The sequence below is a fragment of the Quercus robur genome, chromosome 8 (genome assembly GCF_932294415.1).
Source record: "Quercus robur chromosome 8, dhQueRobu3.1, whole genome shotgun sequence".
NCBI classification, from domain to species: Eukaryota; Viridiplantae; Streptophyta; class Magnoliopsida; order Fagales; family Fagaceae; genus Quercus; species Quercus robur.
In genome coordinates this window covers 22,942,834-23,003,781 of record NC_065541.1, presented here as the reverse complement: position 1 = coordinate 23,003,781, position 60,948 = coordinate 22,942,834, and the positions used below count along the sequence as shown (strand labels likewise).

Genomic DNA, 60,948 nt, shown 5'->3' with positions numbered 1-60,948 from the left:
TTTCTTTGAGTTTTGGGGAGAAGATTTGAGACCGAACCAACTTAGATCAGATTCTGGAGAAAAAAACTTGTCACCAACCGCCGAAGTAGTTGGGTCGGCCATCGGTCAACTTTGGTTTGGTCGGATTTACCAGGTGGGTCGGGCCACCAGTTGAGTTGGACACCCCTAGTGGCTCCTACACATAATATAAAGCTAGATATATATAAGGACATACACACACATAGAACTAATACTTGTGTGTTTGGTTTCAGTTCACAAAGATAGAGATCTCACTGCTTTTCTTTTCTCTACTATTCCAAGAAAAATGAGTTTGGGTATATATATTTCTGGGTTTGTTTGTTTGCAATGGTGGTTTGTTTGTCTGCGATGGTGGTTTGTGTTGTTTGCTATGTTGGTTTGATGGCTATCTCAGATTAAGAGAGAGGTGGACTAATTTAATTTGGGGGTTCACAAAAAGAGAAGGTAGACTGATTTGGGGGTTCACACGCGCTGTAGGTGGTTGTAGTGAGGGTCACATGTGACATAAAAGGGCGGGAAACCCATGTGGCATGGGTGACGAGAGCCACAGTGGATTTTTATTAATATTTTAATCTCTCCGTTAGCCACCTCAACTATTTCCGTCTGTTGACTGACGGAAAGGAAAATAACACACGTTAATTGGTTTAGGCACTAAAAATAGTGAAATGAAAATGTAGAAACTAAAATAAAAATAGGGCCAAAATGTAAGAACTAAAAGTACATTTAGGCCTATATTTATTTTTTTTTTTTAATGGGTCGTTTTTCTTACTTGTTATTAACTTCTTTACCCATTTCTAATCTGAACTTTGATTGTAGACTAGCACCATGAGCATAACACCCACATTTGTATGTAATCTTGTGTCCACCTTTACCGCAGCTAATTGGACCCTCATAATTTCTCCCCCGTGGGCTGGGCTACTCTTTGTTGAAATTTTAGGCCTATGACCTTCGAAATTCCCCACACCCCTACCTGTAAACTACTTTGTAACAACTTGGGCCCTTCCCCTATTTACAACAACGTTGGTTGGGCCTACTCTTCCTTTAAAAAAACAAAGAAAAAAAAGAAGCACAAAAAATGAGAATCCAAGAACCATATAAAAGCCCCTTACCCTTCTCTTCACCACTTCCCTCTCTACTAGCCACAGAAAAACCAAACAATCAAACCACAAAACAAAGACCCCATAAACAAAAAGCCAAAAAAAAAAAACACACACCATCACCATGTTGAGCTCACTCTCACCTTCTTTCCAACCCCATCTTCTCCCAACAAACCGCACTCTCCTCTTCTTCCCACTCTCACTCTCACTCCCCCAATCCCAAACCCACAAATTCTCAAACCCACTTCTCATCCCCAACAACAAGAGCCACCCACATCTGGTTCTTCTAGCCAAATCTTATGTCTTTGAGTAAAATTGAATGTTCTGAGGATAATGAAAGGATGCGAGTCCTGGTGGAGTTTGCTAACGGGAGCCATATTGATTATTACCGGCATTTCAGTCCCAACATGGCTCTGGTTGGGGAAGGATCATGGGATGAGAGCAAGAATCAGCTCTGTATTGTTGCTTGCCGATTTATGGACATGGCTCAATCTTTTTCTGATGCTCATCTTGGTGATTGTTCAACCATGTTGAGCTTGAGGTTCCCTGCAGTCTGGTCAATCAGAGGTGTTAATAGCATTGTGGGACAACTTTGGAGCGAAAGGTCTGTGAATGAATCCGGTTATTTCGATAATATCATGTTTCAAAGTGGTAGCAATCATATGCAAGGCGGTGCCGCTGTGTCTAGTGTGAAGTATGAGTATTCCAAGATTGAGATAGCGAGGAAGTCATGCTCAAATCCTTCTAAAACCAAAGGGAAAGTATACCCAGATGCGTTTTCTAATGAAATGAGAATCGACATGTCAGTGAAAAATTCAAAAGGAGAAGTTGGTTGGGGTAACTCTGTTCCAATCTCTGTTGGTAATCAGCTCCATCAGTACTCAAGCTATATGGAGCCTGAAGAGCCAGCGAATTTCAACAGCAGTGGTCCAGTCAATACCAGCTACCACATAGGCCTCACAACGTACTCGAGTAACTCGACGAACTCTCCATTCAACACATCTTTAAAATTGCAAGAGAGCTTTGAGATCTTAGCTGAAGGGTTGTATGATGCTGAAACAGGAATCTTGTGTATGGTAGGGTGCAGAACTCACTCAAATGATTATTTGGATTGTGAGATTCTTGTCAATTTTGAGTTCCCTTCAACAAATAAAAGAAATTCAGGTCCTATCAAGGGAACCATTCAAAGCACACGGGAAAAATTTGATAATCTTTACTTTGAAGTTTTAAACTTGACTGCAAATGCTTATTACAGGGATCAAACCTCCATTCCGAGGATGGATGCAGAAATCATTATGGTACTTATCTCCACAACACTTTCATGTGTTTTTGTGGGACTCCAACTCTTTCATGTCAAAAGGCACTCTCATGTGCTTCCCTTCACCTCACTTGTCATGCTGTCCATTCTCACTTTGGGTTACATGATACCTCTTGTTCTCAACTTTGAAGCCTTGTTCCTGGGAAATTATAGTAAGCAAAGAATATTGCTTAACAGTGGTGGATGGATTGAAGCAAAGGAGGTAATTGTAAGGATGGTTGGAATGGTAGTTTTCTTGTTTCAATTCCGTCTTCTGCATAGAACATGGTCCGCAAGAAGGGGTGTAGGAAATCAGAAGGCTTTGTGGGTTGCTGAGAAGAGGGTTCTCTTTGTGGTTTTACCATTATGTGCAGCTGGGGCTTTAGTAGCTGTGATAGCCAACTGGGTGAATAATGAAAATACCTTAAGAACCAATGCACGTTCTTATTGGCGTGATTTAAAATCTTTTGCTAGTTTGGTCTTGGATGGGTTTCTTTTGCCTCAAATACTGCTCAACCTGTTTTTGAACACCAGAGAGAGAGCTCTCTCTTGTGCATTCTACATGGGGAACACTATAGTCAGATTACTACCTCATACATATGATCTTTACAGGGCTCACAATTATTTCCACCAGTATGATGGGTCATACATATATGCAAATCCTGGTGCAGATTTTTATTCCACTGCTTGGGATGTGGTTATCCCTCTTGGGGGTTTGGTTTTTGCATTGATCATTTTCTTGCAGCAGCGGTTTGGTGGTCGGTTCATCCTTCCTCGGAGGTTTAGAGAGTTGGAAGGGTATGAAAAGGTGCCTGTGGTTAGTGACGCATAATTTCCAGAGGAATCTTACATTCCCCCATCTATGGCTTTTTACATATATTGAGCATGTTGTATGTTTTGTAAGTTATCTGTATGATCTCTTTAGGTTATCTTCCTTGTAATTGAGTTTATGGCTCTGTCAATACCTGTCCTAGCTGATGTTATCTCTATTTGGTGGTGCTTTGTTTCATATATCTATAAGGATCAGATTCAGTATGACAATTAAAGAACCAAATATTTTGCAGTTTACTCTGCCTCTTTATCCTACTCCTTCACACGCATTTGTGATTCAATTAATTAGGACACTTCTGTATCAAAAAAAAAAAAAAAATTAATCAGGACACTTGACTTCGGTATGAAAAAACAACTTGCGTCCACCATCTAACAGGCTCTGTAAATAAATAAAGCCTTGAAACGTCAGTGTCACTAGTGAATAAATAAGTTGTATTCAATCTGTAATCCCATGTACTTCAATGTCTGGCGTGTAGCAGAAGATATAAATAGCTTATACATGTATTTTCCATTCGGGTCCTAGTTCAAGTCCATCAAACGAAGCCCAAATGTAAGCTTTAGCAAATGGGTTGGTGTAGTTGGGAAAATTTTCTTGGACTAGAAAAAGTAATAGTAATGAGAATCAAAGGGAACTTTGATTTGCTTATTTTACAGCTACTAGTACTGGCACACTGCTTTGCCTTGTTTACTTCCTGAAATAAATCCAAGTCAATCCAAAAATAAAAAAATAAACTCTGGTAGAAATTTCCTTAGCTTTTTGATATTATTAATACTTAATTCTCAAAAAAAAAAAAAAAATTCCTCAAAAAATAAAAATTAATACTTAATTCTTTTCCCCTTTTGGATACTTGTTTCAATAACCAATAACAGTTTATAAGCAACCTTAAAGAGCTTACCTAGACTCATCTAACCCCAAGAGGCCCAAAACCGGATTTAGCCGGACCGACTCCAGATTCATCTTTTGAAACTCGGCACCTTTTCCTCATCTACTCTTACCCTTAATTAAACATGGTAAACGGTTGGTCGATTGGGTTCGGGTCCAAAACTGATTGACTAAAACAGGTTGTTATTTGACTTATTTCAATGACCCTTATCCGGTCTTTGATGGGTCATATTAATATGGGATGATTCTTATTTTTTCACATACAGAGGAAAAACTTTAACATACTTTCTAACATTTTTTTTTTCATATTTCATTCAATACAAATAATTTAAAAAAAAAACTTAAAGAATAAAGCTAAATAATATATAAGGACAAAGTTTGGCTATAACTTCTACTAAAAAATTAAAATGACTATATATTTTGAAAATTTAACCATTAAATTGCATTTCCTTTATATTATTAACACATATGGAAAATTTTGTACTACTTGGATGTCATTTATTGAAAACTTTTTTATATATAATTTAAGACTACAAAAACTTGAAATTTTAATATTTAATTGATAACATAGCTATTGATTTTTGAACTTTTGGAGAATTTTCAAGCATGCTAGATATAAGAAAACAATGAAATCTAATGGTAAATTTGTCAAAATTTACATCTAATAAAGAGATATTGAGTGGAGTTATAGTCAAACTTTGTCCATAGATAAATCCTTTAGTTTCAAGTCTGAAAATTAATTTTAATAGTTTCCAAAAAATAAAATAAAATAAAATGTGTATACGTATTGTAAATGATACATGAAATAAAGTTAAATCATCTATAAAATAGGTGTGCTTTCAAAGTTGTTTTTTTGCTAAAATTTGTCAAAATTATAGTTGTACTTAAACAAAAAATTTGATGCATTTATACAGTTGCATAAAAGCAAATTAGTTAAAAAGTCAAACGAAAAATATTGATCCAAAACGCATAAATTATATACATAGTTAAAAATAAAATATAATACATTAGATAAAAAAAAAATAAAAGAAAAAAATCTATAATAAACTCAATATAAGTAGTAGATCTGACACTAAAAACATTTGTATTTAGAACTGCTCCTCAAGTTGACGAGTAACGTCAAAAGTATTTTTATCTATGACATAGAAAATTTAATACAAATTTAGTACATGACGAGTAGTGTAAAATGGTCGTCCATAAAGTGACCATCATTACTAAGAACGATCGTCATTACTAAGGACGACAGTCATTACTAAGGACGACCTTTATTACTAAGGACAATCGTAAGCACACATTAATGCTCAGATATAAATTCTTCACTTAAATGGCACAAGTGTAACGGACGTACGACTTTTCTAGCCACCAGCTCGTAGCTGTTATAACTATCTCAAACTGACTATTACACAGCCGTTACAAGACATTGAATGGGGATAGCTATTAAATGAGCATTTTAGCCTCCAGCTCAACCATAACTGATGGATAGCGATAAAACGCTTGTCCATTTTGCAAACCGTTCATGTTAATGAAAATTAAAAGTATGGACGAGCGTAAATGCATTAGTTCCAGATAGCATTTAATGTCCAAATGATAAATGAGCACAGAGCCGTTACTGCCGTCCAATTATGCGCATTTAATGGCTGTTATAGGCATTAAAGGGCTGAGGATAAATGGTCATTATTAGACCATAAATCCTCCAGTTGTGATACAACGTTAGAGAGGCTAGTAGATTGAGCATTTACTCACACAAAGGCTACATAAATCCAGGAGAGACAAGCAAGTGAGGCATGTTGAATACACACACAAATTACTTTACAGATTACAGATTTCTAAAGAGTTTAAGCTAATTTAAGTATCAGAGGATCTTTGGCAGGCCCTAAACCAGTGTCATTATCTGCTTAATGCTTTTTTTGGTACAGGATCTCCAGGTCGTCCATAGTACTGACGAGCTCCAGGTCATCCATCGTACTGACGAACCGAAATTCTGTTTCATCAGTTTGGTGCCATTTGTGAGAACGACAGGCTATCAATCAATAAGCCATTGAATTCTCTATTGACTAAGTTCCGTAGAATCGATGGACTCTACCACAACTACGCTGCTGAACCCCATAGTGATGACTCAAAAAATCCAAGTACTAACAGCCAATGTGCAAGAATTGAAGAAACAAAATGAAGACTTGAAGCGGAGAGTGTGTTCAAAGGGCACAAATACATCACAGTCACTGCATAATTGCAATGTGCAATGACAATGACGACAAAACCTATAGTCTAGGAAATAGTAGAAGAGAAACTTCTAAGCACACCACACAGTTGACTCATGGCAACATTCAGATGATGAAAAACATGAGGAAGGAGTTAGACGAAGTCAAGAATGCCATGAAGGGAAAGACAGCGATAAATCTTGATGGCATGATCAAGAAGACAGACTCACCATTCACTGCCAGCGTTTTAGAGTGCCCTATTGCCTCCCAAATTTCGTCTCCCACAGCTGGAGGTTTACGATGGCACTAAGGATCCCCTAGATCACATAGGAGCATTGTTGACAATATTAAATCTCCAGTAGACCCTAGACGAGGTAATTTGCAGATCATTCCCAGCAACCCTCAAAGGAGCAACAAGGGTGTGGTTTAGCAAGTTGCCTACGACATCTATAGCGAACTTTAAGCAACTAAGTGACTCTTTTGTATGCCATTTCATTGGGGGCCAATGCCATAAGAGGCCCACCTTATACTTGTTAGCTGTGAAGCAACAGGAAGGGGAAACCTTGAGAGAGTATGTAAAACGCTTCAACAAAGCAGTGTTAGAAATTGATCAGGTATTAATGACGACCTTTCAAGCGGGGTTGAACAATCCTGACCATGTCTTCTCTCTAGGGAAGACTCTGCCAACTAAGATGACAGACCTCCTATTCAAAGCCTAGAAGTACATGAATGGAGAGGATGCATTGACGGCGAATGGAGTAGATGGCAAGCGAAGGATGGAAGAAATCGATGAGCTCCAACACAAAAAGAAGAAGAAGAAGGATCGATCCCCTAGTCAAAAGAATGACAACGAAAATACATAGGCTCATACAAGATTGATAAGTATTCTAGAAGTGGAATTTGTTACCTCGAATCACTTAACGACAAACAGTTACCTCGTCCATGGAATGTAGAGCACTTCAAGAGGTATTATCACTAGTTAGATGAAGTTTTCAATTTTCTTTCATCAAACTATTTTCTAAGTAGGAATGAATAAAGGGACATTTTTCCCCACATGAATAAATGTTGTTCTCTTGAAGGATCTAAAAGTATTATTTACCATACAAAAGAAAAAAAAAATTCAAGAAAAAAGCCTATCACTGAAAGTCCAATGAGTAAAACAAAGTAGATGATAAAAGTCTCGATAGGAGTAAAATCATCACATAAGGTTCAATTTGGACAAGCATGATCATAATGAAAATCATATTCTCAAAGTGAGAGTAAGTCATATGATTAAATTCGCATGGTTGAAAACCAACGAGTACAATCATAATGACGATCAAATTCTCAAAGCGAGAGTAAGTCATATGATTAAATTCGCATGGTTAAAAACTGACGAGCATGACCATAATGACAATCAAATTCTCAAAATGAGAGTAAGTCATATGATTAAATTTGCTTGGTTGAAAAACGACGAGCATGATCATAATGACAATCAAATTCTCAAAGCGAGAGCAAGTCATATGATTAAATACGCATGGTTAAAAGTTGACGAGTACAATCATAATGACGATCAAATTCTCAAAGCAAAAGTAGGTCATGCGATTAAATTCTCATGGTTAAAAACCGACAAGCATGATTATAATGACGATCAAATTCTCAAAGTGAGAGTAAGTCATATGATTAAATTCGCATGGTTAAAAGCCGATGAGTACAATCATAATGACGATCAAATTCTCAAAGCAAGAGTAGGTCATACGATTAAATTCGCATGGTTAAAAACCGACAAACACAATCACAATGAAGATTAAATTCTCAAAGCGAAAGTAAGTCTTATGATTAAATTTGCATGGTTAAAAACCGACAAGAAGTTTTTCTAAAAAGGAAAACAAAAATCAAGGCGTGCTGGAAGTTCAAGAAAACTTTGCATGCACAACCAATGAAGAGAAGGCACATATCAATCACTTGACAAGAAAGTTGCCTTGCATTAAATGTGATGGGACGAGAATCTCCGGACACGAAGGGGAGATTGAACCACCAAAAACCTTTCATATTCCTATGCTTGTCCAAACAAAGGATGACAAAGGAGTAAAGGAGGCAACTGACGAGTAGTGTAAAATGGTCGTCCATAGAGGGTTGGCAGTGTGCTCAATTTTGGTAGGATTAGCTATTAGCAATGACACACCTACTACTTATTTTGTACTCTTTCTGTTGAGAAATAAATAATACCTTTCTCCTTCAATGTGTGGATGTGTGGATTGGAAATAGCAGGATTGGTATTAGTTGTGTAACATAGTCCCTGTTGAACCATGCTGTAGAGAAATGTCCCTACACATATAAACAGATAACATATTTCAAGAAAGCACTATACTACACATATAAAACAAGATAGAAGGAAATAACAAACTCAATCTTGAAATCCAAACATCTTAATTAACATATTGCCAAACTTAGCCCAAACATCTTCATAGTTATCATTAAAAAAAGCAAAAGTATTTTTAAATTACAAAAGGGCATTGTTCAACTGCCAATATTAACCCAAACAGTAGGGCATTGTTTAACTAATACCAATTATACAAAATAAGGGCATGACTATAATTATACAAAACACAAGCCATTCATAAAAAGATATAAAACAACAAGCTATTCATTTTTTCTTTGGAGCATGCCTTAATGACTGACTTTCAGCAAATTTGATAGGCCCCATGTATCTAAATGCATTCTTGGAAGTGTTTAGTGTCTTTGATGTGACCATCATTTTCCTCCTCGGTCTTGGAGTTGGACTGTTGCCTAAGTTGGGTGGCGCAATTGGATTGGAGTTGGACTGATCTTCATAAGCCTAAAAGAATGAGCTTCTATTGGCATGAATTGGATTTGATGATCCTGTGGGGGCTTCAGGTGGTGCACTTGGGCTGGATTGGCTCATCTTGGTCTGGTGTGCACTTGGACTGGAGCTATGCATGCTAGACTGGGGTGGTGGAAGAGGTATGGCAGAGCTATGCATGGTGTATTGGTATGGTGCACTTGGACTGGAAAAGCAGTGCATGTTGGTCCGGTATGGTGCAAATGGCCTAGAAGAGCTTGTCCAAGGTTGAGGAAATGCACTAGGAGTGAAGCTGTACATGTTGGACTGGAATGATAGAAATTGACTAGGAGAGCTTGTCCATGGTTGAGTTGGTGAATCAGGAGTGAAGCTATGCATGCTGGACTGAGATGATACAAATGGCTGAGGTGGTGCAAATGGGGTTGCTGAGCTTGGTTGAGCTTGAACTTGTTCTGTTGGGTGATTGATGTTGGAAGAGTTTTTGTATCTGCTGGTCTACAAACAAGAAATCCACATTTGTTGACATGTAATATGAAAAAACTCTCATACATTTATTAACATGTATTATGTAAAAGCATCTACTTGACAGATATGGTAGAATGTTACTTTATTGGCTGCACGAGTTTTGTTTGTGGTGCTTGGTAGTGAAGAGTTTCCTCCAATCTCACCCTTGTAACTTCATTTATTATGTCATATTTTACCATAGGCCCTACACTGTTTGGAGATACTAGCTCTCCTACCTACTGGTTCATTAGGCTCCCTTGCTTTATTCTTCTTAGGCCTGCTAGGTTATCTTTTTTTGATAGGAGGCTGAATAGGTTGGACACCACTAGGCCTCCACATATTCTGTCCATTGATAGGTGCAATTATTGGCTCATAACAGACCTTATATGTGGAGACATGAAAACACCTGTGCACATATTGCTTAGCATCTTGCCTGTTGAAGAATATGCAGGGAAATTGCATAGGCACATGGTATGTTAGTTGTTTCCCATTTCCTGCAACTACAATGTCATTTGGCCAAGTCCACAGTGAAACTTTGCAGTCGATTTTTAATCTCAAATTGTGTATGACTTGCCCAACAACAAGCAAGCCACCTACTACTTGCAGTCTTTTCCCTATGCAACCTCTTAAGCACTTTAGGACATATCTCTGATTCCACTCTCGTGATCTTTTGTCTGTTCTCTTAAAACCTAGTCATAAGATATAACTTGATGGACTCGAGCTACAATCACACACAAACTGTTAATCAAACAATATATCTGACTAACTGTTACTCAAAGGCTTAGATTCATACTATAGTAATTATAGGCTTAGATCTAAACTTCAGAATCTTGTTGTTAAAATTCTCATGCATGTTGTTCAGTACTGTATCACTCAACCCATCCTCACTGAGCATGTGTCTGGCCCATATGGTGGTTGAATGATCTTGTAACCAGCTATATGCATCATCATCGATTCCCTTCAGTTCATCCATCAGTCTATCAAACTTAGCTTTATAAGTAGCTTTGGTTGGTTTCCAAAACAACTCTTTGATTAGAACACCAGGATGGTTGTTCTTGAGATTATTGTAGAGGTGTTTGCAACAGATCCTATGCTCATATTGTGGCTAATTATCAATGAAGGTCTGCACCAACCTCTGTCAATACAACAACAACAATTGTGGTGTTAATAACTTTATACATCCAATGTAGTAATGCATATAAATATGGTAATAAAGATACATATCTTTTGTTGGTCCAATACAAATGTCCATCTTGTGTTCTGACCTATGTCTATAAGTAGAAAATTTATGAACCAAGACCAGGAGTCTTTAGTTTCAGCCTCCACTATAGCATACGTAAGTGGGAAGTACTCTTCACTAGGGTCTCTAGCAACTGCTGTGATTAATTGTCCACTTGACTTAGTCTTCAAGTGGCAAGTATCCAAACCAATTATTGGCATGCATCTAGCCATAAAACCCTTTCTTGCAACCCTTCAGGCATATGTACAACCTCTCAAAATAAGGAACCCCACAGACCAAGTCCATCTTAGCAGCCAAATCACCTTCATTAAAGGTATGTACCTTCATAAGTATGGTACTGCCAAGGCTAGCCCTCCTCAACTCCTCACAATACTTTCAAAACTGATTGTACTGCTGTGTGTGATCCCCATCAACATATTCTCTTGCCTTCTCCCTAGCCCTGCTGGCTTTTCCTGCACTTATGTTTAGTGTAAACTTCTCATGTACAACATCTTGGATGTCTCTTAGTTTCATATTAGATTGTCTTCTCACCTTCTTCATCAACTTCTTCCCAATGTATAAAGAAGTGCACCTTGGATTCTTATAACTCCTAAAGCATGTGTGTTTCAGATTCGGTGTTCTTAGTTGGTTGCTCTTCTCTCTTGGCAGCTTTGTTAGATTTGCCACAAACTTGTAGTTTTCTTGGCAAACTGCTCTTACCCTCTACAAATCATTTTTTGCAAATCTAATCCCCCAGCCACTATGAACTACATAATCAGTTATAGCTTCTTTGAATTGCTTAGGTGTTGTGAATAACATATCTTTCTCAAATTTGATATGTTCAGCCTTAGCAACTAGCTTAAACGCTAAGAATGTCCTCTTTTGTCCCCTTCCCTTTCCCACAGGTGTTTTCAGTTCATCCTCAGAGCTATCATCACTATCATCCCCAATATCATCATCAAATGATGATTCCTCAAGACTGTGCAACTCCTCACTCTCATAATCAGAGTTCATTACACCAGCACCCATTTGTATTGGTTCAGTAACATCCTCATCAGAACAATCCCAACTATCACTACTGTCACCATCACCTCCTCTACTTCCACTGTCACTGCTTTCATTAGGGTCCTTGTCCTCAGATGGGTGTTGAGTCACAGGTTCCTTACTTGCTCTCCTAGAATACACCTCTATAGCATTAACCTCAACAACATCATCATCAGCCTCCTTAACAATTGGTGTGTTACCTTCTCTCCTAGAGTAGGCTTGTTCAACATCTACTTCAATGGGATCCTCATTATCATTGTTATGATCTTCACTAGCAGAATTATTGACTACATTCCAAAACAGCACTCGTTAGTTAACAAAATATCACACATTATATAACATTATTTACCAAAACAACACTCATCATTCCATAATCCACCTCAGTTGTTTCAAATTATAAAAATATGGTAATGCACATTATCTTTAACAAGGGAATAGAGGGACCATATTGGAAAGTACAAACAAACACATATTAAACAACAATGTCATAAAAAATAGACACATGCATAGTAATCCACAAACAAACACATGTTAACATTATATATCATAAACTCACTTTAATAATGACTCAGCATTTTGGCCCACTAATTCAGTATACATCAAACACAGAACCAGCCATTATCTTCAACAGGAGAAAACAGGGACCACATTGGAAGCCACAAAAAACACATACCTAGACAAGGACCAACAATGAATATACAAAAAGTCACTAAACAAACATAATAAAGTCAAAATCCAAACAATGAATATACAAAGCAACATTATGGCCCTTAGAGGTGTCCACGGATCGGGTTTATGCCCAACCCGTAACTGACCCGATGACATCGGGTTTCCGACGAGAAAACCCGCCGCCGATTGCAAAAACCAATGGGTCAGGACGGATTGGAATTGTTTGATCGACGATTAGATTGGTTGAAGTTGATGATGATGCTGCCAAAGATTTCTTTTGGCAACAATTTGTATTTTTTTGCCGAATCTTAGTCGGATTTGTGCAAAACTCACTAGATCTGAGCAAAAAAAAAAAAAAAAAATCAAATCGTCGTATGATTTATGCAAAAATCATGAGATCTAAGCAAAAAAACACCAAATTGTTGCTAGATTTGAGCAAAAACCATCGGAGTTTTGTTGGATTTGAGCAAAACCCATCATATTTTCACCGGATCTAAGCCTTATTTGAGCAAAACGCACTAGATTGTCGTTGGATTTGAGCGTAAACAATGAGATCTCGCCAAATTCGGTGGAGATTTTATGGATCTAGCTGAAATCTCGTCGGATCTAAAAAATCTCACTGGAAAATGCTATGTATCTCGTTCGGTTTGGGTTTCTTTGAGTTTTGGGGAGAAGATTTGAGACCGAACCAACTTAGATCAGATTCTGGAGAAAAAAACTTGTCACCAACCGCCGAAGTAGTTGGGTCGGCCATCGGTCAACTTTGGTTTGGTCGGATTTACCAGGTGGGTCGGGCCACCAGTTGAGTTGGACACCCCTAGTGGCTCCTACACATAATATAAAGCTAGATATATATAAGGACATACACACACATAGAACTAATACTTGTGTGTTTGGTTTCAGTTCACAAAGATAGAGATCTCACTGCTTTTCTTTTCTCTACTATTCCAAGAAAAATGAGTTTGGGTATATATATTTCTGGGTTTGTTTGTTTGCAATGGTGGTTTGTTTGTCTGCGATGGTGGTTTGTGTTGTTTGCTATGTTGGTTTGATGGCTATCTCAGATTAAGAGAGAGGTGGACTAATTTAATTTGGGGGTTCACAAAAAGAGAAGGTAGACTGATTTGGGGGTTCACACGCGCTGTAGGTGGTTGTAGTGAGGGTCACATGTGACATAAAAGGGCGGGAAACCCATGTGGCATGGGTGACGAGAGCCACAGTGGATTTTTATTAATATTTTAATCTCTCCGTTAGCCACCTCAACTATTTCCGTCTGTTGACTGACGGAAAGGAAAATAACACACGTTAATTGGTTTAGGCACTAAAAATAGTGAAATGAAAATGTAGAAACTAAAATAAAAATAGGGCCAAAATGTAAGAACTAAAAGTACATTTAGGCCTATATTTATTTTTTTTTTTTAATGGGTCGTTTTTCTTACTTGTTATTAACTTCTTTACCCATTTCTAATCTGAACTTTGATTGTAGACTAGCACCATGAGCATAACACCCACATTTGTATGTAATCTTGTGTCCACCTTTACCGCAGCTAATTGGACCCTCATAATTTCTCCCCCGTGGGCTGGGCTACTCTTTGTTGAAATTTTAGGCCTATGACCTTCGAAATTCCCCACACCCCTACCTGTAAACTACTTTGTAACAACTTGGGCCCTTCCCCTATTTACAACAACGTTGGTTGGGCCTACTCTTCCTTTAAAAAAACAAAGAAAAAAAAGAAGCACAAAAAATGAGAATCCAAGAACCATATAAAAGCCCCTTACCCTTCTCTTCACCACTTCCCTCTCTACTAGCCACAGAAAAACCAAACAATCAAACCACAAAACAAAGACCCCATAAACAAAAAGCCAAAAAAAAAAAACACACACCATCACCATGTTGAGCTCACTCTCACCTTCTTTCCAACCCCATCTTCTCCCAACAAACCGCACTCTCCTCTTCTTCCCACTCTCACTCTCACTCCCCCAATCCCAAACCCACAAATTCTCAAACCCACTTCTCATCCCCAACAACAAGAGCCACCCACATCTGGTTCTTCTAGCCAAATCTTATGTCTTTGAGTAAAATTGAATGTTCTGAGGATAATGAAAGGATGCGAGTCCTGGTGGAGTTTGCTAACGGGAGCCATATTGATTATTACCGGCATTTCAGTCCCAACATGGCTCTGGTTGGGGAAGGATCATGGGATGAGAGCAAGAATCAGCTCTGTATTGTTGCTTGCCGATTTATGGACATGGCTCAATCTTTTTCTGATGCTCATCTTGGTGATTGTTCAACCATGTTGAGCTTGAGGTTCCCTGCAGTCTGGTCAATCAGAGGTGTTAATAGCATTGTGGGACAACTTTGGAGCGAAAGGTCTGTGAATGAATCCGGTTATTTCGATAATATCATGTTTCAAAGTGGTAGCAATCATATGCAAGGCGGTGCCGCTGTGTCTAGTGTGAAGTATGAGTATTCCAAGATTGAGATAGCGAGGAAGTCATGCTCAAATCCTTCTAAAACCAAAGGGAAAGTATACCCAGATGCGTTTTCTAATGAAATGAGAATCGACATGTCAGTGAAAAATTCAAAAGGAGAAGTTGGTTGGGGTAACTCTGTTCCAATCTCTGTTGGTAATCAGCTCCATCAGTACTCAAGCTATATGGAGCCTGAAGAGCCAGCGAATTTCAACAGCAGTGGTCCAGTCAATACCAGCTACCACATAGGCCTCACAACGTACTCGAGTAACTCGACGAACTCTCCATTCAACACATCTTTAAAATTGCAAGAGAGCTTTGAGATCTTAGCTGAAGGGTTGTATGATGCTGAAACAGGAATCTTGTGTATGGTAGGGTGCAGAACTCACTCAAATGATTATTTGGATTGTGAGATTCTTGTCAATTTTGAGTTCCCTTCAACAAATAAAAGAAATTCAGGTCCTATCAAGGGAACCATTCAAAGCACACGGGAAAAATTTGATAATCTTTACTTTGAAGTTTTAAACTTGACTGCAAATGCTTATTACAGGGATCAAACCTCCATTCCGAGGATGGATGCAGAAATCATTATGGTACTTATCTCCACAACACTTTCATGTGTTTTTGTGGGACTCCAACTCTTTCATGTCAAAAGGCACTCTCATGTGCTTCCCTTCACCTCACTTGTCATGCTGTCCATTCTCACTTTGGGTTACATGATACCTCTTGTTCTCAACTTTGAAGCCTTGTTCCTGGGAAATTATAGTAAGCAAAGAATATTGCTTAACAGTGGTGGATGGATTGAAGCAAAGGAGGTAATTGTAAGGATGGTTGGAATGGTAGTTTTCTTGTTTCAATTCCGTCTTCTGCATAGAACATGGTCCGCAAGAAGGGGTGTAGGAAATCAGAAGGCTTTGTGGGTTGCTGAGAAGAGGGTTCTCTTTGTGGTTTTACCATTATGTGCAGCTGGGGCTTTAGTAGCTGTGATAGCCAACTGGGTGAATAATGAAAATACCTTAAGAACCAATGCACGTTCTTATTGGCGTGATTTAAAATCTTTTGCTAGTTTGGTCTTGGATGGGTTTCTTTTGCCTCAAATACTGCTCAACCTGTTTTTGAACACCAGAGAGAGAGCTCTCTCTTGTGCATTCTACATGGGGAACACTATAGTCAGATTACTACCTCATACATATGATCTTTACAGGGCTCACAATTATTTCCACCAGTATGATGGGTCATACATATATGCAAATCCTGGTGCAGATTTTTATTCCACTGCTTGGGATGTGGTTATCCCTCTTGGGGGTTTGGTTTTTGCATTGATCATTTTCTTGCAGCAGCGGTTTGGTGGTCGGTTCATCCTTCCTCGGAGGTTTAGAGAGTTGGAAGGGTATGAAAAGGTGCCTGTGGTTAGTGACGCATAATTTCCAGAGGAATCTTACATTCCCCCATCTATGGCTTTTTACATATATTGAGCATGTTGTATGTTTTGTAAGTTATCTGTATGATCTCTTTAGGTTATCTTCCTTGTAATTGAGTTTATGGCTCTGTCAATACCTGTCCTAGCTGATGTTATCTCTATTTGGTGGTGCTTTGTTTCATATATCTATAAGGATCAGATTCAGTATGACAATTAAAGAACCAAATATTTTGCAGTTTACTCTGCCTCTTTATCCTACTCCTTCACACGCATTTGTGATTCAATTAATTAGGACACTTCTGTATCAAAAAAAAAAAAAAAATTAATCAGGACACTTGACTTCGGTATGAAAAAACAACTTGCGTCCACCATCTAACAGGCTCTGTAAATAAATAAAGCCTTGAAACGTCAGTGTCACTAGTGAATAAATAAGTTGTATTCAATCTGTAATCCCATGTACTTCAATGTCTGGCGTGTAGCAGAAGATATAAATAGCTTATACATGTATTTTCCATTCGGGTCCTAGTTCAAGTCCATCAAACGAAGCCCAAATGTAAGCTTTAGCAAATGGGTTGGTGTAGTTGGGAAAATTTTCTTGGACTAGAAAAAGTAATAGTAATGAGAATCAAAGGGAACTTTGATTTGCTTATTTTACAGCTACTAGTACTGGCACACTGCTTTGCCTTGTTTACTTCCTGAAATAAATCCAAGTCAATCCAAAAATAAAAAAATAAACTCTGGTAGAAATTTCCTTAGCTTTTTGATATTATTAATACTTAATTCTCAAAAAAAAAAAAAAAAATTCCTCAAAAAATAAAAATTAATACTTAATTCTTTTCCCCTTTTGGATACTTGTTTCAATAACCAATAACAGTTTATAAGCAACCTTAAAGAGCTTACCTAGACTCATCTAACCCCAAGAGGCCCAAAACCGGATTTAGCCGGACCGACTCCAGATTCATCTTTTGAAACTCGGCACCTTTTCCTCATCTACTCTTACCCTTAATTAAACATGGTAAACGGTTGGTCGATTGGGTTCGGGTCCAAAACTGATTGACTAAAACAGGTTGTTATTTGACTTATTTCAATGACCCTTATCCGGTCTTTGATGGGTCATATTAATATGGGATGATTCTTATTTTTTCACATACAGAGGAAAAACTTTAACATACTTTCTAACATTTTTTTTTTCATATTTCATTCAATACAAATAATTTAAAAAAAAAACTTAAAGAATAAAGCTAAATAATATATAAGGACAAAGTTTGGCTATAACTTCTACTAAAAAATTAAAATGACTATATATTTTGAAAATTTAACCATTAAATTGCATTTCCTTTATATTATTAACACATATGGAAAATTTTGTACTACTTGGATGTCATTTATTGAAAACTTTTTTATATATAATTTAAGACTACAAAAACTTGAAATTTTAATATTTAATTGATAACATAGCTATTGATTTTTGAACTTTTGGAGAATTTTCAAGCATGCTAGATATAAGAAAACAATGAAATCTAATGGTAAATTTGTCAAAATTTACATCTAATAAAGAGATATTGAGTGGAGTTATAGTCAAACTTTGTCCATAGATAAATCCTTTAGTTTCAAGTCTGAAAATTAATTTTAATAGTTTCCAAAAAATAAAATAAAATAAAATGTGTATACGTATTGTAAATGATACATGAAATAAAGTTAAATCATCTATAAAATAGGTGTGCTTTCAAAGTTGTTTTTTTGCTAAAATTTGTCAAAATTATAGTTGTACTTAAACAAAAAATTTGATGCATTTATACAGTTGCATAAAAGCAAATTAGTTAAAAAGTCAAACGAAAAATATTGATCCAAAACGCATAAATTATATACATAGTTAAAAATAAAATATAATACATTAGATAAAAAAAAAATAAAAGAAAAAAATCTATAATAAACTCAATATAAGTAGTAGATCTGACACTAAAAACATTTGTATTTAGAACTGCTCCTCAAGTTGACGAGTAACGTCAAAAGTATTTTTATCTATGACATAGAAAATTTAATACAAATTTAGTACATGACGAGTAGTGTAAAATGGTCGTCCATAAAGTGACCATCATTACTAAGAACGATCGTCATTACTAAGGACGACAGTCATTACTAAGGACGACCTTTATTACTAAGGACAATCGTAAGCACACATTAATGCTCAGATATAAATTCTTCACTTAAATGGCACAAGTGTAACGGACGTACGACTTTTCTAGCCACCAGCTCGTAGCTGTTATAACTATCTCAAACTGACTATTACACAGCCGTTACAAGACATTGAATGGGGATAGCTATTAAATGAGCATTTTAGCCTCCAGCTCAACCATAACTGATGGATAGCGATAAAACGCTTGTCCATTTTGCAAACCGTTCATGTTAATGAAAATTAAAAGTATGGACGAGCGTAAATGCATTAGTTCCAGATAGCATTTAATGTCCAAATGATAAATGAGCACAGAGCCGTTACTGCCGTCCAATTATGCGCATTTAATGGCTGTTATAGGCATTAAAGGGCTGAGGATAAATGGTCATTATTAGACCATAAATCCTCCAGTTGTGATACAACGTTAGAGAGGCTAGTAGATTGAGCATTTACTCACACAAAGGCTACATAAATCCAGGAGAGACAAGCAAGTGAGGCATGTTGAATACACACACAAATTACTTTACAGATTACAGATTTCTAAAGAGTTTAAGCTAATTTAAGTATCAGAGGATCTTTGGCAGGCCCTAAACCAGTGTCATTATCTGCTTAATGCTTTTTTTGGTACAGGATCTCCAGGTCGTCCATAGTACTGACGAGCTCCAGGTCATCCATCGTACTGACGAACCGAAATTCTGTTTCATCAGTTTGGTGCCATTTGTGAGAACGACAGGCTATCAATCAATAAGCCATTGAATTCTCTATTGACTAAGTTCCGTAGAATCGATGGACTCTACCACAACTACGCTGCTGAACCCCATAGTGATGACTCAAAAAATCCAAGTACTAACAGCCAATGTGCAAGAATTGAAGAAACAAAATGAAGACTTGAAGCGGAGAGTGTGTTCAAAGGGCACAAATACATCACAGTCACTGCATAATTGCAATGTGCAATGACAATGACGACAAAACCTATAGTCTAGGAAATAGTAGAAGAGAAACTTCTAAGCACACCACACAGTTGACTCATGGCAACATTCAGATGATGAAAAACATGAGGAAGGAGTTAGACGAAGTCAAGAATGCCATGAAGGGAAAGACAGCGATAAATCTTGATGGCATGATCAAGAAGACAGACTCACCATTCACTGCCAGCGTTTTAGAGTGCCCTATTGCCTCCCAAATTTCGTCTCCCACAGCTGGAGGTTTACGATGGCACTAAGGATCCCCTAGATCACATAGGAGCATTGTTGACAATATTAAATCTCCAGTAGACCCTAGACGAGGTAATTTGCAGATCATTCCCAGCAACCCTCAAAGGAGCAACAAGGGTGTGGTTTAGCAAGTTGCCTACGACATCTATAGCGAACTTTAAGCAACTAAGTGACTCTTTTGTATGCCATTTCATTGGGGGCCAATGCCATAAGAGGCCCACCTTATACTTGTTAGCTGTGAAGCAACAGGAAGGGGAAACCTTGAGAGAGTATGTAAAACGCTTCAACAAAGCAGTGTTAGAAATTGATCAGGTATTAATGACGACCTTTCAAGCGGGGTTGAACAATCCTGACCATGTCTTCTCTCTAGGGAAGACTCTGCCAACTAAGATGAGAGACCTCCTATTCAAAGCCTAGAAGTACATGAATGGAGAGGATGCATTGACTGCGAATGGTGTAGATGGCAAGCGAAGGATGGAAGAAATCGATGAGCTCCAACACAAAAAGAAGAAGAAGAAGGATCGATCCCCTAGTCAAAAGAATGACAACGAAAATACATAGGCTCATACAAGATTGATAAGTATTCTAGAAGTGGAATTTGTTACCTCGAATCACTTAACGACAAACAGTTACCTCGTCCATGGAATGTAGAGCACTTCAAGAGGTATTATCACTAGTTAGATGAAGTTTTCAATTTTCTTTCATCAAACTATTTTCTAAGCAGGAATGAATAAAGGGACATTTTTCCCCACATGAATAAATGTTGTTCTCTTGAAGGATCTAAAAGTATTATTTACCATACAAAAGAAAAAAAAAATTCAAGAAAAAAGCCTATCACTGAAAGTCCAATGAGTAAAACAAAGTAGATGATAAAAGTCTCGATAGGAGTAAAATCATCACATAAGGTTCAATTTGGACAAGCATGATCATAATGAAAATCATATTCTCAAAGTGAGAGTAAGTCATATGATTAAATTCGCATGGTTGAAAACCAACGAGTACAATCATAATGACGATCAAATTCTCAAAGCGAGAGTAAGTCATATGATTAAATTCGCATAGTTAAAAACTGACGAGCATGACCATAATGACAATCAAATTCTCAAAATGAGAGTAAGTCATATGATTAAATTTGCATGGTTGAAAACCGATGAGCATGATCATAATGACAATCAAATTCTCAAAGCGAGAGCAAGTCATATGATTAAATACGCATGGTTAAAAGTTGACGAGTACAATCATAATGACGATCAAATTCTCAAAGCAAAAGTAGGTCATGCGATTAAATTCTCATGGTTAAAAACCGACAAGCATGATTATAATGACGATCAAATTCTCAAAGTGAGAGTAAGTCATATGATTAAATTCGCATGGTTAAAAGCCGATGAGTACAATCATAATGACGATCAAATTCTCAAAGCAAGAGTAGGTCATACGATTAAATTCGCATGGTTAAAAACCGACAAACACAATCACAATGAAGATTAAATTCTCAAAGCGAAAGTAAGTCTTATGATTAAATTTGCATGGTTAAAAACCGACAAGAAGTTTTTCTAAAAAGGAAAACAAAAATCAAGGCGTGCTGGAAGTTCAAGAAAACTTTGCATGCACAACCAATGAAGAGAAGGCACATATCAATCACTTGACAAGAAAGTTGCCTTGCATTAAATGTGATGGGATGAGAATCTCCGGACACGAAGGGGAGATTGAACCACCAAAAACCTTTCATATTCCTATGCTTGTCCAAACAAAGGATGAGTAAAGGAGGCAACTGACGAGTAGTGTAAAATGGTCGTCCATTGAGGGTTGGCAGTGTGCTTAATTTTGGTAGGATTAGCTATTGGCAATGACACACCTACTACTTATTTTGTACTCTTTCTGTTGAGAAATAAATAATACCTTTCTCATTCAATGTGTGGATGTGTGGATGTGTGGATTGGAAATAGCAGGATTGGTATTAGTTGTGTAACATAGTCCCTGTTGAACCATGCTGTAGAGAAATGTCCCTACACATATAAACAGATAACATATTTCGAGAAAGTGCTATACTTCACATATAAAACAAGATAGAAGGAAATAACAAACTCCATCTTGAAATCCAAACATCTTAATTAACATATTGCCAAACTTAGCCCAAACATCTTCATAGTTATCATTAAAAAAAGCAAAAGTATTTTTAAATTACAAAAGGACATTGTTCAACTGCCAATATTAACTCAAACAGTAGGGAATTGTTTAACTAATACCAATTATACAAAATAAGGGCATGACTATAATTCTACAAAACACAAGCCATTCATCAAAAGATATAAAACAACAAGCTATTCATTTTTTCTATTGGCATGAATTGGATTGGATGATCCTGTGGGGGCTTAAGGTGGTGCACTTGGGCTGGATTGGCTCATCTTGGTCTGGTGTGCACTTGGACTGGAGCTATGCATGCTGGACTGGGGTGGTGGAAGAGGTATGGCAGAGCTGTGCATGGTGTATTGGTATGGTGCACTTGGGCTGGAAAAACAGTGCATGTTGGTCTGGTATGGTGCAAATGGCCTAGAAGAGCTTGTCCATGGTTGAGGAAATGCACTAGGAGTGAAGCTGTACATTTTGGACTGGAATGATAGAAATTGACTGGGAGAGCTTGTCCATGGTTGAGTTGGTGAATCAGGAGTGAAGCTATGCATGCTGGACTGGGATGATACAAATGGCTGAGGTGGTGCAAATGGGGTTGCTGAGCTTGGTTAAGCTTGAACTTGTTCTATTGGCTGATTGATGTTGGAAGAGTTTCTGTATCTGCTGGTCTACAAACAAGAAATCCACATTTGTTGACATGTAATATGAAAAAACTCTCATACATTTATTAACATGTATTATGTAAAAGCATCTACTTGACAGATAGGGTAGAATGTTACCTTATTGGCTGCACGAGTTTTGTTTGTGGTGCTTGGTAGTGAAGAGTTTCCTCCAATCTCACCCTTGTAACTTCATTTATTATGTCATATTTTACCATAGGCCCTACACTGTTTGGAGATACCAGCTCTCCTACCTACTGGTTCATTAGGCTCCCTTGCTTTATTCTTCTTAGGCCTGCTAGGTTATCTTTTTTTGATAGGAGGCTGAATAGGTTGGACACCACTAGGCCTCCACATATTCTGTCCATTGATAGGTGCAATTATTGGCTCATAACAGATCTTATATGCGGAGACATGAAAACACCTGTGCACATATTGCTTAGCATCTTGCCTGTTGAAGAATATGCAGGGAAATTGCATAGGCACATGGTATGTTAGTTGTTTCCCATTTCCTGCAACTACAATGTCCTTTGGCCAAGTCTACAGTGAAACTTTGCAGTCCATTTTTAATCTCAAACTGTGTATGACTTGCCCAACAACAAGCAAGCCACCTACTGCTTGCAGTCTTTTCCCTATGCAACCTCTTAAGCACTTTAGGAAATATCTTTGATTCCACTCTCGTGATCTTTTGTCTGTTCTCTTAAAACCTGGTCATAAGATATAACTTGATGGACTCGAGCTACAATCACACACAAACTGTTAATCAAACAATATATCTGACTAACTGTTACTCAAAGGCTTAGATTCATACTATAGTAATTATAGGCTTAGATCTAAACTTCAGAATCATGTTGTTAAAATTCTCATGCATGTTGTTCAGTACTGTATCACTCAACCCATCCTCACTAAGCATGTGTCTGGCCCATATGGTGGTTGAATGATCTTGTAACCAGCTATATGCATCATCATCGATTCCCTTCAGTTCATCCATCAGTCTATCAAACTTAGCTTTATAAGTAGCTTTGGTTGGTTTCCAAAACAACTCTCTGATTAGAACACCAGGATGGTTGTTCTTGAGATTATTGTAGAGGTGTTTGCAACAGATCCTATGCTCATATTGTGGCTAATTATCAATGAAGGTCTGCACCAACCTCTGTCAATACAACAACAACAATTGTGGTGTTAGTAACTTTATACATCCAATGTAGTAATGCATATAAATATGGTAATAAAGATACATATCTTTTGCTAGTCCAATACAAATGTCCATCTGGTGTTCTGACCTATGTCTATAAGTAGAAAATTTATGAACCAAGTCTAGGAGTCTTTAGTTTTAGCCTCCACTATAGCATACGTAAGTGGGAAGTACTCTTCACTAGGGTCTCTAGCAACTGCTGTGATTAATTGTCCACTTGACTTAGTTTTCAAGTGGCAAGTATCCAAACCAATTATTGGCATGCATCTAGCCATAAAACCCTTTCTTGCAACCCTTCAGGCATATGTACAACCTCTCAAAATAAGGAATCCCACAGACCAAGTCCATCTTAGCAGCCAAATCACCTTCATTAAAGGTATGTACCTTCATAAGTATGAAACTGCCAAGGCTAGCCCTCCTCAACTCCTCACAATACTTTCAAAACTGATTGTACTGTTGTGTGTGATCCCCATCAACATATTCTCTTGCCTTCTCCCTAGCCCTGCTGGCTTTTCCTGCACTTATGTTTAGTGTAAACTTCTCATGTACAGCATCTTGGATGTCTCTTAGTTTCATATTAGATTGTCTTCTCACCTTCTTCATCAACTTCTTCCCAATGTATAAAGAAGTGCACCTTAGATTCTTATAACTCCTAAAGCATGTGTGTTTCAGATTCGGTGTTCTTAGTTGGTTGCTCTTCTCTCTTGGCAGCTTTGTTAGATTTGCCACAAACTTGTAGTTTTCTTGGCAAACTGCTCTTACCCTCTACAAATTATTTTTTGCAAATCTGATCCCCCAGCCACTATGAACTACATAATCAATTATAGCTTCTTTGAATTGCTTAGGTGTTGTGAATAACATATCTTTCTCAAATTTGATATGTTCAGCCTTAGCAACTAGCTTAAACACTAAGAATGTCCTCTTTTGTCCCCTTCCCTTTCCCACAGGTGTTTTCAGTTCATCCTCAGAGCTATCATCACTATCATCCCCAATATCATCATCAAATGATGATTCCTCAAGACTGTGCAACTCCTCACTCTCATAATCAGAGTTCATTACACCAGCACCCATTTGTATTGGTTCAGTAACATCCTCATCAGAACCATCCCAACTATCACTACTGTCACCATCACCTCCTCTACTTCCACTGTCACTGCTTTCATTAGGGTCCTTGTCCTCAGATGGGTGTTGAGTCACAGGTTCCTTACTTGCTCTCCTAGAATACACCTCTATAGCATTAACCTCAACAACATCATCATCAGCCTCCTTAACAATTGGTGTGTTACCTTCTCTCCTAGAGTAGGCTTGTTCAACATCTACTTCAATGGGATTCTCATTATCATTGTTATGATCTTCACTACCAGAATTATTGACTACATTCCAAAACAACACTCGTTAGTTAACAAAATATCACACATTATATAACATTATTTACCAAAACAACACTCATCATTCCATAATCCACCTCAGTTGTTTCAAATTATAAAAATATGGTAATGCACATTATCTTTAACAAGGGAATAGAGGGACCATATTGGAAAGTACAAACAAACACATATTAAACAACAATGTCATAAAAAATAGACACATGCGTAGTAATCCACAAACAAACACATGTTAACATTATATATCATAAACTCACTTTAATAATGACTCAGCATTTTGGCCCACTAATTCAGTATACATCAAACACAGAATCAGCCATTATCTTCAACAGGGGAAAACAGGGACCACATTGGAAGCCACAAAAAACACATACCTAGACAAGGACCAACAATGAATATACAAAAAGTCACTAAACAAACATAATAAAGTCAAAATCCAAACAATGAATATACAAAGCAACATTATGGCCCTTAGAGGTGTCCACGGGTCGGGTTTGTGCCCAACCCGTAACTGACCCGATGACATCAGGTTTCCGACGAGAAAACCCGCCGCCGATTGCAAAAACCAATGGGTCAGGACGGATTGGAATTGTTTGATCGACGATCAGATTGGTTGAAGTTGATGATGATGCTACCAAAGATTTCTTTTGGCAACGATCTGTATTTTTTTGCCGAATCTTAGCCGGATTTGTGCAAAACTCACTAGATCTGAGCAAAAAAAAAAAAAAAAAAAATCAAATCGTCGTATGATTTATGCAAAAATCATGAGATCTAAGCAAAAAAACACCAAATTGTTGCCAGATTTGAGCAAAAACCATCGGAGTTTTGCTGGATTTGAGCAAAACCCATCATATTTTCACCAGATCTAAGCCTTATTTGAGCAAAACGCACTAGATTGTAGTTGGATTTGAGCGTAAACAATGAGATCTCGCCAAATTCGGTGGAGATTTTATGGATCTAGCTGAAATCTCGTCGGATCTAAAAAATCTCACTGGAAAATGCTATGTATCTCGTTCGGTTTGGGTTTCTTTGAGTTTTGGGGAGCAGATCTGAGACCGAACCAACTTAGATCGGATTCTGGAGAAAAAAAACCTGTCACCAACCACCGAAGTAGTTGGGTCGGCCATTGGTCAACTTTGGTTTGGTTGGATTTACTAGGTGGGTCGGGCCACCAGTTGAGTTGGACACCCCTAGTGGCTCCTACACATAATATAAAGCTAGATATATATAAGGACATACACACAGAGAGAACTAATACTTGTGTGTTTGGTTTCAGTTCACAAAGATAGAGATCTCACTGCTTTTCTTTTCTCTACTATTCCAAGAAAAATGAGTTTGGGTATATATATTTCTAGGTTTGTTTGTTTGCAATGGTGGTTTGTTTGTCTACGATGGTGTTTTGTGTTGTTTGCTATGTTGGTTTGATGGCTATCTCAGATTAAGAGAGAGGTGGACTAATTTAATTTGGGGGTTCACAAAAAGAGAAGGTAGACTGATTTGGGGGTTCACACGCGCTGTAGGTGGTTGTAGTGAGGGTCACATGTGACATAAAGGGGCGGGAAACCCATGTGGCATGGGTGACGAGAGCCACAGTGGATTTTTATTAATATTTTAATCTCTCCGTTAGCCACCTCAACTATTTCCGTCTGTCGACTGACGGAAAGGAAAATAACACACGTTAATTGGTTTAGGCACTAAAAATAGTGAAATGAAAATGTAGAAACTAAAATAAAAATAGGGCCAAAATGTAAGAACTAAAAGTACATTTAGGCCTATATTTATTTATTTATTTTTAATGGGTCTTTTTTCTTACTTGTTATTAACTTCTTTACCCATTTCTAATCTGAACTTTGATTGTAGACTAGCACCATGAGCATAACACCCACATTTGTATGTAATCTTGTGTCCACCTTTACCGCAGCTAATTGGACCCTCATAATTTCTCCCCCGTGGGCTGGGCTACTCTTTGTTGAAATTTTAGGCCTATGACCTTCGAAATTCCCCACACCCCTACCTGTAAACTACTTTGTAACAACTTGGGCCCTTCCCCTATTTACAACAACGTTGGTTGGGCTTACTCTTCCTTTAAAAAAAAAAGAAAAAAAAGAAGCACAAAAAATGAAAATCCTAGAACCATATAAAAGCCCCTTACCCTTCTCTTCACCACTTCCCTCTCTACTAGCCACAGAAAAACCAAACAATCAAACCACAAAACAAAGACCCCATAAACAAAAAGCCAAAAAAAAAAAAACACACACCATCACCATGTTGAGCTCACTCTCACCTTCTTTCCAACCCCATCTTCTCCCAACAAACCGCACTCTCTTCTTCTTCCCACTCTCACTCTCACTCCCCCAATCCCAAACCCACAAATTCTCAAACCCACTTCTCATCCCCAACAACAAGAGCCACCCACATCTGGTTCTTCTAGCCAAATCTCCCAACTCAGACCGAGCCCCAAAAAAGGCAGAGGAACAGAAATGGACCCACGAAGGCTCAATCACCGAGTCACTCCCCAACGGCATGTTCAGGGTTCGGTTGGACAACCAAGACTTAATCCTCGGTTACATTTCTGGTAGCATCCGAAAGAATTACATTCGTATACTACCTGGGGATAGAGTGAAAGTTGAAGTCAGTCGCTATGACTCCACAAAAGGCCGCATCACCTATAGAATTCGCAAGCCCAAAGAATAAGATTCTTCTTCTTCTTTTCTGGGTTTTTTCTCTCTCTCTCTCTCTCTCTCTCTTTCTTATTTTACTTTGTATTTATTTATATCCGCAGTTGGAATATCTCGCTTTTGTTATGTCAACAATTTTTTTTTTCTTTTTAATGTTATCAGTATTTTGCGTGCGGGTTGTCACTGAATCTCTGAATTTTGTACTATCAATTATGTATATTTATTATAAGAGGTTGGGCCTTGGTGCGCTGACCACCCAAAACAACAAATTGCAGGTGAGTCTGATTTAGTCTCCACAAAAGTGGGAGTTTTGTGTACTGGGTAAACGTTTTTATGTATATTTATTATACATTTTTAGTTGTTTAAAGTGTATGGATGGAATTGAGTGTGCATTGCATTGCTATTTGTGTTCTGCTTTTTGGATGTTACATGGGGCTATATTTTGAATTTTTTGAGGAACCAACAATTTAAAATGATCAATTTGACAATCTGAGTTCTTGCTGACATAAGGTTTTAATCATTGGAAAAATATTAGTTGATAAAGTTCTTGGTGATGTTAGAGTAGAGACTGAATGTTAGCCTGTATTTGTTTATAAGATGTATTGATGCAACATAACTTTTCTTCTATTGGGAATGTATTTCCGGTGCAAAATGAATGAAGTCAAAATCTAAATTTGGAAATCGTTTTAGGTGTATTGAGATTGATAAATAAAAGCTGCAGAGTGCTGAGAAATTATATTAAATAATGATTTATGCAACTAAGTTGGTGCATCAGATATTAACCATCTTGTTTTTGTCTAGTTTTCAAATTTCTTAGAATTTTGGCCCTGTTTCTGAATCAATGCAAACATATATGTTGGATTAGTTTGTTGTATGAGCTTATTTGTCTGGTTGGATAGGATACAAGCCAAGTTCCCAAGCCTCTGTTTCTTTTTTTTTTTTTGTTTCTCATTTTGTTCATAAGTCTTAAATCACAACTTCATCCACAGTTGCCTAAATTGTATTATATGTCTGTATGCCCTGATTACTATTATGAATCCATATGCTAAAGCAGCACTATGAGTTTAAAAGGTTGTAACTTATTTTTTTAATGAAATCCTAAATTAAGGTTTGCAAGTAGCTGTTGCTTTTAGAGTTCAACAACCCCCTTTAGAAATTGGACAGTTTATGTTGACATAAACTGAAGAGGAACGATGACACCTGATCTGATCAAGTAAAATGGTACATGGCACTTCAGAGCCCTTGAATGGGTCATGGAGTTTTAGATTACATGGGTTTTGTTTAAAATTAACTATGAGCTATGCACAGTTGTATCTGGTTGCAATTGCTTGTAAGAAGGTAAATTTCTTTATATTGCTGTTGTTCTTATTCTCAATATGGTGAGGATTTGGGTACTAGAAATTCTGTGACCAGTTAGATCAGTGTTACTTTTTAGAGGTCACGAGTCCTATTGATTATACTAACCTTACCAAACTAATTTAACTATTGGTTCTTTACTCAAGTTAATTACAGCTTGACTGTGGTGTTGGAAGACTTTGATATTAAGTATCCTTATGAAGTTAATATTCTGAAGAATCTCTGGCATAGTTTACAGCTGAGATATGAATGGTATATTTTTGAAACTGTTAAAACCAATTGATCGTTTTAAATTAAAGTTTGCAGATGATTGATTCTAAAGAGTCTTTCAATCATTTGGAGAAGGTATGGGTTGTTTTCTCAAGACAAGCCCTTGTACACATTTCACTGATAAATCTTTATAACTTTTAGCAGCTTACTCAAAGTTGCTATTGGGTGCTACCATCTCAAGACAAGGTGAGTTGGGGAATAGAGGGTTGGGAAGTTGATTTATATCATGAGCTGTTGCTTTTAGGCTAAGTCTTGGGTTAGATCTTGCATTAGAGTTTGTTCAATTAGGTTGAGGATGAGGTAGCTGTGGTCTGGTTAATTGGAAGTACCCTTGCCATTGTTGAGCTGAAGGCCAATAAACTTTGTTGGTGTGGGGGAAATACCAGCTGGAACTGCCCATACACTATCAGCTATGAAAACCAGCTTAGCCTTGATACTTGGTTTGGAAGCTGAAGGGTAGGATACTGGAATTTCTATCTCCATGAGTTTTGGATATGAAAAGAATCTCCACTGAAAACATTTAGGATGCTGAAACTGGAAGCGTGGAGAATAGTGGAAGTAGGTTCCAGTCAAGTTGAACATTTTGATTTCAGTAACTCCGAAATTATTGTCAATCTCTACTCTTTCCCACTTAATTTAAAAAGAATGGAGGGTAAGTGGTTGATATGCGTTCTATTTTTTCAATTTTCTGTTAGGGTGGGCTGCTTGTGTGTTCTAGTAAACTGTCAAGTATGAAATAAGAAACAATTGGTGAATTGGACATCTACAGCGTACAAAGATATAACATTTTAAATAACTCTCTCTCTCTCTCTCTCTCTCTCTCTAAAAAGACAGAATTATATAATTCTCTTGAGTTTAACAAAAATATAGAGAATTATATTTGGTGTGCGTTTGGATTGAAATGAAAAATTAATAATATTTTACTATTCAGCTTATTTTTGCTACTATTTATGGGTCTTACTGTACTTTTTGACATTATTCATGAGTTTCACTGTACTATTTCAACTAACTTTTACTTTTATCTACAGTACTTTCAACAATAATTTTTCAGTTTCAGTAAAATAAGCAGTATTTAAACACACCCTTGATATCCATGATTAAAATGAAGACGTGAAGTACATGTATGAATCAAAATAATAATATATCCAAAAGGCAAAGCCCAAAAGATACTAGAATGTTATGTAATGATATTTATGCCTAAAAAAAAAAAAGCAATAAAATGCATTCTTTTTTATAATTTATTTATACATAAGATACTAGATGCTCATTAACATATGAACATCATCTTTACAAGATTGGCAATCCGCATAATCTTTGTCATCTAATTTATTTAAATCAAAAGCCTTAGGAAGAGTATGTTGTGAACTAGAGCTTAGAAAAAATATCTGATACTAAATGATACAACATAAATAGTATCAAAATCCAATAAGTGAAAGACATGTCTAATAAGCAGAATTATGTATTGGATACATCAGTCATCCCTTGTACATGAGAGTTGTGACCTTTGTGGGATCTATTCTCTCATATAAGGGAGGACTTATGCGCACGATATATGATATATTATATACTATGTAATCTTTTTACCTACTAATATTTTAGAATATTTTACAAAACTCCTATCGCTTTAGTTTTCAACTTTTTTGGAAATATATAAGCTAATGAATTAGTAGTGAGTAGGGCTTGAAATGGGAGATGAGTAGAGGACTCCACCAAGAGGATGTAATATAATTTCTCTAGATGCAGACCAATAAGGCAATAAGTAGGTGATGTTTTATTTTATATATATTTTATTTTTCGAACTAACATCCCCTGTTAAAAGAGAATTTAATTTAAAACCTTTCCACCAAACCCTAAACCCTTCCTTGCCTCTCTGCGGTCACCACCCCACAGACAAGGAATATGTTGAACTCGTATGCGGCAGTCAAAACAACGATGATGCAAGGAGCACTAACCTTTCAACATCCGATTCTCAATTCTCTTCCTTTTCCTACTTTTGCTCCAAAGAATCACACCCCTTGTCCTTTTGCATCCAAACTCAACTGCATATCCTATACAAACAGCGCTTCTCCGTTTTACAAATCAATTCTTGCTGTTGGAGTCCGTGCAGTTCATCCCTCGCTTACTTCCAAATCTCTCGTAACTGGTTTTCTCAATAGCCCTTTGGAGGATAAGCTCAAGAACCGACGGGATTTGGACTGTCGCTACCTTGAAGAAAAACGCCTTGAACAAAAACGTGGTGGTGGTGATGGTTATGATGACTACTATGCAGTCCCTGAGCCCCGTTTCAATGAATTGGTGCGCGGTGATCCTCAACACAGAGAGGCTAGAGTTGATGATGACCTTGTCAATGGAGATTCTGAAGATGTGAGTGAAGAAGTTAATGACTTTGCCAACCAGGATTCCAGGAGTGGCGTTGATGACGATAATGACTTTGGTCATGAAAACATACCCAAGCCCAAGCCAAGTTTTGAGGAACTTCTTCCCTTGCTTAAGTGGTCACACTCACTCCCGCATACACAGTGATGAAAAATACATTCGCAAGAATGGTGATTGATGTATGGTTAACTTAATTTGAGTATTTGAATATGCGTTCATGTCTTTTTATCTCTCAATGTCTCCTTGTTTCCTTTCTAGTTTTATTCAGATTTATTTTGTTTTTGGCTGTTGGTTGCCTTGTGTGTAGATACTGGTAAAAGTGCTTTAGCCTTCTTACACTTTGGGTAGTACCAATGGAAAAGCATTACTGGTGAAGCAATTAATAGTCCCCTTGAATCATCAGAGTAAGAAAAATAAATTGAAAATTGAACAAGATTATAGCATATTAGAATGCCATTAAGAATGTTGAGTACCTTCCTACCCCAAAGCATGTACTGATTGATTGGATTGTTAGAAAATGTGTTGTATCTTTACTCCCAAGATGAATGTTTTAGGGGTCCTAGTCATTGATGATTGCGCTATATAGGTGCAATCAGATTTAGCAGTGGCAGCAAGTATAAATACAACTTATTTCTGTACTTTTGCAAGGTGGGATATTATTTCGCATTAAGGCCGGTTGCAAACCTGCAATCTATTTCAACAGGATCCATGGTTGTTATTCCCAGGTTACACATTACTTGATTACGTCCCCCCTACAATGCATATGCCTGAGTCATCCTTAGCTATGTGGATGGCGATCCTTTAGAATTCAGTTTTCTACATCCTGCTAGTTTTTTTTTTTTTTTGGTACCATAGGTGAGTCTCAGACTGTTTCTAGAGTTCCGTGTAAAAGTTGGTCGATAGTAGATTTTTTATGATGCACTCAACAGGTGAATGCTACAAATAAGTTTCAAGATTGTATTGAGAAGATGAAAACAATTTGCTTCTCCTCAAGTTGGTTGGACTGTAATGGATTTCACTTCCTAGCTAGGAAGCTATATTTATAATTTTAGAACATGATGTCGTGGCCTGAGCTATGCATTTTTTCAGTTTTTGAACCAAACCTTTGACATAGTTCAACTACCCATGATTCAATTTGTTTGGGGGATCAGTGCTTCTAAACACCAATTCATTTCACATATATTTAGCTGATGAATCACATCAGATGATCCAATCTTTTTGTGTAAGCAATCAAATAGATGTATTATTTGAAATTAGAAACTATTCATCGTCTTATTTGTCATTTGGAAGCGCAACACCATCTTAGCTGAACTGATGAGGCTGTCCTATATACCGTGTGGGTCTTCCGGATTGTTTGAATCAATGCAGCTGTATTGAAGCTTCAATTGCTACTTGCTAGTAGTTGCTCAAGCATGACAGTTTACACTGTCATGTAGAAGTGTGGGTGAGTCTTGTAATAGCCTTTGACAGTTACACAAGTTAATCCATAAATCTGTACACACGGAAAACTAAAATGGTAACTTGAAGTCATAATTGTGTGGATTAGTGTGTGTGACACTACTCTTATGAAAATAATCCAATATCCTTGAACTTATACCAAATTTGCGATTGTTACTCTCAACAGAAAAGTTTTGGATCCTAAGTCTTTGGGACAAGGGACGCAAATAGAGCAAATAGAACTCTTCCCTTCTCAAGAGATCTACTTCTATACCATAGGCCATCCAGTGACCCACTATTTTTTAATATTGATAGTTTAAATGACATGTAGTTTTTTTTCTCCCATGGATTCAAGACCACTGTAATAGGAAAAAAAAATGGTAAGAAGGCCAAAAAACATAATAAAAGAAAAGAAAATGCATTAATGTATTTTTTTTAATGAATTTTGGAAGTTTCAAATGTATTTTAGTCAATTTTTAGGCTTTCAATGTGTAGGGACACGTTTTGCGTTAAACCGCAGTAGAGTTGGGTTCGCACGTAAATGGGCCCATACAATATCATTTGTAGAGAGTGGGATCGAAAGGCTAAGTCGTGTTTACCCGGTGGTGGTTTTGTTAAGGAGCTAATATATGGTTCGAGTGTATTCACCTCTGGAACCTTTCCCCTTTTTCCAGCGGGACTGGCGCCCCCCTTTAGGTTACATATTTTTTCTTTTATACTAGCATGCGTTCAATTTCCCTCGTCCACGTGTAGGGTCGACCTTTCCAAGACTGATACTTGTCCCATCTGTCCCAGACCTAAGTCGTTGGGAGTGGCTGATAAAGCCAAAGAACACGGCTCTGTTAGGTGCAAAGGTCAGTCTGGGAAAGACAGTAAGGTCAGCCTTTCTTAGATATTTTAGATTTTCTTTTAAGATTGTCCCTATGCCGCTTTTGCCCCTTTTCCTGATGGAGCTTTGGACCAGACCGAGGGCTGCACCGTCCTCGGCTGCCTCTTTGGGCCTATGTGTGCTTTACGCTAATGAGCTTGGACTAACATCTTCTTCGGATTGGGCCTTAAAGCTTCCCATGAACAAATGGGCCTAACCCACATATTGTTGGGCCCCACACAATGTATTCTGGTTATATTTTAGGTTTTCAAAGTATTTTAGGCATTTTAGAGGCTTAGAAGGTATCTTGATCCTTTTTTAGGTTGTAGGGATAATTCAATCATTTTACGATTTGGGGTATTTTGAACATTGGAGGTTTTAGGTAGGTATGTTGGTAATTTTTAGGTTTAAGGTATTTTAATCATTTTGGAGGTTTTGATAGTATTTCAATCATTTTATGGATTTTCAGGGTATTTTAGTCATTTAGATTAAGGCATATTTTAGTCATTTTAGAGGATTTAAGGTATTTTTATTGAAGTTTTAGGAATAATTTTATAATTTTTAAGTTTTATTGGGCATTTTGGTTATTTTGATATCGAAGGGTATTTTGGCTATTTAGGAGGCTTTAAGGTATTTTTTGTTATAAATATTCATACATTATTGTGTAAGTGGATGAGTTGGTTATACCTTAAATAATTGGATTGGGTATGGGTTGTAACTAGGTTAAATGGGCAATAGATGATAAATGTATGTTTAAGCACCCAATCCAATTACGACCCACCCAATTGCCACCCCATTAACAATCTACTAGAAAAATTAATTAAATTTGATTGTTAGTTGGGGTGTCAATATTTAAAACAACCCATGAACATGAAATTTTTTGTGTGAGTTAGTGTTTAGTTTAAATGGGTTAATGTCAAAAATGGGTTGACACGCTTAACTCGATTATTAAATAGGTCAATTTTGTGTTGAGCTATTTAACCCACAATCAATCTGAGATAATTAATTAGGTTATTTTAAGAAATAAATTTATCAATATGACCATTACAATTATTTTATTAATATATCAATATGACTGTAAGTTGAAAATAACATGGATCAAATTGACTGTTACAAAAAATATAGGGATAAAATTAAGGCGAAAACACAGTCAATTTAATCCCTACATTTTGGTCCTTACATTTTGGGATAAAATTAAATGATTGTAATTTGGTCCTTACATTTTGGAAGCGGTAAATTTAGTCCTTGTTATTTTCAAGTCATAGTAAAGTTAGTCCCTACCGTTAGATTACTAACAAAATTTGCTTAGATGGCAAACGAAATGCACACGTGGCATGAATTAAATATAAATATAAATAGTCATCCTACGTTTCTTAAATGGTGCTTCCATGTCAGCTCTTCCACATGAACTTCCACTTCTATTAATCCTATGTGACTCTCATATGACCCACTTATTAACACCCTTATTGTCAAACATGATTCAATTCAAAATCCCAAAATTAAAATTCCAACCCCTAACCCACGATGAACATGAACTCCTTCTTCACAACATGTCTTTTCTCTTCTAATCCCCATGATTAAAGCTCCTCTCATCTTGCCGTTCCACTCTCATCTCGCCAACTACATTGCCAATTCCCATCAGAGCTCTTGACCCTCAAAGAGATGAAGAAATAGAGAACCCAAACATCAATGACAAAATCGGTGCTTTCACATTCTAGGTCACTCTCTTTCTGTCATATTTTTCCCAAAAATGTCCAATTTACCATTTTTTTTTTTGTGGGTAACTTTATATTTGGTTAGAAGATGTGCACCCTTTTTCTCTAACCCTGCATGTGTGTTTGACACCTTTTTTTTGTTAGGGCTTGGTGCAAACATTTGTTGAAAACTGGCCACAATATGAACAAAGGATTTGTTGCAAACATTTGTACAATAATTTGAGGAAAAATCACTCTGATGTTCTTATTAGAGAGTTTTTATGGAAAGCTACGAAAGCAACATATCTCCAAGAATATGAGAGGGTCATGAATGAGCTAAAAGACATTGATGAAGGGGCATACAATTGGTTACAACACCATTCAACAATAATCTGGTCTAGACATATGTTCTGTGGGGATGCAATGAGTGATACAATATTGAACAATATGTGTGAGAGTTTCAACAACAAGATCTTGAAATTTAGAGGGAACTCATAATTAGCATGGTGATCTATCTACGTTCTTCTATAAATTCTCACTTTAATGTAATTCAATAGTTTGATATTTTTTTTTGTCCATTTGTTTGTTTGTTTAGCTTGAGGACATCAGGTTGTATTTTATGAGACGATTTCAAGAAAACAAGGAAACAATTTTGAAAGTTGAGTTGGAGTTGTGTCCTAAGGTTAGGAAGAGGTTGTACAAGGAGAAGCTTAGAAGCAGCAAATGGCTAGCTTGTTGGGCTGGTCATGCCAAGTTTGAGGTAAAAATGGGGTTAAGAGTTTCATTGTGGACTTAGTTGAATACAAGTGTAGTTGTCAGAAATGGGAGATCACCAGCATACCTTGTTGCCAAGCCATTTCATGCATTTTTTTCAATAGAGAAGATGTTGAAAAACATGTAAATGACCGCTACAAAGTAAATGCATATAAGGCATGCTATGAACCAATGATGGAGCCAATCAACTGGGCTTCCTTTCGTGCAACCTCCCATTAAACGTAGGCCACTTAGTAGGCCTAAAAAGAGTAAAGGACTCTAATGAACCAAACTGCCATACCAAACTTAGAAGAGTAGGAGTCTTTAAGAAGTGTAAGGCATGCGGGAGGTTAGGACATAATAAAAGAAGTTGCAAAGGGGAAGTTGGAGGAGATTCTTCACTTCCAGGAGCTACTAAAAAATCAAAAAAAAAAAAAAAAAAGGTAAATACTTGATCTAAGGCCTTATCACTATCTTGTATTGTTTTTTTTCCCCCCTCAATTTTTATTATTTTTTTATGTTGTAATTTTGATTATTTGCCTTAGTTAAAATTAAATATAATTGCCTTTTTTGTATAAGCCAATTTAAGATTTTGTTAAAATTATGGTATTGTATTTACTGTTTGTAGTAGCGTGAGGTTGGTCTAAGTGGTGGATCTCCTACTAGTGAACCTAATCAGACAAGTGCACCACCCACCACCAGTCAAGAAGAATTCCCAAGTGCACCATCCAACTCTAGTGCTGCCACTTCCACTCCAAGTAGAAACAATTGTAGGGGTTCAACAGGGTAAAAAGAAAAAAGAAAAAAGAAAAAAAAAGAATAGTCATTGATGAGACTTTGAGAGCTACTACAAATGCATAATGTATATGGATGCATTGAGGTTTATTGAAAGCCAACCTCTATGCATGTAAGTAGGATGTGCTAAAGTTATTTTGTAGAAGAGGGCAGCTTAATATTTTGTCACTAGCTAGACCTTATATTAAGATGATTGTAATTAATGTTTATGGTCTCCTTGATTTTTGTAATGGCCTTTTTCACATTTGTTTTATAATTGCCTTGACTATTGGAATGTCCTTGATTGTTTACAAGTTGAACATTGAATTTTATTAGCTAAGCAATGGTTTTAATTGTCAATGAAATCATAATTTATTTATACTTTTGTTATATGTTTATGAATGAGATTCTGTTTTGTGGTTAAACACACAAGTTATTTATTGTTGATAATTATGGTATTGAAATTGATTGTTTATGGTGGTAAACCCGACAGGTTTATTTCTGTTATATGGTGGAGTTAATGGAATTATTGTCAATTTTGTTGAGCCATCATACGGCATTTGGTGCAAATAATGCAATTGTATTTGGCAGTAAGTGCAGTGTAGTTACTGTACAATTTCAATTATTTCACAATTGGCACTTATTGCACAATTTCAATGCCCAATTTCAGTTATTGCACAATTTGCACATTACTTGATTTTCAAACCCCGTAAGCCCATCTATAAACACACCAACTCAAATGCAGATTACACAACAACAAAAGGAGAGCTTATCTTCCACACCCACGAGCAACCTCAACGGCCACGATTAATGTTAGGTTTTAAATATATATATATATATATATATATTTTTTTTTTTTGGGGAGTTTCACAAGTTCTCTCAAATTAGTTTCTTCCAATACCCCAACGGTGGTCATTAAGGCCACTTATTTGTAAATCCAACAATTATATGTTTGTATGTTTTAACAACTTTAGGTGTCAATTAAATTTGTTTCTTTGTACTAAAAACACAATCATCATGCCAAAATCATGAAGCAATTGCCATGTTGTTGGCATGTATAATACTTTTCATGCAAAATATGGCCACAATGTTGTAAAATGTTACCTTTTTTTAATAGATAGTAAGTGGGGAGGGGAATGTGGGATTCGAATTATGTACATTGGACACCAAAAAAGTGTCATTACTACAATTCTATACCCCAAACATTACTTTGACTTGTATAGGTTTAAAAGAAATAGACTATACAGATTATAAGACCAAACTGGTCAAATATCACTGTTGGCCAAAATTTTAGCAAACTACCACTGTTTTCAAAATATTTAGGGAAGTACCACTCTTCTGGAACTCAAGTTATATGTAAAACTCCATTTTCAAGAACTCGAGTACCATGTAAGAAAAGAAAGTAGGTTTTCATGTGCTGTGTAATTTGGTTTAAAAATTGAAAATTTTTCACTTTTTGCGGTGTGGGTCTTTGACACTCCAGTTAGGTAGTCACATGAAAAAAGGAAGCTCCAAGACTGTTTTTTCCCAAGCTCCAAGACTCTTCTTTTCCAAGCTCTAGGATTTGCATAGTTTCACGTTTGTTTTTTGTGAGGTTGGACTTCGAATTTTTGAAGAGAAACTTTACTCCATGTCAAAGATGTGGCCTTACTTCAGGATCTGCACTGTTTCAAAGCTCCAGGATCTACACAGTTTCACATTTTACGGAGCTTGTCTCACAAGTTTTATGCGTGTGGGACAGGTTGAAGTGAAGAAGAAAAGCTAAGGAAAAGAAGAAAAGAAATAGACTTTGGTGAGGAGAAGTTTTACCATACTCAAGTTTTATAAACTTGAGTAAAAGTGGGGAACTCAAGTTTTTTAAACTCGAGTTACATGTTGTAGACACTAGATTTTGCACCCATGATTTAATTAAGGAAGGTGATTAGAGCGACCATTCATGTATCCAAAATTCATGATTGCATTACGTGCATTCATTTTTTCATTGCATATCAAAAAAATGATCTTGAGATTCTAACGGTTGCGATGGTATGCCCAATTTCCAAATCGGACCGTCGGATCGAAAGATATCGCATGATCAAGTTCGCACAGTCAGCATGCATTGTGTCTAGGTAGAATCAACCATGCATGATTAATATAATTAATTCTGATTGGTTAAATAATTAAAATTAACTAAATGATTTTGTGATTGGTTGTTAGTTAGTATCAAAAATAGGCTTGCTTGCATGGGAATAAAGGGGATAATTGGATAACAATAAAATTGTGGATAATCAAGATTTTTTGAAGTATTTATCTACAAGATAATTGTTGTTGAAAAGACTAGAATTGTCTGAAAAAGAGTTTAATTTTTAGACTATGGATAAAAATGCGTCTAAGTACAAGTCTTGGCTCAAAAAATTTCAAAAAAGGAATCCAAAATGGACCAGAACTCAAAAGCAGGCCTGGCACCCAAAAGTGGCCTAGCACTTTTGGAGTGCCAAACGGCACTATTTAAGTGCCAATTGGCACAAACGCGGGCCTCAGCCCGAGGGCACTTAGATCAAGATAAAACTCATCCTTTTTTATTTTTTCGAGATAAGGACGCATTCCAGTTCGTATTTTGATTATTTTGCTATTTTTTTTAGCCTCCCAACCTCTATAAATAGAGGCTGCATCTCAAAATTCAGCACACTTTTCCACGCTCTCTGATTTCCCCTCTTTCTGACTCTCATTTCTTTTATTTTCTCTCTTACATTAAAGACAGTCTAGAGGCTCTAGCCTTAGGAATTTCATTTTTGTAAGCAAGATATTTTAGGTTTTAAAGATAATTGAATAAATTTCTTTGAACCCTAAAATATTCCCTCAATAAGAAGAGCACATTTAGGCAAGAGGTAGTTTTTCTTTAATTTTTTTTTTCTTCTGTCTATTTTAATTTGGTAATGCATGAGTAAATGTTCTTTTAGTTTTAATTTCTAAATACTCATATCATGTGTTGTCAATATTTTGTTGAAATATGTTCTCAATGTTTTTATTGTCAAGATCTTTTTTTTAGTTTCAAAAATCTGTTTATCATTACATCTTTTTCAAAAATCATAAAACTAATTTACATCTTCCTTAGATGTAAATCTGAATTTTTCAAAAACCATAAAATTGATTTGTATCTTCCTTAGATACAAATCTGAATTGTTCAAAATAAAATTGATTTGTATCTTTCTTAGATACAGATCTGAATTTTTTAAAATAAAAACTGATTTGTATCTTCCTTAGATGCAGATCTGAATTTTTTCTAATACAAAAACAGATTTGTATCTTTCTTATATGCAGATTTGGACTTTTTTAAAAACAAAAAACAGATTTATATCTTCTTTAGATGTAGATCTGATTTTTTTTTTTTTTAAACATAGCAGATTTCGAAATAAAAAAAAGGTCATAAGTAGTAATTTGTTTTTTTTGTTTGATACAAGTAGCGTAGATTTATTTCATGAACGTGGTTCTCTTCTTAAAAAAGAAAAAGATTTTTATTTTTATTTTACATAAAAAATAGATTTGATTTTTTCTAACTCTAAAAAAATCTAGATTTTTTCATCCATAAAACATATCTGATTTTTTTTACATACAAACCAATTTTTTTTTTTTTTTAATTTTATTACAAAACAGATCTAATATTTTTAAACCAAAAGAATTTGTTTTATTTAGTAAAAATAGACCTGATTTTTTTTTTTTTTACCAAAACTAATTTTTTTTTAACCTATACCAATACAAATTTGATTTTTTTATTTTTTATTTTTATGAATCAAATCAAATTTTTTTTTTTACTCACAAAAACATATTTGAATTTTTAACAAAGAAGAAGACACATTCAGAAATAGACTTATGTAACTTAGTTTAGTTAAGTGTCTCATGTATGCAACATATCATTCATATCATGCATAAAGGGGTACATTGGTCATAAGAGTTTAGAAGACAAGACACTGTCTGGGCAGAATGGGTGCCTAACACCTTCCCATTCCGTAACCTAGCCTCCAAATTTAGTGTCTTTGAATTGGTAGACCTAGGCTTTATCTTTGTTTTTATTTTGGATAGATTGTAACTAGGACAAAAAGCCATGTAATTCTTTGGTAGTTTGTAACTAGGACCCAAAACCATGTAATACTCAATTTATCAAGTTTGTGTTTTTTTATTTTATTTTATTCAACCAATGAGAACAGAACATTTTAGTCATGTAAAGTTCTATTTAATTTTTTCTTATTTTTTTGTATAAAAAATAAGTGGCGACTCAACACCACTTACCCAAAAAGAGAGGTGTCTAGAAAAAGCACTCAAAAATCTCTTTTTTGAGAGCACCTAATTTTTTGGTCTCTCACAGTGGGTACTCCACTAGGGATGTCGAGGGCTAAGCGTCATGTTAGACTTAAGTGACCAAATAGGTACCCTTGTTTTTGCATGGTCTTGCATGATATTATTGTTTGTTTGTTTATGTATGTTTTGAGATGTTGTATGATAATTTGTTGTTTGTATTGTTTGTTAAAAGGTTTTCCTAATTGTCATAGTGTGTGCCATCAAAACAACAAATATGTATGCACCCCTTCCAACAACAATGTGATGGTAGTAACCATGGATCACCGGTCTTCATTAGATTTGGGTACCCAGTGGTGAACTCACCAACTCATAACCTAAAGTCATTAGATCATTTCTTATTGACTATAAAGGACAGACCATGCCGTTTAGACCAACGCAATGTTCATTACATTACAAGTTGGGAGGTGTAACATCCTAGCTATGGGAAACAATGAAACAACAAACTCACCCTACAACGTAATGACTTAGAACCTATCCTTAGGCTGGTCCATGTTAAAATTGCATTGCATGGTGTGTGTGTTTATTTTGCTTGGTTGGTTGATGTAGATGGCAACCTAGCTTTAATTGACCCAAGAAAGCCCGAGAGAGAGAGAGAGAGAGAGAGTGAAGGCAGAGTTTGGTCAAGATCAGATGGAAGACTCCAAAGAGAATCCAAGAACGACACTCAAGTTAGCAATTCCAGTTCCAAGCCCATCACGATACTGAAGCCCATGAGCATTGAAGACACTCTGCTGTTGCAACATCACAATCCCATGTTTGACCTAACAGTTCCAGTTCCAAGCCCATCACGGTACTGAAGCCCGTGAGCATAGAAGACACTCCATAGTTGCAACATCACAATCCCGTGTTCGACCTTCAAGACAACCCAAAGCCAAAATCCACCGAGATTTCAACCTTTTGGATCACAAGTTCATCAAAAGTCAAGCCCATCAAGCCTAAGGAAGATTCAACCTTAATGAGTCAAGAAAGGATTGAAGATGTTCTCAACTCCATCCTAGAAGGTCAAGAGAAGATAAACGAAGAGCTAGCCTAAATCTCCTAGATAGCCAACTCTACATTACAATTCAGCTTAGCCAATCAAGCTATGCTCTCTACCTTGTGCATGGATAATTCACCATACCCGAAGAGATCCCACACTTCTAATTTCTAAAAAAAAGAGCTATGGATTTCAATGATTTGTCTCTCCAACTATCCTCTCCAATCAACAAGAACATGTCAATAGACTCTATCCCAAAGGAGGTAGTGCTTTACCACATCAGTAATAGTGTAGTCAAACCATCAACTAGCAATTGTAGGTGTTGAAGGAATTTTTCAGAACTACACATGACTTTGAGTGAAGCCTTGGAGAAACTACAAGCTAAGTGAGTACTGAAGCCATTGGATCCAAAGCCAATACCATAACCCATGCCTAGAAGCTACAACCCTAATTCTCATTGAAAATATCATCAGGGAGGAGGCCACACAATTGACAAGTGTTTTCACTTAAGGCATGATATTCAAGATTTGATTGATCAACAAGTCATTACTCCGCCTTCATCAACCATTCATCTTGACTTTGTTTGAATTTCATTTTACAAGTTTTTTTTTAGATTGACTCTTTGGTCTTATTGTTTATTAAAATCCATGCTATGTTTGATGCATTTGGTTTGTCATGTTATGTATGTAAATCAAAAAAAAAAAAAAAAAAAAAGGTAAAAAAGAAGAAGAGAAAAGGGTCAAAAAAATTCGAAAATTAAAAAAAAATATATATATATATATTTTTTAACTAGGGACATTGGGCCCTTAAGTCATTTCGGTTCATTTTCCAAAAAAAAAAAAAAAAATTGCACTAGGGGCATTGGGCCTTCTTAGTAACCTTTTTCTAAAAACCTTTTTTTTGTTCCTTCAAAACTCCAAAATATTTTTTCAAAAGCCTTCTTTTCAAGAGAATACAAGTAGATCCATTTGACAAAACTTCTTTCAAATCATGGTGATTAATTGCTCTACCAATCAATTTGTTCCAAAGAGGGATTTAACTTCATTCAATCCATATAAGGACTTTTGCTAAACATTCAAAATATGATAAGAAAAGGTCCTATAAGTCAATGAAAGAAATACATCCATTCATCCAAATTTCTCAAACCATATACACTCAACCCCAGTCTCTACAAAATTTTTCACATTGTTGGAGCATTTATACTTCTGTTCCAAGAATAATTTATTAAAAGCGTTTAAGTCGCTGTGCTTCCAAGAAAGCATCACTAGGGATAGGAGGCCGCCTTCGGTAACCCACATTATTCTTTGACACCTATTACAATAATTATCCATTGCTAGCCAACTTGAGCCATTAAACAGTTAGCCTATTTATCAATGAACCCACTAAAAACTTAAACCTAGGGTGGGGAAATTAAGTATGCATGCTTAAATCTCAAGATGAGGAAGTGCTGACCTCATGGATCCAACACCACTTGGCTCAATGAAGACAATATGACAAGTTCAAAAAAGGAAGATTCATCAAGTTCAGAAAAGAGAGTTCATCAAAGCTAGATAGAAAGGAAATCCATCAAGGAGAGATAAGATTTTGAGAAAGCATCAAACTGTGTGAAAAAAAAAGAAAAAGAAAAAAAAAAGATAGAAGGCCATCATGCTAGGAAAGACTTCAACCCAAAAAGAGAGAGAGAGAGAGAGAGAGAGAGAGAGAGAGAGAGAGAGAGAGAGAGAGAGAGAGAGAGAGAGAGAGAAGTGAATGTAAGAATTTACATTAAGTTATGAGAGAATACTAATTCATCAAAAGACACGAGAGATATGAGATTCCATGAAAGATCATTCAAGTTGAGAGGGAGGAGTAAAAATGAAGATTCATCAAAAGCAAAATTCAATCAAATTGAGGAAGATGAGGAAAAAAAAAAGTAAAATACATTTCATAAAAAAAAAAGGTGTGTTCAGTCAAGAAAAAAAATGAAAATGCATTAGAAAGGATAAGAGGGTATCAAGGAGAAATACAAATTCATCCAGGAAAGATGAAATTCTGCTAAACTAAAAGAAAAATATTTAGTTGAGTGAAAGGCAACAAAATTCCAAAAAAATAAAAATAAAAACAAAAAAAGCTCGCTAGGCTGAAAACCCGAAAGGGCAGTTTAGGCAAAAATTAGAGCCAAAAAAAAAAAGAAAAAAAAAGAGCCTGCTAGGCTGAAAACCTAAAAAGGTGGTCTAGGCAAAAATTAGGGCAAAAAAAAAAAAAAAAATCACAAAAAAATGAGAGTGAGTGATTTGACCACAAGATAGGATGCTAAAAAGACCAAAAAGAGGAAGTCGTTGAGCTAAAAGAAATCAAGACCAAATGAAAGGAATCAATGAAGACCGATGAGAAGATGATGAACATGACAAGGATTTTAGCACAAGAGTCAATGATGAAAGATGTGAAAAAAAAATCTTCCAATGCTTGAATTTAAATTATTGCATACTTGGGGAAACATCATAAGGATTTTTTAAGCCTTTTATATCATTCCTTTCAATAACTTGAACCCGGCCTACATTACAACCTTTGAATAAAGTCCTCATTGAAGTCTTACTAATTGAAAGCATGCATTTAGCTCTGATAATATTTTCTCTTGGATTAAGAAGGAAAATTGCTCAAGATTATCAAGCCCCATTGGCTGATATTTTTAAAAGACAAATTTCACAAATTCTCAAGTGACTGAAATTTTTTTCTAAGCTCCAAACACTCACTTGGTTTGCTCCCAACAGAAAATAACTCTCAAGAGAACAAATTTCCAAATTCTCAAAAATTTTCAAATCTTCAAACTTAGGATTTTTCCCTTTCTTTCTTACTCCCAATATGTGTGATTCCCAAGCATTTCATTTCTTTGATTGTCTTTAAAGACTTAATCTAAAAAAATTTTAGAATGAAGAAGCAAATTTGATTACATGTTTTTAATAATTTCAGATCTTTTCTAGCCAATAAGATCGAGTTAACAATTGAGCATCATGATTGGTCAAAGAGGTTGTTGAAAGGATCACCTTTTGTTCATTTGAAAAAGATAAAATTTCAAAAAGTCTCATCCTCACTAAATTGCCATTTTTTTTTTTTTTAAAGAGAGAAAAAGTGACTGATTTCAAAATTTTATTTTTCAAAAGAAGGTTTTCAAAAAAACTTTCTTCGAACTATGTTTGGACTTGATCCTCTATGAAAGAGGTACGTAGGCAGCCTTTTCAAAGGCCCGATCACAATCACCCAAAAAGAAATTTCATTTCAAAAAAGATTTTTCAAAACTTTGATTACAAACTATGTCTAGACCTGATCCTCTATGAGAGAGGTACATAGGCAGCCTTTTCAAAGGCCCGGTCACAATCACCCAAAAAGAAACTTCATTTCAAAAAAGATTTTTCAAAGCTTCATTTTTTTTCAAAACTTTGTTTTTGAACTACCTCTGGACCTGATCCTCTATAAGAAAGGTATGTAGGCAGCTTTTCTAAAGGCCCAGTCACAATCACTCAAAAAATTTTTTTTTTTCAAAGACTCAAAATCAAGACATTTCTTTGTGTGAATTTAGGCTAAGAATCTGTTTTGCATTAAGCATATCATCAATTTTCTATGCAAGCATGTCTAAACTAGGGGCATTGGCCCAAAACATTTTTATAATAACTGATTACTAACAAGCTCATGGAAAGAATCTTTTGCAGGAGGTGGACATGGATCTTTTATCTACTCAACAATCACCATCAATCTTCAGTTTAGATGCTACCATCATTCTAGCAGTCCTTGTTTTACCCAGTTTTGTGATTTTGATCTTGTTCTACTTAAATTTTTCTTTATTAAGGTCCCTACACAATAAGATTTTTCAAAATTCACATTGATTGTTGAACTAGGGGCATTCGGCCATGCCTCATCCATTTTGAAAAAAGAAAAGAAAAAGAAATCATCTTGTCCTCAAATATCAAGGTTTTCAAAAAGTCATGCATCAATTCATAAAATAGGGGCATTCGACCATTCCTCATTCATTTTCAAAAAAGAGACCACCACCATCATCCTTGCATAAAAAACCAAGATGTCAAGATTTCAAAAAATCATCATGCATTTATTTCTAAACTAGGGTCTTAAAAACACAGATCAAGCATCATTGGGACTCCAAGTCCGCCAACGTGAAGATCTCCTTGACCCACCTCTAGAGGAGCCACCTTCAGTGTTTCCTTTCTGACTTGCATAAAATTGAGATTCCTGCTGCCGATTTTGAAGCTCAAGATTTCTAATCCTTTCCTCCATAGATCTTGTGGTGGCATCAGCCAATGCCAGTCAACTCACCTGAAAAATCAACAAAGACAAGTGTTAGACCCATCATTAGGATAACCAAAGAAAATCTCATGCCCAACAAAAATTTTCAAAGACCAAAAATTTCATGCCACCATAAATTTTTTCCAAACCCATACCCACAAAATTTTGCCATGCTCATGAAATAAGACTTACACATGCCAACAAATTTTCTGCACTCATCATGAATTTGTTCAACCAAGCCTATACAACAAATTTTTCATAAATTCAATGCCCCTAAAATTCAAGCCAAAATTCATTCAACAACATCACAAATTGCCAACATTGCCAAAATTCATGACTCACCAACATTGTTCAAGTTACATCATGCCCAAAAAATACAACAATTCAAAAAATGTCCCAAAGCCAAGATTACAATATGTTCAACCACGCAATACCCCAAATTTCAACAAGAGCACACGACAACAAAATGACAATGTCTCAACATCAAACTCTCAATTCCAAATGTCAAATTTTCAATCTCAAGTTTTAAGTTTTCGATTCCAAATTTTAAAATCCCAAATTTTCAAGCTTCAAATTTCAAGTTCACTTCCAAATTTCCAATTTCAAGTTCCAAATTTCAAACTTCAAAGATAAAATCTTTTTCAAAGTGTGAGAGATTGCGCCCCCGGCCCGTTTTTTATAGGATGTTGGGCCAAACCCATGTAAATGGGTGGAATTGTGTTATTGTCTCTCAAAATGGAGGTTCGACTAGTTATATTTTCCCTTTTAGATTAAGAGTTTTACAATGAAGTCGCTACTTATTTAATTATTGGAGTAAATAAGAAAACCAAAATTGAAAAATTCCTCATTTTATTAATTTACAATTGAATTTACATTGATCATAGGAAAATTATATGGCTTTGATCCTAGATACAATCTAAGATAAAATACATAACTTTGTTTCCTAGTTACAATCTAAAAATTGAAAATTACAAGGATAAGCACTGGTCTATCAACCTTTGATCTAAGTTCAGAGGCTATGTTACAAGGTGGGAAGGTGTTAGGCACCCACCTTGCCCGATGAAACCGGTCTTTTAGACTATAGTAGCCAACATTCATATCACATCATCCAATATGTGATCAATCAATTTGTCTGTTGAATTTAATATGTGTGCATGTGATAAACTCTAATTCAATTTATTAAGTATTGAATTTGGATTAAAAAATAAATTCTAGTGAATGTGTGTGGATGGTGATAACCTAGATTCAAGGATTTGAAAGAATTATTAAACAAACATGTTTTTCATATTTTTGATGTGGATTTAAGATTAAATCTAGCGATATGCATGGACATGTGATAAACAACTAAGAACATGTGAAGAACACATAAGAACAATTAAAAACATTCAAACATATTCAAGAGAATTTAAATAGTTACTATCATGCTTTAATCCTAAATTCTCATCATGGAAACACAAAAAAACAAGTTAGGGAAAAAGATTATACCTTTATGCAAGATCCATATGGTAAAGGAGGAGACTCTTGGTAGAGGTCTTAAGGGTAGAGGAAAAGAAGAGTTAGGAGAGGAAGAGTGAGTCTTACTTAATACCTTGAGTCTCAAAAAGACCAAGATATGACAAAACTACTTAACTTCACTAGAATTCAAGAGAGGAGAAGAGAGGGGGTTTTTAATTTGTGTCCTTTAGAATGAAGGAGAGGGGGAGTTTATATAGTAGTGGTGGAGGAAATATGAATGAAAGGTCATTTAATGAGGGTTGAAAAAAAATCATGAACCTAGACCTCATTTAAGCCTTGGGGGAAATCTGGTGCATTAAATGGAAAGATTAGTGGGAGTGAGGAGCAAGCCAAAATTTGGTTTTCCTGTAACTACTGTAGTAGCCCATAGAGCTAATTTTGAAAAATCATATCTGACTCAATTCTGATCAGAATTGTCTCATTCTTGTACTCAAATTAAAGCCCCAGATGTCTAGTTTCTGAGACAATTAACCTCACTCACAGATTCAAAATATTCTAAGAGATATCGATGAAATGGTGAGCAGAGATCATTTGTTAGAAAATGATTTCAACATAATTAACATTAATAGGTCCCAAATTAGCTCCCAATTAACATTAAATGGCTCCAATCACTCCCATTTCAGACTTAATTAGTTCCAAATTTACCCTAATTAAAAGATAATTTCACAAATTACTCATTGAATAATTAATGTTTGACTATCTAGTTAGTTAGATGTGTGCAACCCTACCATAAAATGTAGTCCTAACCAATCAAATTATGACACATCATCATTCTCAAATTGATTATATTTATAACCAATTGAAATCAATTATTCATAATCACATATAGTCAGACTCAATTTGTGATAGTGCATTTTGGTCATTAGAATTTGATTTGATGATAACTTTCAATCTGATGGTCCAATTAGGGCTTATGACCAGTCGATTTGATCGTTACAATATCAAGATCATTTTGGTGAAATGAGATTAAGTATCTAGTGACCAAAATCAAGATGTATATTTCCAATGTGAAATTACCCTTTTATCCTCCATGTGAGGTTAAATGCGGGTTAGAAAATGGGATGTCAACACAAAAAAACTACAAAAACCAATCAAAGTTTTCTTCCTAGAAATGAAAAAAATTCAAATCAAGAAGGAACAAATGGAGATCACACATCTCAAAAATAGTGGGACCACAAAGCACTCATCGTTTAAAGTCTAATCCCAAATTTTGACTTTTTGCAAGCAACAACAAGATCGAAATAGAGAAGCCCTTTGATCAACATTTCAACAATTTAGGATCAAAGTAGAGAAGAACTTTGATTGTCATTTCAATAGTTTAGGTCAAAGTAGAGATCCCCTTTGATCAACATTTGTACAAGCTCAGATCGAGGTAGAAAAGCCCCTTGGTCAGCATAACTCCGGTTTCGAGGTAGAAAAGACCCTTGGTTACCTTTCATCAAGATCGAGGTAGAAAAGCCCCTTGGTTACCTTTCATCAAGATTGAGGTAGAAAAGCCCCTTGGTCACCCCAGCTTCGGTTCCAAGGTAGAAAAGCCTATCGGTTACCTTTTATCAAGATCGAGGTAGAAAAGCCCCTTGGTTGTCATAGCTTTGGTTCTGAGGTAGAAAAGCCCCTTGGTCACCCCAGCTCCAGTTTTGAGGTAGAAAAGCCCCTTGATTACCTTTTATCAAGATCGATGTAGAAAAGCCCCTTAGTCGTCACAGCTTCGGTGTCGAGGTAGAAAAGCCACTTGGTTACCTTTTATCAAGATCGAGGTAAAAAAGCCCCTTGGTTGCCCTAGCTTCGATTTCGAGATAGAAAAGCCCCTTGGTAGTCACAGCTCTGGTTCCAAGGTAGAAAAGCCCCTTGGTTACCTTTCATTAAGATCTAAGGTAGAAAAGCCTCTTGGTTACCTTTCATTTAGATCGAGGTAGAGAAGCCCCTTATTCAACCCTCCACATTCAGACTGAGATAGAGAAGCCTCTCAGTCACCCCAATCATCAAGAATCATTTCAAAATTCATCAGCTATCAAGTAGGTCAAGTATTCACAATTTTCATTTTTGTCAAAGAGTAAGGCACTAGTTCTATATTCCAAGATTTTAGGTTCGAGGGCTAAGTAATCTTTGAAAATTCAATCTCAATTAAATCATGGCCGCTAAAATCAGTGTCTTTGTTTTACATTGACATTCACTTTCGAAGCTCTGTCAATGAGGGGCATTCTGTAAACACTCGATTTTGCACCTATGATTTAATCAAGAAAGATGACTAGAGTGACCATTCATGCACCCAAAATTCATGATTGCATTACGTGCATTAATTTGTTCATTGCATATCATAAAAATGATCTTGAGATTCTAACAGTCGCGACGGTATGCCGGTTTCCAAATTAGACTGTCGGATCGAAAGATATCGCATGATCAAGGTTGCACAGTTAGCATGCATCGTGTTTAGGTAGAATCAACCATGCATGATTAATTTAAATTTATTCTGATTGGTCAAACAATTAAAATTAATTAAATGATTTTGTGATTGACTGTTAGTTAGTGTCAAAAATAGGCTTGCTTGCATAGGAATAAAGGCGATAATTGAATAACAATAAAATTGTGGATAATCAAGACTTTTTGAAGTATTTATCTACAAGATAATTGTTGCTAAAAAGACCTGAATTGTTAGAAAAAGAGTTTAATTTTTAGAATGTGGAATAAAAACGCATCTAAGTACAAGTCCTGGCTCAAATAATCTCAAAAAAGGAGTCAAAAATAGATTAGAACTCAAAAGCGTGCTTGGCACCCAAAAGTGCCTTTTGGAGTGCCGATTGGCACAAACACGGGCCTCGGCCTGAGGGCACTTAGATCGAGATAAAACTCATCCTTTTTGATTTTTTCAAGATAAGGACGTGTCTCAGTTCATATTTTGATCATTTAGCTATTTTTTTCGAGCCTCCCAACCTCTATAAATAGAGGTTGCATTTCAAAATTCAACACACTTTTTCACGCTCTTTGATTTCCCCTCTTTATGACTCTCATTTCTTTTATTTTCTCTCTTATGTTAAAGACATTCTGGAAGCTCTGGCCTTAAGAATTTCTTTTTTGTAAGCAAGATATTTTAGGTTTCAAAGATAATTGAATAAATTTCTTTGAACCCTAAAATATTCCCTCAATAAGAAGAGTAAGTCCATGCAAGAGGTAGTTTTTCTTTACTTTTTTTTTTTTTTTTTTCCTTCTGTTTCTTTTAATTTGGTAATGCATGAGTAAATGGTCTTTAGTTTTAATTTCCAAATGCTCATATCATGTGTTGTCAATATTTTGTTGAAATATTTTCTCAATGTTTTTATTGTCATGATCTTTATTTTTAGTTTCAAAAATCTGCTTATCATTACATCGTTTTCAAAAATCATAAAACTAATTTACATCTTCCTTAGATGTAAATCTGAATTTTTCAAAAACCATAAAACTGATTTGTATCTTCCTTAGATACAGATCTGATTCTTTCAAAATAAAAATTTATTTGTATCTTCCTTAGATGCAATTCTGAATTTTTTTTAATACAAAAACAAATTTATATCTTCCTTAGATGCAAATCTGGATTTTTTTTACACAAAAAACAGATTTATATCTTCTTTAGATGTAGATTTGATTTTTTTAAAACATAACAAATTTTGAAATAAAAAGAAGGTCATTAGTAATGATTTGTTTGTTTTGTTTGATGCAAGTAGCGTAGGTTTATTTCATGAATGTGGTTCTCTTCTTAAAAAAGAAAAAAAAATTATTTTTATTTTACATAAAAATAGATTTGATTTTTTCTAACTCTCTACAAATCTAGATCATTTTTATCCATAAAACAGATCTGATTTTTTTACATACAAACCAAAAATCTTTTTTTTTTTTTTTTTTTTATAAATTTTATTACAAAACAGATCTGATATTTTTAAACCAAAAGACTTTGTTTTATTTAATAAAAACATATTTGATTTTTTTTTTTTACCAAAACTAATTTTTTTTAACCTAGACCAAAACAAATCTGATTTTTTTTATGAATCAAATCAATTTTTTTACTCACTAAAACAGATTTAAATTTTTAACAAAGAAGATGACACATTCATAAATAGACTTATGTAACTTAGTTTAGTTAAGTATCTCATGTATGCAACATATCATTCATATCATGCATAAAGGGGTACATTGGTCATGAGAGTCTAGAAGACCAGACTTTGTCTAGGCAGAATGGGAGCCTAACACCTTCTCATTCCGTAACCTATCTTCCGAATTTAGTGTCTTTGGATAGGTAGATCTAGGCTTTATCTTTGTTTTTATTTTGGGTAGATTGTAACTAGGACAAAAAGCCATGTAATTCTTTGGTAGTTTGTAACTAGGACCCAAAGCCATGTAATATTCTATTTATCAAGTTTGTATTTTTTTTTATTCAATTAATGAGAACGGAACATTTTAGTCATGTAAAGTTGTATTTCATTTTTTTCTAATTTTTTTTTTGTATTAAAAATAAGTGGCGACTCCACACCACTTACCCAAAAAGAGAGATGTCTTGAAATAGCACTCAAAAATCTCTTTTTTGAGAGCATCTAATTTTTCGGTCTCTCACACATGTCAAACTCGAGTTCCCTAAATTTGAGTTTTGATACATTGCTATATATTTTATAAACAGTGGTAGATTGCTAAATATTTCAGGCAAACATGTTATTTGACTATTTTGGCTCAAATCAGAAAAGAGAGAGAAAGTATATAATTTTGTATGCAACAAATGTATATATAGATTATCTATCATAATCAATATGGTCCGTGCAAAAAGATAAATATCTGGGGGTTGGGCTAACCAACTCAATGATAACCTCAAAATCTCATATGTTGAGGATTATAATAATATTATTAACTCCAAAGGATTGACTTAATGATTTCTCAGGTCTTACGAGATTTATAAGGTTCTCTATAATTATGTTCTTGGCATCATCTCAAAGAAATTTTCCAGTAATTATCAGATGTGTGTGAGATGAGAACTACAAATACCTAAGAGTATTGTTAACAGAGAAAAAAAATCACAGATTTTGGAATGGTTATTTGTGATTTTTTTGGGTCATATTAAACTAATTTTTTGTGATAAGACTTAAAAGTATAAATATCCCTAATTTTTTTTGGAAGAATCAACAGCAGTCGGACTCATATATACCCAAAATTGAAACAGGCCTAAAATGCAACCTTAGCAAAGCCCAATCGCAAAAACGTGGCAACCTTTACCAAACAGGAAGTCTCTAGAACCACCTTCTGCACACACCAGAAGACCACATGTCCTCCTAAAACCCTAAACCTAAAATCCTAAACCCTCCATATATGAAACTACACGCTTGGCTACTCTGTACTCAGCCTCCACTTCCAGCAAATCCAGCAAACAAACACAGAAAACTTCCATAGTTTTCACTTCCCTAAGACTTAACAATGGCAACCAGAATGGTACTTGGAAACACCAAAGTTCCCTTCCATATCCTTCGCAATCGCATCGTCCAGAAATGCAATGGCATAAACAATACCTCCAAGGTGGCTGCTTATAACATTGTATTCAACAAAAGAGAATGTGGGTTCTTTGGGTTTGATCTAAAGGGGGAGGAGGGTGTTGTAGCTGTTGACAAAGGCGAGAGGGCTAGTGGTGGCTTAGTCTTTGTTGAGAAAGCTGATAAAAAAACTGGTTTGGTAAATGGGTATTTTGCCAAGGACCAGACTCGGGTTGTAAAGGTTGCTAGTCAGCGACGTGTCGATGATGATGATGATGAGGAGTCGGATGATGAGTTGGATGGGTTTGATGAAGATAAGTGGGATGATGAGGATGAGTATGTTGATGATGACTTTGTTGAGGAAGAGGATGAAGATGACGATGATTTTCAAGCTAGGAAGAGGAAGTGAGTCTTTGATCATCATTGATGAAATTGTTTTTTGACTATATTTGTTTTCCTTCTTCTTAAAGGGTTAAGATTGTAGTAGTGGGTTGTACTCTTTCAGTTGCACATTTTCTTGGTTAATACTATTAGATTTAGTACTTGTTGAATATTGATTTTCTCTCTTTACTGTGGTTATTACTTACTATCATGATGGCGACGAGTGTGTCTATGAGAAATGATTGAATGTATTCAGGGTCTTATTTTATGCTGTTGAAATCAAGCATCCCCAATAGCCTCTCTAAATGCATTTTTCTCTTAATTTTGGAGAGAGAACCCTCTAAACAACACTCCAGCAGTTTCTCCAAATATTTTTGATAATGCGATTTCTTAGACACTTTTTTGCGCTCTCTTCTTTTTTCTTTTCTGTTCAACAAAGAATAATTGTTTGTCTGGAAATTAATTTGAACATTGTAATATGTTTTTTTTTTTTTCATAATGTTCTTTAAGACACATCAATTCCTTTTTCAAAATGATACTAGTTGTTTCTTTTCATGTTCTGAATGGTGTCATGTGTGCTTGGCATGGTGCTGAAGCAGAGATAGGATTGGTAAAATTCTATGGCATGTTGAATAATGGTGTGAATCTATCTGTTGAATGATGATTTTTTTTTTTCTTTTTTAAGATAACCAAATATTCCAAATAGAGAAGATAAATAGTAAGGACCAAGGAAGACAATGAGAGATAGCATTGGCAACATATTGAAATGGCACCATGTAAATTGGTACAAAATCAATTTATACACCGACGATAATTTTTGGGACATTCAAGGGAATTACACTTCGGACACCACATTGTAGATGATAGGGGAATGAAAAATAAGATAGTTCTTATCCGGATACGGCCATGAGATTTTCAAAGAAAAGTGAATAAATTAAGGTGATGCTTGCATTATCCAATTCTAGGATTCAAGATGAGTGGAAGAAGTAAGGTTATGGCGAAGGAATTTGTAAGCTAAAGAGACTGTACAAATCCTTGAAAAGGAGTTTTATATGAGTGTTTGAGAATTTGATTAAAATTTGGAATGAGAGTAACATTGATGAGATTCTTAAAGTAATTCAGTCATTTAATGGAGAACAAGATGGATGTTCCAAGTAAAGGAAGGGGAGAGGGGGAGATCACATATCCTAAAGTAAAAGAAAATTTCTCACACGTTTGAGATCCTAAAAAAAAAAAAAAAAAAAAAAAAACAAACAAACAAACAAACAAATCTAGGGATCATTGGAAGCCTCTCTCTTTTTTTTTTTTTTTTTTTTTTTTTTTTTTTTTTTTTTTTTTTTTTTTTTTTTAAGTGAGAGTGGAGATAGGTAGAGGTGAAATTTGAATCACCAACATGAGGCACCACAAATGATGTTATTATTGCTAGACTATCACTTAAACTCCCGAAAACCTTTCATTAGTAACACATTACTTGGTAGAATAGATTCTTATGTCATTGAGGAGTTTTTTTATTTTTTTTATTTCTTTGATTGTGGCTTGAAGAAAGTTAGTATGTGGAAAATATTCTATTTTAAAACCTGTGCCCAAAGTATTTGGATTATGTCAAAAATGCCAAGGAGCGTGATATAGAAATAGAATTCCAAGGCTAATTTTATAAGGAAGTATCACAAATTCCTACCCCAAAGCACACTGGCAACATAGTGGGTAGTCGAGTTGATCATTACAGGCAAGAAAGCATAGGAACGACTATCAAAAACTCCTATTAAGCATGGTAATGTCTTCAAGATTGGGGCATTGGACCGATGGAGAAAGGGGGGGGGGGGGGGGGGTGGGGCATTCACATCCAAAATTGTCGACTCTTTCACATCATTTATGACAAGTGGACATCAAGTGTGATAATCAAGTGTGATAGTGTGGACAATATGCGAAACATTATACATTTTAAAGAGTGAAACAATAATTTTCCAACATGAAGTGGGGGAGATAACATTCAAGAAATCTCGTTCCCATGATTAACTTACTAAAATCTGCTTCCCATATGCAGTGAATGGTAACAGAGCATTAATTATGTAAAAGTATTTTATGTAATTTTAGGATATAATATAGTCTATGCTTTAAATTCTTATAAAATATGTGGGGAAGCTGGGCCAATAGGATGGAGTCTTTGGGCTCAGACTTCCATTTTATTTGTATTCTGGTTTAGGCTTATCTCACAGTGGGAGATCTAAGAAATGATGTTACGGGTTTTTGATGGAAGCAAACGGTTGTTGGACCCTAAACTCTTACAACTCTGGCCTAGCCGAGACGTTGGCTGTATTATCAAGCCCTCTCTCTCTCTCTCTCTCTCTCTCTCTCTCTCTCTCTCTCTCTCTCTCTCTCTTTTCTTCCCAATTTTTCCAACCCCCTTCCACCTTCCCTTTTTCCCCTCTTATAATCTTCTATTAGTGGGTTTATCATGATGAAGGCTAGTCTTTCCCAAGTAGGAATTCCCTCCCAGCTCCATATTCCTAACTTGAAGGGACCCACTACATGCTTCTGAGATGACCTTCTTGGAGCTTGCACCAGACACCAAGATATGCTTGGCAGACAGACTCCCCAAGGCATTACCTTTCATCCATGGCTAGATGGGTGTTCGACTTGATATTCTCGGTAGTGTTCGGCTCACTGCTGAGATGGGCCTGGCTAGTTCGAGATAGCCGACCGAGGTGTCGAGCCGGCTTTGAATTATGGTCCATACAATATGAATTAAGAAAATCAAGTTTCAAATAGGGGTGTTAATTCGGGTTAGTGTGTCGGGTTCATGTAGTGTCGAGGTAGGGATATTCAACTAAATAGCTTAACCCTAATCCGACCCATTTAATAATCGTGTCATGATTCTTCAACCCAAACCCGACCTATTAATAAGGCGGGTTGACCTGACCCATGCCCATTTGACACGCTTAATAAATGAGTTGTGTTGGGTTGACACGAATTTAACACAACCCATTTTAACTCACATAATATTAAATATAACATCCATCTAGAAATTATTATTTTTACATCTCAAAAGCAATACATACACTTCAAGTCTTCAACCCACATTTAAAATAATATAGTTCAACAAAAATATAACATTCATCTAGAAATAAGTTCTTTACACTCTAAAAGAAGTGCATACACTTCAACCCAAATTCAAAATAACATAGTTTAACAAAAATGAAATAACATAGTTCAACAAAAATATAATATCCTTAGAACTCACCAAATGCTAAGTGCCTGTTTGTTTCCACATTTTGAGCCAAAAAAGGGCTTTTTGAAAAAAGCTAAACCTAAATTTGCGTTTGGTTAAGCCCAAAACGCAACTTTTTGATAAAAGTTGCATTTTGGGCATAGACCAAAAACGCGGACAAACGCGGAAATTTTTATGGACCTCTGAGGGTCCATAAATGAAAACGCGCAGTGCGCGTTTTGGATGGGTTACCATTGCTACGGTAGAATTACAGAAATACCCATTCAATTATTCAGTTCTCTCATGCCCCTCATCTCATTTCTGCTCTCCCTTTGCACGATGCCTCCCATCTCTTCTCTCTGCTTTGCTCTGCCCTCTCCGTGAGAAATCAACCCAAAGAACAGAGAAATCATAACCAGCCCATACCCATGAGAAATCAACTCAAAGAACACACAGAAAAATCATTACCCAAAACACAAACCACAATCCAAAACTACAGAAATCAAATAGCACAAACCCACGGCCAAACAACCATAAACACACAGAAAGACAGAAAGAAAGAAGAAGAAGAGGAAGAAGAAGAGGAAGACGAAGAAAGACCAAACTCACAGTGTTCAGTTCAGGTCATGAGGCTTCTTAATGTTCAGTTTAGGTCCGCGAGCAATTTGCTTCATATAAGTCAAGAAGCAGAAGTGGAGAGCTTCTGGAAATCAAGTGGAAAAAAAAAAAAAAAAAAGAGAGAGAGAGAGAAGAAATTGAGAGAGCCGGAGAGCTTTGGAATCATCAAGTGGAAGTAAAGGAAAAATAAAAGAGGAAAGAATGAAAGAATGAGGAGCTTCTGGAAAGGGGAGGTGTGGAAGTAAAGAAAAAGAAAAAGGAGAGGATGTGGACAAAATAATGTATACGTGTGTGGTGGACAAAATACAAGAGAAAAAAAAAAAAAAAGGAAAAGGAAACGTATGGAGGAAAAAAAAAGGCAAAGTATTAGAAATCACAATTTAAAAATATTACCACAATATTTTCACAATATTTTCATAATAAATTTTAAGTAATTAACTAATATTGATGAATAAAAATATAATTTCAATAATGGGTTCAAATTAGAACTAGTAACAACTTTTCATATAAGATTTTGTTATGATTCTTGTGAAAGTATTGCAAAAAATATTGTGGATGTAACACTTTTTGTTGAAAAATATAATTGTTGAGAATGAATAGAAAAAGAAAAAATTAATATTAAAAAAGAATAAATTTGATTACAAAATAAAAATTAAAAAAGTGGATAGGCAAAAGATAAATGTCACTGTTGATTGTCTAAACAGCACAAAAATTTGTCTAACCTGCTAGAGATACTCTTATATATACATTGTCCTTTTTGGTAATTTATCCCTCAAACTGTCACTTTTATAAGTGCTAACCAAACACTCAGCTTTTTCAAAAAGCACTTTTTAACAGCTTTTACCAAACACTCAGTTTTTTGAAAATGCACTTTTTCAATTATGCACTTTTTGAAAACTCCACTTTTTCATTATGCACTTTTACAAAAAGCTGAACCAAACTCACCCTAAGTATCAATATTGAAAGAATTAGAGCAAATAGTAGACTAATCCTGACTATGACTACGATTATCATCTATAAATTCTTTTTTGATGTCCAAATTCATAACATCTTCCACAAGCTCATCCAATTTCATTTGTGCAAGTTCCATGCCAAATATAACAGTTTTAAAAGCAAACCCATCATATCTAGTTTATAAACTATCTCAATAAATCCACTTGTAAGATATGCAGACCATGTCCAACACTAATACAAACACCAAAAAAAAAAAAAAAAAAACACGGCACAAATCAAAAGCTACAACTGTGGCCTTAATTAACAATTAATATATCTCATATATTAATAACAACATATGGGTTCAAAGTTTATAGAACAAAAACATCATGCAGAAAAAATTACTACAGAATTTTGAAACACTAAGAAAACGGTTTTCTTTAATTCTAAAACTCACTAAACACATGAGAGAGAGAGAGAGAGAGAGAGAGAGAGAGAGAGAGAGAGAGAGAGAGAGAGAGAGAGAGAGAGAGAGAGAGAGAGAGAGAGAGAGACAGACAGACAGACAGAGCAATAACCAGTTTGAGACTTTGAGTTTAAGAATTGGGCGTGAATTTATAAGATAGTAGAGTAAGTAGTACAACTGAAATTAAAAAAAGAAAAAGAAAAAAAGAAGAAGATGTTTTCAAGAAGGTTTAGAGATTTAGGGCTTGTAGGGTTTAGAGATCTAGGATTTGTAAAATTTCAATTTCCAATTATATCCCTTACAAGTTTTTGTAATTACTTACTTTTCTTTTTAAAAAATATATGTTGTATAGGTATTTGACGAATCTAAAATAAAATAAATATTTATTTGTAATACGAGTTAAACGGGTTGTGTTAAGTAGGTCTTTTAAATTGGCATGTCAAACGTGTCTATTGCGGGTTACGCAGGTTGACCCGCTTATGACACGTTTCTTATCGTGTCGATTTCGGGTCGATCCATTTATGACTCAAACCCATTAAGGTCCAACCCTAACTTGCAAAAATCTGTGTTGGGTTCATGTTGTGTTCGCAAGTTAGGTCGAACATTGACACCCCTAGTTTCAAAGTATTCAAAAATATTATGGCCAAACTTAAATATTATACAATATATATATATATAGGTCTTAATATACATAAAAATGATTTTAAATGAAATTGTAAAGTATTTGCGCATTGTGCGAGACATCATTTAGTTTATATATATATATATATATATATATATCTAAAAACTGAACCGTAGCATTTAATGTTGCCACGCTTCTATTGAGCCACATCAGTAGTCATGTCATTACCATTTTTTTATGAATTTCTTCTATAATTTTAAAATAATTTTCCTAAATTTTAAAATACTAATAAAAGAAAAATGATTCACAGCCTTATCTCTACCACAAAGCCCAATCTTTATAGCTTTAATTGTAAATATGTATCTAACATTAATAATAACAACCATGAAGCCCAAACCTATATGTTGTCCACCATAAAACCCAAACCTAATGGAATGGTCTAATTTTTAACGGCAACCCCTTTTGTCTCCCCACCTTTTACTTTACCTTTGTTTCATGGTTTCAAAAAATTAGGCATTCAGCTTGCTAATGCCAGCCTCTCTCTCTTACAAAGACAGTTTCAAATCTTCAGACTTCATATTCATAATGCCAAGGCTCTCCCTCTTCTATTGTCACAGCTCTTCCTTCCTCCAAATGTTCAAATCCTTTCAATTGCTGCCGTTTCTGAAAAAACCAAAGGCAGGGTATTTAGCTTAAGGTGAATTTTTTATGGTCTACAT

The 60,948-nt window shown here is 35.7% G+C and overlaps 3 protein-coding genes across 3 annotated transcripts; all 3 read left to right on the top strand.

Annotated features, from left to right (window-relative positions):
• Window positions 1-1,456: 1,456 nt before the first annotated feature.
• Window positions 1,457-3,457, top strand: LOC126696054 (uncharacterized). Its single transcript, XM_050392839.1, has 2 exons — window positions 1,457-3,229; window positions 3,338-3,457. Exons 1-2 carry the CDS (start codon window positions 1,457-1,459, stop codon window positions 3,455-3,457), a joined length of 1,893 nt encoding a protein of 630 aa, XP_050248796.1.
• An 11,214-nt stretch (window positions 3,458-14,671) lies between these two features.
• On the top strand, window positions 14,672-16,672 carry LOC126696053 (uncharacterized). The gene is made up of 2 exons (XM_050392838.1): window positions 14,672-16,444; window positions 16,553-16,672. Exons 1-2 carry the CDS (start codon window positions 14,672-14,674, stop codon window positions 16,670-16,672), a joined length of 1,893 nt encoding a protein of 630 aa, XP_050248795.1.
• A 37,276-nt stretch (window positions 16,673-53,948) lies between these two features.
• On the top strand, window positions 53,949-54,410 carry LOC126696052 (uncharacterized). Its single transcript, XM_050392837.1, has one exon. It carries the CDS (start codon window positions 53,949-53,951, stop codon window positions 54,408-54,410), a length of 462 nt encoding a protein of 153 aa, XP_050248794.1.
• Window positions 54,411-60,948: the final 6,538 nt, after the last annotated feature.

What these genes read in the sequence shown, in the direction of transcription:
- LOC126696054 (XM_050392839.1), top strand. Translation starts at nt 1,457, where the DNA reads ATGCGAGTCCTGGTGGAGTTTGCTAACGGGAGCCATATTGATTATTAC. An exon ending in GGTATGAAAAGGTGCCTGTG is followed by an intron (nt 3,230 to 3,337) that starts GTTAGTGACGCA and finishes TGATCTCTTTAG; the next exon opens with GTTATCTTCCTTGTAATTGA.
- LOC126696053 (XM_050392838.1), top strand. Translation starts at nt 14,672, where the DNA reads ATGCGAGTCCTGGTGGAGTTTGCTAACGGGAGCCATATTGATTATTAC. An exon ending in GGTATGAAAAGGTGCCTGTG is followed by an intron (nt 16,445 to 16,552) that starts GTTAGTGACGCA and finishes TGATCTCTTTAG; the next exon opens with GTTATCTTCCTTGTAATTGA.
- LOC126696052 (XM_050392837.1), top strand. Translation starts at nt 53,949, where the DNA reads ATGGCAACCAGAATGGTACTTGGAAACACCAAAGTTCCCTTCCATATC.